Here is a 72,089-nt window from a genome sequence, read left to right on the forward strand (position 1 = left end):
GGATGCCGATGTGGATTCTGATCCTGACACTGTGATGTATTTTGTGACCGTAGCGTTTTGTCCTTCTGCGGATGCTTCTGGAGATGTACTTTTAAATTGGTGGTACTACCAACCGGTGAAAACCAACGATCTTAAATTGGCTCACTGCTTTACTAGCCTATTGGTCCCAAGCAAATCGATTAACGTACCCCATACTAGTCGAAATTATAGTACTACACTACACTACACGCCAACCATTTCTTACTGACGTGTGAGTGAAAAAAGCAAAAATCTTCCCTATTTCTCTTTCTAACAGAAAATCGCAAACAAAAACAGTACAGTCAGGAATCCTTATTGCCGGTATCCCTTATTGCCGGATCCTTATTGCCGGGCTATCCGCGAATAAGGATACCCACAGCTTATGGGATTTTCACTAATAGAGGCTGTAGGGGATTATCTTATTTGTTTCAATACATAAAGCTATACTGTCTTCGACAAAGTTGCTGTACTGGGTTAGACCAACAAGCCTGTGCCATTGGATTCAGGTTAATTTGTGAACTACGCCGCTAGAGACGCTTCACTTTTATGTTACTTATGACGGGCGCTATAATATATGGATCATATTTCCAACATAGAATATTTCGTGATCCTGACCATATAGAAAGTTGCTGTTTTCAGCAAAGTTGTGCAGGTGATCAAGTCCTTTTGGATGGTGGCCATATTAGTTGAGAACTCTCACTACGCAGCGCTAGTGTGCATGTGAAATTCCTATATAAACTGTATCTCGAGAGCCTGGCCATATAGAAAGTTGCTGTTTTTATCAAAGTTGTGCAGGTGATCAAGTCCTTTCGGATGATGGTCATATTAGTTCAGAACACTCTCACTACGTGGCGCTAGTGTGCAAGTGAATTTCCTGTATAAGCTGTATCTCGAGAACCTGGCCATATAGAAGGTTACTGTCTTTAGCAAAGTTTTTCAGGTGACTAAGTCCTTTCGGATGATGGTCATATTATTTCAGAACTCTCACACTACGCAGCGCTAGTGTGCACATGAACTTCCTTAATATGTTATGTCTCCAAAGCTTGTCCATATAAGATGTTGCTGTGCAATGTGAGAACAGAAACCGGAAAACGGATGACGTGTAGAGGCCGGAAATCGATGTCAGATGCCATTTTGCAATCCAAAATGACGGCCTTCGGTTCAAGAAAAACTGTCAAATACCCTACAATATGGGTATTTTTGGAAAGTAGACGACGTGTAGAGGCAGGAAATCGTTGCCAGACGACATTTTGGAATCCAATATGGCGGCCATCGGGTCAAGAAAAACTGTCAAATACCCTATAATACGGGTATTTCCAGAAAGGGAACGACGTGTACAGACCAGAAATCGATGCCAGACGCCATTTTGGAATTCAAGATGGCGATCATCGGGTCAAGAAAAACTGTCAAATACCCTACAATATGGGTATTTCCGGATAGGGAACGACGTGTAGAGGCCGAAAATCGATGTCAGACGCCATTTTGGAATCCAAAATGGTTGCCATCGGTTCAATAAAAACTGTCAAATACCCTACAACATGGGTATTTTCGGATAGGAGATGACGTGTAGAGACCGGAAATCGATGTCAGATACCATTTTGTAATCCGAGATGGCGACCATAGGTTCAAGAAAAACTGTCAAATACCCTACAATATGGATATTTTTGAAAGGAGACGACGTGTAGACGCCGGAAATCGATGCCAGACGACATTTTGGGATCCAAGATGGTGGCCATCGGGTCAAGAAAAACTGTCAAATACTCTACAATATGAGTATTTCCGGAAAGGAAACGACGTGTAGAGGCCGGAAATCGATGTCAGATGCCATTTTGCAATCCAAGATGGCGGCCATCGTTTCAAGAAAAACTGTCAAATACCCTACGATGTGGGAATTTCCGAAAAGGGACGACGTGTAGAGGCCAGATATAGATTCCAGACGCTATTTTGGAATCCAATATGGCAGCAACATGTTTTCCATGGTTACCATAACCGGTCAAACTCCAGATGAAACTAGAACCGCACTACCGTTCATACTAGTGACAACGCTCTGATGACACAACGAAACCTTACCCCCAAGATCCTCCCTGATCCTATCCTTCGACAATGTACCTCTCTTACCTCGAGTAAGCCGCGAGTATTCGGCCCAACTCCTACTAGACATAGAATTAAGTGAATGTTGTTACAAACAAAGAGCAATGAACTATCGGCTCCGTAAAGCTAACGCGATTGAGCCTTCTAAATAAACGAACTAGTTAAAAACAACATGTTTTCCATAAATAAGGCTTACCAAGAATATTGCGTATAATTTATTGTGTATAGCGTATCACTGAGCAAGATCGCTACGTAACGTGGAAAATTCCTCAAAACAATAAAACGCTTTTAATTGTTTTGTTTTTTTTTTCTATCGTAAACTACAGATTTATTCCTCTACAGTGAATATGGATGATATTTTCATACACCACCTGGTGCGGCAGAAATCGAGTTAAAAACAACTCTCCGAGGTCGAAAGTTTCTGCAAATTGGACAGCAATGTTGAACGGAGTGCAAAAATGCAAGATTTGCTAAGGGAAGTCGAGACTCTTCTCACGGAGTGGAAAAACGAGAGTGACTAGAATGCATAAAACATGACAGCGCTGGTTGGTTCTTTGTTATCGAAAGAGAAAATAAAATGTGGTATAAATCTGTAGTTTACAATAGAAAAAACAAAACAAATCAAAGCGTTTTATTGTTTTGAGGAATTTTCCACGTTACGTTGCGATCTTGCTCAATGATACGCTATACACAATAAATTATACGCAATATACTTGGTAAGCCTTATTTATGGAAAACATGGGCGCCATCTTGATTTTTAAAATGGCGTCTGACATCGGTTTCCAGCCTCTACCCGTTATCCCCTATCCGAAAATACCCATATTGTAGGGTATTTGACAGTTTTTTATTGAACCGATGGCCGCCATCTTGAATTTCAAAATGGCATCTGGCATCGATTTACCGCCTCTACACGTCGTTTCCTTTCCGGAAATACTCATATTGTAGAGTATTTGACAGCTTTTCTTGACCCGATGGCAGCCATCTTGGATTCCAAAATGGCATCTGACATCGATTTCCGTCCTCTACATGTCATCTCCTATCCGAAAATACCCATATTTTAGGGTATTTGACAGTTTTTCTTGACCCGATGGTCGCCATCTTGGATTCCAAAATGGTGTCTGGCATCGATTTCTGGCCTCTATACGTCGTTCTCTTTCCGGAAATACCCGTATTATAGGGTATTTGACAGTTTTCCTTGACCCGATGGCCGCCATCTTGGATTCCAAAATGTCGTCTGGCAACGATTTCCTGCCTCTACACGTCGTCCCCTTTCCAAAAATATCCATATTGTAGGGTCTTTGACAGTTTTTCTTGAACCGATGGCCGCCATCTTGGATTCCAAAATGGCATCTGACATCGATTTCCGGCCTGTACACGTCATCCGTTTTCCGGTTTCTGTTCTCACATTGCACAGCAACATCTTATATGGACAAGCTTTGGAGACATAACATATTAAGGAAGTTCATGTGCACACTAGCGCCGCGTATTGTGAGAGTTCTGAAAAATATGACCATCATCCGAAAGGACTTAGTCACCTGAACAACTTTGCTGAAGACAGTAACCTTCTATATGGCCAGGTTCTCGAGGTACAGTTTATATAGGAATTGCTCATGCACACTAGCGCTGCGTAGTGAGAGTGTTCTGAACTAATATGGCCACCATCCAAAAGAATTTGATCACCTGCACAACTTTGCTGAAACCAGCAACTTTCTATATGGCCAGGCTCTCGAGATACAGTTTATATCTGAAAGGACTTGGTCACCTGAACAACTTTGCTGAATACAGTAACCTTCTATATGGCCAGGTTCTCGAGATACAGCTTATACAGGAAATTCACTTGCACACTAGCGCCACGTAGTGAGCGTGTTCTGAACTAATATGACAATCATCCGAAAGGACTTGATCACCTGCACAACTTTGCTGAAAACAGCAACTTTCTATATGGCCAGGCTATCGAGATACAGTTTATATAGGAATTGCTCATGCACACTAGCGCTGCATAGTGAGAGTGTTCTGAACTAATATGGCCACCATCCAAAAGGACTTGATCACCTGCACAACTTTGCTGAAAACAGCAACATTCTATATGGCCAGGCTCTCGAGATACAGTTTATATAGGAATTGCACATGCACACTAGCGCTGCGTAGTGAGAGAGTTCTGAACTAATATGACCACCATCCGAAAGGACTTGGTCACCTGAACAACTTTGTTCAAGACAGTAACTTTCTATATGGTCAGGATCACGAAATATTCTATGTTGGAAATATGATCCATATATTAAAGCGCCCGTCATAAGTAACATAAAAGTGAAGCGCCTCTAGCGGCGTAGTTCACAAATTAACCTGAATCCAGTGGCACAGGCTTGTTGGTCTAACCCAGTACAGCAACTTTGTCGAAGACAGTATAGCTTTATGTATTGAAACAAATGAGATAATCCACTACAGCCCCCATTAGTGAAAATCCCATTAGCTGTGAGTATCCTTATTCGCGGTTCCTTATTCACGCCCCCGTTACCCCGGCAATAAGGATTCCTAACTGTATAATGTGTTGAATAGACTTACCCAATCAACTGAAATTCAACTGGCCTATGCGCAAAAACAGCAAATGGGTTCAGTTTTCTTGGACATTAAGGGGGCTTTTGATTCTGTTTTTATCGATGTCCTTTCGGATAAACTCCACGATAGTGGGCTTTCACCAATTACACTAGTTTACAAAACAACATAAAAAGTGTGAACTTTAGTGGTTGACCAACGTTTCTAATGCAAAATCCTACGCTTAATTCAATGCCGTGGTCAGAAAAAATTAAAGTAGAGCCATTTTTGAGATATACAAAAATTTTGATTTTTTGAATTTTGGACAAAAGTACGATTACTAAAATGTAAATAGCTTTGGAACTAGTGCACCAATTTTAAATCTTTTTTTATGAAAGTGAAGCTAAATAAATTTGCTATCGTTCACTAGAATATCATGTCTGAATTAAAAATTTTGAAGTTATTTGAAAATTTACAGCATTTTTTTTATTTTTCCTGCGAATTTTCCATAAAAATCTTGTTTTAATAAACATTTTTAATGGGATAAAAAGATTCAAAAAATCATTCCATAATTTATTCTTAAAGTCCATTAAAAACTGGAGAAAATGAGCCTTTAATGGATGAAATCGGTTGGAAATTGTCGATGTTATGAAATTTTTTGTAAAATCATGGAAATTGAATGTTCCAAGATTGGCCGTTGTCCCGCTCCTAGGTTCATGCACCACTTCCAGTAAGCCTTTCTGCGGACGTGTACGCATACGTTGCATTTCACTAACACTACCAGCTGTCACGCAAAATTAAATGGGATATTTTCAACAATATAATTTACGCTAGTGTTTGTGAGACCGCTCGGCGAGAACCTAACGCAACCAACTCAATTTGACAGCTTTCTTTCTTTAACATTGCTTAACGATGTATACGACAAAACGTGAATTCAAGTGTAAAAATGATCCTCAAAAGTTTTGTTACGCGTGTGGCAACTATATATATATTCAAAAATTTCTTCAAAGCGTTGCAAAAAGAAGGGCTGGCATTCCAGTACTTGAAATCAGTATCTCCAAATTTATCTGACGCAAAGATAAAGGAAGGTGTATTTGTTGGCCCACAGATCAAAAAACTGCTCAATGATTCCGCATTCAATACAGTTTTGACACCAGATGAGGACGTAGCGTGGAAATCGTTCCAGCGTGTTGTCACAACCTTTTTAGGAAATTTCAGAAGCACAGATTATGAGGAAGCCGTCGATGAATTGCTCAAAAATTATGAGAAAATAGGTATAAATCAAAAATATTGTGTTTGTTACATATAATTAATTTCAAATCGTTTTATTTCACGTTATTGAACACAGGTGTGAATATGTCTTTGAAGATACATTTCCTACATTCTCACATGGATTTTTTCCCGGAAAATCTTGGTGACGAGAGTGATGAGCACGGCGAACGTTTTCACCAACAAATGAAGATGATGGAACATCGTTACCAAGGGTTTTGGGATGAAGCAATGATGGGTGACTATTGTTGGTTTCTGATACGAAAAACAAGTTCAAAACATCGAAGACAAAGTCATTCGATTCTCAATCATGTTTAATAAAACCTAAATAAATTTCTTTTGTATCAACTCGGTTTTAAATCCTGATATGCCTTAATCAAATTGATATGTAGAGAAAAGAATCTCCCATGAAAACTTTACATGCGATTTGGATGCTTACAACGACACCTAGAAAAGGAACTCTAAAGCTGTTGTATTTCAGCAACATTTTTAAGTGTTTTACAAAAATGCTCATAACTTCGACAATTTCCAACCGATTTCATCCATTAAAGGCTCTTTTTCTCCCGTTTTGAATGGACTTTAAGAATAAATTATGGAATGATTTTTTGAATCTTTTTATCCCATTAAAAATGTTTATTAAAACAAGATTTTTATGGAAAATTCGCAGGAAAAATAAAAAAAATGCTGTAAATTTTTAAATGACTTCAAAATTAAATTTTTAATTAAGACATAATATTCAAGTGAACGATAGCAAATTTATTTAGCTTCATTTTCATAAAAAAAGATTTAAAATTGGTGCACTAGTTCCAAAGATATTGACATTTTAGTAATCGTACTTTTGTCCAAAATTCAAAAAATCAAAATTTTTGTATATCTCAAAAATGGCTCTACTTTATTTTTTTCTGACCACGGCATTGAATTCAGCGTAGGATTTTGCATTGGAAATGATCATCACCTTACCGAGTTCAAAAATGCTGTAAACTAGTGTTATGAACAACTATTTGAGCAACTTGTTGTCTGAGAAATATATGAGCTTTTCTCATGGAAACTCGACAACTTCACGAATTAGTTACATGGGTCTCCCCCAGGGTTCATGTTTAGCCCCCTTTCTTTATAATTTTTATGTAAAAGACATTGATGGTTGTCTTGATGAAAATTGCTCGCTAAGGCAGCTTGCAGATGACGGCGTTGTATCCGTTATAGGGCCAAGTGCACCGGACCTGCAAGGACCATTGCAAGATACCTTAGACAATTTGTCTACTTGGGCTATGAAGCTGGGTATCGAATTCTCTCCGGAGAAAACTTAGTTGGTTGTTTTTTCTAGGAAGCATCATCCTGCACAGTTACAGCTTCAACTAAAGGGTAGAACAATCACTCAAAGTATATCTTTCAAGTATTTAGGTGTCTGGTTCGATTCCAAAAGCACATGGGGAAAACATATTGCGTATGTGAAACAAAAATGCCAACAAAGAATCAATTTTCTTCGTACAATTACTGGAACTTGGTGGGGAGCACACCCGGAAGATCTGATCAGGTTGTACCGAACAACCATCTTGTCGGTTCTAGAGTACGGCAGCTTCTGCTTTCAATCCGCGGCGAAAACACATATCCTGAAGCTGCAACGGGTTCAATACCGTTGCCTCCGAATCGCGCTTGGCTGTATGCACTCGACACATACGATGAGCCTCGAAGTACTCGCGGGTGTTCTCCCACTGACAGCCCAACAAACAATTTCAGTTGATCAACAGCTGAATAAGCTATTTTTTAGCTGAAGAAGCATGTTTTTGCCTGAATAAGCTCTTATTCAACGCCCAATGTTTGTTGGGAGATCGTTTCGCGGAACTGTCCTTCCGGTTTCTTATCCGTTGTGAAGTAATGAACCCATTAGTAATAGAAAACTTTGAGAAGCTGCTCGACAGAAATCCTCAAACAAGATTCATGAGTCTCTTTTACGAGTACATGACGCTGGAGATTGGCCCTTCTTCATTCAATTCCTCTCGTGTTTGCCTCCAAGACTTTATAGTTCCTCTGTAAATTTTGATCTGACCATGTTGCAAGAAATCCGTGGAATACCAGATCACCATCGGTCGATAGTTGTTCCCTTAATTTTTGCAAACAAGTACCACCATGTTAGTAACAATAAGAGTTTTTTCACAGATGGGTCAACTATAAACGCTTCCACTGGATTTGGAGTATTCAACGAATTTCATAGCGCCTCATATCAACTGCAAAAACCCTGTTCCCTATACGTTGCGGAACTAGCAGCCATATTTTACGCAGTAGAGCAAATTGCCTCACTACCATCTGATCACTATTTTATTTTTACAGATAGCCTTAGCTCGTTGGAGGCTATTCGATCAATGAGGCCGATGAAGCACTGCTCGTATTTCCTGACCGAAATTCGAGCTAAATTGAGTACTTTATCTAACTGCTCCTATACTATCACCTTAGTTTGGGTCCCGTCTCATTGCTCAATTCCGGGTAATGAGAAAGCGGACTCGCTAGCTAAGGTGGGCGCTATGGAAGGCGATATTTTTGACCGACAAATCGCCTTTGCGGAATTTTTCTCAATTACCCGTCAGCACGTCCTCACCAACTGGCAACAAAAATGGAATGAGAGTGATCTGGGAAGATGGTTACATTCTATTCTCCCACAGGTGTCGAACAAGCCATGGTTCAAAGGATTGGACATGAGCCGTGACTTTATACGTGTCATATCAAGGTTCATGTCCAATCACTACTCGTTAGACTCGCATTTCTTCCGAATCGGGCTCGCAGGCAGCAATTTGTGCGCTTGTGGTAGTGGCTATCACGATATCGACCACGTGCTTTGGTCATGCACCCTACATTGTGTTGCTAGATCCGAGTTATCCGCATCCCTCAGGGCCCGAGGAAAACAACCTATGCGGCCCGTTAGAGACATCTTGGCGAGCCGAGATCTCGAACATTTTAATTTAATTTATGTGTTTTTAAAACGGATCGATCTGAGGATTTAGTAGTTAGTGTCATCTTGTGTTCCCCCAAGTTGTTAGCTGCCCATCGGTGTACCCCCATGTTTGACTTTTTCGTCAGTTGGTCGCTTAATTCGAGATAAAAAGCACATTGCTCTCCAAACCTTGTGTTCTCAATCCCTACCCTGCCATCCATTTGTTACAATTTGTTACCCCTAACCTCGAGATAGCCGCGAGTAATCGGCCCCCGCTTTACTAACGTTAGTTTTAAGAAATTTTGTCATCCAAACAATGAATATCGGCTCCGCAAAGCTACGGCAAATAAGCCTGGAAAAATAAACGCATTAAAAAAAAAAAAAGAATAGACTTACCCACAAAAATAAAAGTTCGAACTTTCCACGGGCCATAATTTGTGCATTTAGGTGGGAAAACCGTTCTCTGAATGTTTAAGCTCATTTGTTTGGCGTTTTTAGTTTGAATTTTGTATGGTCTTTTGATAAAATTCATGATAAAATTACACTCCTTTACTATATTGATCATAAACAAAATTCTTTATTCTCGATTTGATTCAGATTTTCAAATCCAATTTTTATCAAATCTCCTATATGAACATTAAACCAATAGCGCCAGCCCATATATCGTCAAAAAGAGCTGAAACATTGAGAGAGTGGTTTTCGCACCAAAAGACACGAGTCTGGATTTTAGTCTTTTTTTTGTGGTAATCTAGTTAATACGTTGCATAAACTGCCTGTATTTTGTTGCAATATACGAGCAGAATGCACATAATTAATCAATATCTCAATAAAACTAACTTGAATTGTGATACTGTCTTGAGCAAAGTTGTTCCTTGTAGTTTAAGCTACGTGTGCTGAAATTATGAGCTTAATCGAGTTTGTTGAACCAGGTATATGCACGAAAGAGTGAAGGGATATTATTTCTCCCTACATTTCGTTACATTACATTTTTAAATCAAAAGCGCCAGCGCATGTTACATCCGAATGAGCTGAAATTTTCAGATAGTGTTTTTTTTTGTGATGGTCCCACTTCTTACCCCTACAAAGGTTTGAGCTGGACGATTTATCTTTAAGATAATTAAATGTAAACATTTTAACCAGGTTAGCAAAAAAAACGAGCTGGTTACATTTACAGATATAAATTCCCTCTAGAGTTTAAAGTTGCTTCACAGCGATATAAATGTGAAAAAAGGTTAGACGTCCACGTCTTAGTTCGCCTTTTTGTCCATCTAAAATATTCATAAGTATTACAAGCGATCAAGAGTTAATGAACAATCAACAAAGCATCCTATTACACTAGCAACCCCACAATCTGATGCTACCATAATTTTCAGCAATGTCAGGAATGCTCACGTGGGGCCTTCCTTAGCTCAGTCGGTAAAGGCACAGCTACAAAGCAAGACCATGCTGGAGGTGGCTGGGTTCGATTCCCGGTCCGGTCTAGGAATTTTTCGGGTTGGAAAATTTCTCGACTTCCTTGGGCATAGAGTATGATTGTACCTGTCACACTATTATACTAATGCAAAAATGGTACAGGCATCGAAAGCTCTCAATTAATAACTGTGGAAGTGCATCTAGAACACTAAGTTGAGAGCACGCAATAAGCTAATAATGCCATACGCAATAAGCTTGAAATGCGAAGAAGAAGAAGAAGAAGAAGAAGAAGAAGAAGTAGAAGAAGTAGAAGAAGAAGGAGAAGGAATGTTTACATGGTTGTATGAATGCACGTTTTGCACTTATCTTCTCAAATCTTTAGAAAGTACGCCGTGTACTTATGCCTTCGCGATACATCGAATATACGCCACCACAAATCATGTTACTACTTCGGTTTATTTTGCTGATTATATCAGGGGCGGGATGTGCTGTCAAATTGGGCTACTTAAAATCCATCAATGAGATGTAAATATGTAAGGCTCAGTGTATTTGTCATCTCTTTCATTCTCCCGCTGTTTAAACGGTTGAAGCAGTGTGACGTCAAACTTCATCTTCCATTTAATCAGTCGGAGAACGAAAGAGATGACAAATTTACCTGTTTACACTCATTGATTTTCCATATGTGAATTTGGTTCCAAACATCAACAAAACATCGTTGCTAAAAAATATATTTATAATATTTGTGTCTTTTTAAACATACTTACACAGCAAAATAAAAATTTAAATTTTACATCCAAGAGGATGCACTTCAATCATGTCGAAAATCTCATGTAATGTTTTTGGTTCTTGCACTGTATTAATGATAATTTTGTTCTTTTAGGCAAGTAATATATACACGATTGAAGTGCATCCATTTTGATGTGATGTTAAAATTATTTTTTTTTTGCTGTGAGGCATTACTATAGCTGAATACCGTTAAAATTAATTTTGTATCTTCTTAGAAATAACGTAACGGATCTGCTGATGGAGAATGATTGCTTTGTTTTTCACATATGACTTTTCACTGTGAGCGTATCTGCAGTTTTGTGTTATCATGTTGACAATAAAGGGTGTATCAAAACCATTTTAAAAACATTGAAAGAAGACCACATAGGGCTTTCATTTAAGTTAAGTTAAGTTTTCTTTATTAGGGAGGCTTTCAGTCTGAGGCTGGTTCGCCTCCGCGCTTTCATTAAATATAGTTTCCATAATTCATTAAAATTTTAAACCTTGTTTTTCATTACCACGTAGTTTTCCATGTATTTTAAAATCGGTTAGAAACAAAACATCCTGTTGTTTATTTTTGCGACTTACGTCCTTTTGACAAGTTATGCTGTCCTACTTTGGTTGAGCTGAACAATTCGATTTTCTGTTGTTCAACCCTTTTTTCTGAATTCCTTTTCTGATTGATACCTTTGGGTACCTTCCTGTTATACTTAAAATATGGTTAAGAATCAATAAGTAATCAAAACAGAAACATCATTTGAACCAAACATTTATCTGTTACATATGTTACACTTTGTTGCTCCATGGTTGGAAGCAATATTTCTAATGATAACAAAAGAAAAAGTCTATCACTGCCCACAGGAGGATCTATCATACAAAGTATATGCAGGTACATATTTGTCGTTGCATTCGATTATGAATGTTATGACACCACCATGGATGTTTTTCAATTTTCCTGTCGTATGAATAATTGAAAGTTGTAGGTAACACTAGAGATTTGAAAATTGTAAAATTACAATGTAGCTATTTATGAAGGATGCCCGAAACATATACATAGCGTGTAGATTGACTTCATACCCCCGATACCATATTCCAATCATGTAGGAGAAACTAGGAGAAGTTCAAAACTGGATTTAAAGAACATTTAATAAGGCAAAAGCAAGAGGACAAACCCTGATAAAAAAAAATTGCTCAACGGCGTATTCGGGGTATCATCCACACCATTTGTTGAATAGTTCGATCATTTGATTTATCGTTTCTTTATGATATTTTTGTATTAGAGAAGGCCTACCGTATGATTTCAAATCATAGGTTGCAGAGCACATCTTCGCCGAATGGCACCAACTGAAGACGGAGGACATCATGGTTTTAACAAATCGTGTACACACCATGCACAGTAATCCAGTCAGTACGGTTTTACGGGGTTTTTGAATTACGGAACTGTTCGGCAAAAGTTTAAAAATCTATGGAAAATTGATAAATGGGAAATTTGTTCTGAAGTTGTACATACTTAGTTCTGTTAATCTCATTTAATGATATAAAATAAAATTTGTCGATTTCATTGATTCCTTACGGAAAACGGTCATTTGATTTTTTGCCGGCTTTTTCAGCAATTCAAAAACCCAGTAAAAATACTGACTCCTGTAAAATAATCTTAATGTGTGAAAATTGGCCGTTACAGAGAGTCTCGAGAGCCAACAAACAACGGGCTTCAATTTTACTCGACAGTGATCAAGGAAATGGACACAGATGGCACATACCATCAACGGGTAAGCAGTTATGTTTCTATAGAAGATTAGATATAATAACCTTGCTCTCAAGTTAAAATGTACTTATGTTCAAAATTTATTCGTTAAGTTGTGATGGTTTCTTCATACGAGTATCAGTACAAAACATTGAAAAAGTCTGCATATTGTTGACGAAATACGCCTACCAGGATATGCAATCAAGGGACTGTTCATTAACCAGACCTGGACTATGCTCGTGGAGGACCAACGCGCCCTTGGTGTTTTCGAACGGAAGGTGTTGCGTACCATCTGTGGAGTGGAGTGCAGATGGATTACGGAACGTGGAGGAGGCGAATGAACCACGAATTGCACCAGCTGCTGGGAGAACCATCCATCGTCCACATTGCAAAAATGTCAACGTAGTTTATGAACAGCCCCTAAGGGTAGTGAAATTAAATGGAAACTACTAATCCTTCTCTATTTCTTTACACAGGTATTCCACTACAGACGCCCAAATTCATCATGATTATCGCTCTAAGTTAGTATGATCGGCCGTAAAATACCAGCAACTCTCCCGGTTGGGGTTTAGTGCCCAAATGCGTGGATTTCACTGCACTTCTTAATTCGATTCCTCTGTATCCCTTGAAAAGTAAGCAGTGCTGGGCACATTTTCGTTAAGCGTTAACCGTTAATCAGCAGAGTTAATTTTAAAATTACTAAATTGTACTTCGTTGAATCATTCGATGATTGTATGTTGAAAAAATTAAAAGCTCTTCCATACATGTACATAATTTGAATTTGGTATGCATGTGCGCCACAAGGCCGATCCGACTGATTCAGAGGGAAAGCAACTTTTACTCAGTTGTATGAAAAATTTCTAAAAACGTAGATCACTCTGCCCTTAGTAACCTAAGTATTTTTAAAAATTTATTATTCAACTGTGTAAAATTTAATCTCTCTCTGATTTAGTCTGATTTGCCGTGTATATCACACTCTGCTAAAATTTGCGATGAATGGCTCGTGAAATATGGCTGAATTATTTCAAGAATTTATTGGTAAGATGTATTTTTTGCGCATGCGTTGAATTTGAAGCTTTGGAAAAGGGAAGCTCTGGCACGATTCTAAAATTTTACTCAATAAAGCTTTCTTTTTCGAATATATAACACTTATTTGAAGCGGTATAAAATAATGTGGAACTTTTAAAGACTTTTATAGCAATAATTATCCATTACAGAATCATACAGGTCTCACGTAACATTCATAGGGCATTAGCAAACAAAACATGTAATTTCCTTTTCGCGCGAACCGTTGCTGACCTATGCAAACAAACAACACCATCGGGTAGGGGAAATATTTGCAGATAGTGTTCTTAATTGGTTAGCATGGTTTTAGCGAAAGTGAGTAAACGGAACTCAAATTTGGATCAGATTCAGTGTTCGTGTACAAACATCATCGATTCAGAAAGTTAACTACAAACCAAGGGAACATGCAAAACTGACGTAGCATTCTAAGAGGGAGGAAAGGGGCAGCAGAAGCTATGACCGGCCATGTATTAGGTAAGGAAAAATAAACAACGAGGAAGGAGGGGGGGCGCTACAATTGATCAAAAATATATAACGTCATTTGTGAATGATCAAGGAGGGAGACAGAAAACATACAAAATGCTTTAAAATCAATGCTATAAATAAATTCCAGCAATCGCCAAAGTAGAATGTCTTTTTGTGGCTTAAATTTATTTCTCTTTTTGCAAATTCTCATCAATGTTTAAGCAATCCTGATGGTTTTCATGATGCCTATTTTTTGTTGAAACGCTCTACACTGAAAATAAAATTTAGTACATATAACAAAAGCGCTCGTTTATCCCACGAATATTTTCGTTGTTATCTGCAACGAAATAGACTCGTACTATATATGAATCTAGTTTCGTTTAAATATAAAAATCATTCACTTCGTAACATTCTTGTATTTTACGAATGTATCATAAAATAAATACGAATTATTCGTGACAAGAAGTACAAGCATTGTAAATAGCACGAAATATTCGTTTCCCAATAAAACATCATGCATACATTGTACGAACATTTCGTAGAAGAATAAAACCGTCTCTTTGGCTTTCGTGTTATATACGAAAAGATTTCGGAGAACGAAATCAATTCGTATTTTTTGCAGATTCGTTTGACTCAAGCAAATTTGCCTGTCAAAACAATGTTTACAGTAAACACAAATGAAAATTATTTATTCTTCTTAAAAACAACAGTTACAATTATTATTCTTAGGGCAAGGTAACTAAAATAGTGACTTGATCTTAAAGGCGTTGTGGCTTAACCGAAGAATGTTGCACCGAATGTGATAACTCGAAATGCAACCTTGCTCGTCCTGTTTCTTCTCGATGCTGATGATGCTGTTTTAGGAAGCCTTTATCGACATTTCTGTTAGCTGTGAACTGCACACACAACATCCTATTTATAGTCTTCATAGGTCTTTATTGACCGACGACCGATTTCCTGTTGGGCTGATGCTGAAATTGAGCCTCCTTCGAATATACATGGTCCGCCTAAGGTGTGTATCGCCTTCCCGTGACCGAATTTGATGGAATAGGTTACTCATCAATTTTTGCCAATGTTCTGATCGAGCGCCAATACCTGAGAGAGGAAATAAAACAATGAAGTTTAAGTGTCACTGAAGTGGAATATTCGACAAATATCTTGATAAATTACCGTTATCAGCTTATCCGAGTTGATTCCGTTACCAAAGTGCTGGTCTTGAGTTCAAGAAGTACGTATTACAGTATCCTTGATGTCATCCCACCAGTCACGGAATATAATTGGAACCATCGACATTTCCACTTGGTTGCACTTTTGTGTTCACGCACTAAGGAAACTTTTCACTACTTTTGTTTGACTTGATTGCATTAGTTTACGTTTTTTGACGTTTTACTCCACGTCGGAGTGAATGTACGAAATATAGTTCGTATATTTTATGAATTATGCGTAATGATGGCATTGTAGCTTGAAACATGCAATACGAATGTTTTGCACAATTAAGGAAATATTTGATTTATCTACGAAACCCATATTTACGAAATGAGCGTAATAGTATTAACGAAAATATATTTTCAGTGTACTTCATGTCGGAATAACAAAGCTCCAAATTCATTTTTTCTAGATAAACCACCCCTGTGCAAATCGAATATTATCAATTTTTAGCAGTGCAATTTATGCAAGAAGTAGTGGGTTGAAAAAGCTTGAAATAATAAATAAATAAAACGAGAAGATCCATTAAATGGGCCCAAGAGCCTTCAACTGTTATAAATGATTTCAGAGAGACGCACATGCTAAAAGAAATATTGATGTAGCGAAAAACGCTAAAACAGATGACGTCAACGAATGATGATAACTTGCAGCTGAACTAAGATCTTAAACTAGATTAAATTGAACAATTGCCAAAAACTTGTTATATATGGAAATTTTGGTAACTTTAAATGAACACAATTTTCTAATGCTATTGATTTTTAAACCCTAACTGACTGTTTATCTGAGGCCCATGTTCGATGCATTATTTCGATAAAATACTTTCAAAGTGTAGAGTAAATTGCCAATTATTTCACAGATTTCAATCATTTCGCTGGTATTCAGAGAATCAAAATAGATTTTTTTCAACAATGTCGCATAAAGCGCTTAGATACCCGACTCAACATTGTTATCCATTACCAAAAGTATAAATTTATTTGCTAAAAATCTAAATAACGAGTTTATTGGATGGTACCTCTGCGCCCAATTGTTGATTTGTTTTTGTTTTTGTTTTTCAACTATCCGTTTCTATTTCTATTTGTAAGCAATTATTAGCTGTTTTATTTGAACTCATCATATTAAACTCATCAAGGAGTTCTACCTACATATAATCATACACCGATAAATTATGTTTTGGTATGAAATATAACCGGGAATCGAACTCAGCCACGTCCATGATGTCTTGCTTTGTAGCTGCGCCTTTACCGACTGAGCTAAGGGAGGTCAATTCTTTCCTGCAAAACAAATTATGCGAGGATATTGGAAGACGGATTTATCAGTCATACTAGCAAACCTGCAAAATGCGGATCGATGCAGTGAATAAACTCGTTCTCGGCAATGGGACAGGCGTGCTGTGGCACAGCATCGGCACACAGGTTGCAGGCTAGATAGTATGAGAGTTACTGGAGGTATGCCGAAGTGAAGCGATTATGACGGATTGGTGCCGCACCCTATCTCAGTTTTTTTTTCTGTGAACATCAAATTTAATCTGTTTAATGAAGTATTGCATAAGGTTGTAAAAGTAAGTTTTTATTTCAGAAAACAAGTAAAATCAGGATTCCCAGTGTTGCATATGGGTCATCACAGATTTGTATTCTCACTAGCTGAGTGTGCCCAGCCTTGCCGGGATTCAATATTAGCTTGAGTTTATGCGCCAATTAAAAAAAAAGCTATATGGTACGTAGCCCAGCTCTCCCTTTTATCTAAGGGGCTACCCCCTATGACCTCCACATGCCAAATTTGGTTCCATTTGCTTGAATAGTTCTCGAGTTATGCAAACATTTCTGTTTCATTTGTATGGGAGCCCCCCCCCCCTTACAGAGGGGAGAGGGGTCTCGAACCATCATAAGAACCTTTACCTGTCCCAAAAACCCTTGCATACACATTTTCACGCCGATCGGTTCAGTAGTTTCCGAGTCTTAAGGGTCAGACAGACAGAAATTCATATATGTATAACTATACATATAGATATAGATTTGCAAGCTTGCATTTCTTTTGACCTTTTTTGCTGTGACGGGTTCATCAATCTTGTGTTTTGATATGCATTGCTTTTGGGACACCTTCAGTGGTTTCTCCTTTGATTGCCGGTTCAATACACAATTCTTTGTCTTCTATTCCCTTGCTTCTCTAAAACGTTCTTGCTTCTCTTGTTCCTTCAGCTCTTTCTTCAAAACTTGTTACTTCATATTTAGATCCTTTTTTAAAGCTTGTGGATTTCTTTCTCTTTTCTGCAAATTCTTTGAAACGGTCCACTGCCGTTACAACAAACAAAATGACGATTTCTTGAATAGTTTCTTTTAACGTTTTTAGTTTTCGATGATCCGGGTTTTCAATGTTCACTGTTTCGTTAAGCACATGCTCATTTTCGTTTGCTTTCCCAATTTATAACCCATTATAACTCCAATCATCAGGTTCCACCAAATAACATTGTTTTAAACTGTGTTTTGATTCGGGTCAAACTTACAATTCATTGTTGACAGAAACATCATCATTCTCTTCATCATCGAGTTTCAAAGTGAAATAGTCGTTTTCAGAAAGTTGAGGGCTTGGGTTGAGTACAAATTCAGCGGTTACAGGAACATCACCTTCCCATTCATCAATAGATTCGACCTAAGACGTGACTTGACACGTCTGTCAAATCCGAGCCAGTTGCTGATTTGTCGATTTGACATTTGTAATCGAGGAATAAAAAGGACAGAGGGATCACAGCAATCTGACAGGCAGTGATGCCGGAATCAATGTTGAGCTCAATGGTGAGCAAAAACGACATAAAAGGTGCTAAACTACGATAGAAACTCCGAATCAAACCCGAATTTCAATATTAAAAGTTGAGGGTTGTGTCCAATAGGGTGCTTCATTCTGAAAAAAGTGATGAATTTCTGATGGGCCACCCTCCAGTTCGATTCATAGCCCCAAAATATGAACCTGTGCAAAAATTGGTAAAGATTGATGAAGGTTTAGAGGTCGCGCCAATGATCGGTCGTGCGCATTGTTGAGATTATTTTGCTGTTCTATTCAATAATATTTAAATGACGAATAAATAGTTTAGATATTAATTTGAAAATTCAAAACCCTTGATATTTTTCACGGATGTCCCTTGGAACTTTCATTAGAATTCACTTGAAATTATCTTTCTAATTCTTTCAGAATTCAATACTCTCGGAATTTCTTTGAAGTTCTCATAAGGGGCTGTCCATAAACTACGTAGACAGTTTAGGGAGGGGGGGGGGGGTTCTACCGACAATTATCCACGGCCCATACAAATTTTAAAAATTGTGTATGAACAATTGTCTACGCATGGGGAGGGGGGGGGGATCAAGAATCCAAAAAAAAAACTGTCTACGTAGTTTATGAACAGGTCCTAAGAACTCTGTTGCGCACACCCCTTGCGTGACGCCGCACCTACCAGTGGGCCTCATTGAACGACTATCTTGCGACCAACGGTGCGAAGCTGACTGCGGAGGAGATCGGATCGGAGAAACGTCAATAATGCAGCCGACGATGACGATGGAAAATTGAAGGCGAAGTTTAATGAATAGGGTGGAAATCTATTGTGAGAAAGTGAATCTGCAAATTAATTTGTAAAATTATATTAGTTTCGAAGTTTTCCGTGAATATCCGTGAATTAGATAAACCATTTGAGATTGAGATTACTAATCAGGTACGAATTTATTTGATTAAAAGTGAATTTGATAATTTACGATATGCCAAAATCTAGGATATCTGGGATAGGTTCGTGAGGTCATCCAGGCACGATCATCAACGTTTTCAAGAACCTGAAACGGTAACAATAATTAATTAATGTAGCGAAAAGATAGATTACAACCATATGTTCCATGCAGGCTCGTTACATTTGAAGATTAGCATCACATTTATGATCCGGGTACAAATTACGAGAAACCACGAAACGTAAGCTATCTGTTCTCTGTCAATTTCTAGTTGTATAAAGTTCCTAATGAATTTCAGGAAATTTTAACCGTTCGGTTCCCGTTCGGTGCCAGTCGGAAACTTGTTTCTCTCGTTGCATACGCAACCAACTTTTTTTACATTCTTCTCGGAATTTGTTTAGATTATTCATTAGAACTTAACCTCTCATCCTCTTTAGAATCGTCATTTAATTTCACACAGAACCACCTAATAATTCTACTTTGAACTTAAACAATTGACTTGGCGTTGTAGTCAAAACTTTATAAAAATACTTCCAAAAACACCATTGGAATTAGTATCTTACATTCCAAGTAACAATTTTATGAGGGTTCTGTAGATCATGAATTGGACTTGTAGAACGCTTTAAAACCTTGATAAAATTTGCAATGTCACTTGGGATACAATGTCCTCCAAAATGTTTTGGAATTTTCATCAAAATCATAAAATAAGTTCTTCTAAATCATAGAATCCGTTCTTTCAGTATCCGGAAAATCTAGTAGTTGAGAAGATTATTATTTTCCAAAGAGAGGACGAAGTATATTTTTCCCGGTTCATCATCGAAATTCACGGACTTCTACCGGTGATTTAGAATATCCGGCTTTTTTTTCGATTTCCCAGTTCACTGGTCACCCTGTGTCCAGTATACAATATGTCTTATCCATCTGAATAACATTTCTAGAGAAAGCAATCTCCTAGTCGAAACACAGAAAACGAAACTAACTCAGAAAGTGAGTAACTTTTGCTCATTCGTAAGGATACATTTCAGTGTTGGTAACTCAGCGCATCAGTAACATAATTAAAAATGACTCAATCTTTGAATAAGATTCGTTTTCAGTGAATGTAGACTGCTTAAGCAAGCCTTTTGAATCAAATGTTACTAGAGCTGCATGGTGAGTGAAATCTGAACTAAGAGACCGAATAACTTCACTGAATACATAAACCTGCTCTCTGGTCGTGCTGTCAAGTTAAAACTTGGGATTTTATGCAAAATGCACACTGTCTACACAGCAAAAAATAATTTTAATATCACATCAAAGTTGATGCACTTCAGTCGTGTTGAAAATATGGTGTAATATTACTTGACAAAAAGGACAAACTTATGATTAATACAGTGTATGACCTGACATTACGCTGCTTTTGCTGCATTTGTTTATTGTTGTGGAAATAAAAATTACCTGAGATTTTCGACATGATTGAAGTGCATCCATTTGGATGTAATATTAAAATATATTGTTTGCTGTATTGGATGCATAAACTTGACTTGGATTCCAAAATGGCATGAATCATCGATTTCCGGCCTCTACGCGTAGTTCCCGTTCCGAAAATATGTATGTACCCATGTTGTCCGGTGAATCCACTCGAAGTACACTTCCAAGTTTGTTTTTTTGGCTAAGTCCTTTCCTCAGAAAACACTTAGAATGTTTTGGCTCTTTAACCGCGTTATTTAAAAAAACCGTGTAAAAAAAAAACCGCGTTATTTAAAAAAAACCGTGTAAAAAAAACCGCGTTATTTCGAAAATCGTCGTAAAAAAAACCGTGTAAAAAAAAGTCTTCAGTGTACTCTGTCGGCAATCGGTGATAATTTCATCATTCGTGTAATTTTCAACAGAGACCTTTTGGAAATTGATAGTCTTAATTTTAACAGAAGCGTAGACAAAATTCATATCGATTGGCGTATTAAAAATTAAAATCCATAATCTCTGGATCAAAATCAGATCACTTTCATGCCGTAACCGACTTTGGTTTTTGAAATTGCACCCCCAATACTGCCTTAAAAATACATGGTTTTTAGATTTATACTTATGGAAACTGACATCCGATTAATGACCTTGAAAAGTCTCGCGTGACTTCTCAAATAGACCAATCTACATTGATCGATTCTCTTCATCGACTCTCTTCCATTAATAACTTGGCTGCATTCATATTTCGGGCTAATTTTTCTAATAGTCTATTAACATAAAATATCGTATTAGACGATAATAACAGATGAACATGTTTTTGAAGCCGAGTTATTAACGGAAGAGAGAGTCGATGAAGAGAATCGATCAATGTAGATTGGTCTATTTGAAAGATAACGCGAGAAGTGTCCAGAAAATACTCTTTAACAAATTTATGGTGGTTCTGAAAAGCACCGTTTTGTCGTGATGGTTGAGTAATGCTGACTCAGCATTGCTGAGCTATTAAGGTTTTCAACACAGATGAGGTTGGCGAGCTGTATGTATCTGTGTTAGGAAAAGCGCTTTTCGCAGTCAATCGGTGATAGCTTTAAATTATTATAGCAAAAGTTGCACAATATGGTTTCGTTTTGAAAATTGATAAAATGTTCATTTTGTAGATGACATTCAAAATAGATTGGCTTGTTTATAATTAATATCCATCCACTATTGACTGAGTTATAAGTGGTCAAAACCTGACGTGGTCGATTTTGGTTTTTGAAATTGCACCCCCAATATGTTGCCGAAAGACGTAATCCTACGTTAAAAATGGTGGGATTGTGAGCAATACACGACCGCATCGTTGACGTAGTCTGCACTGAAAATATATTTTTGTAAATTTTCTCACGCTCATTTCACAATTGTTTTGTTAAATGCGTGAACCGATAGTTCATTGATCAGTTTTTGAAACAAAATTCACTTATTTCTAGGGCCAAATACTCCCGAGGTGAGAGGGGTACATTGTCCATGGATATAATAAGGGGAAGAGCTTGGGTTGGGGTTTCGTTGTCTCATCAGAACTTTGTCGCCAGTATGAACGGTAGTGTCGTTCTGGTTTCGTCTGGCGTGAAAGAAGTTATTTCTAATGTGTGTGTAAATTATTCCAAAATTGCACTGTGTTAGGTTAGGTTAGGTTATCTTTATTAGCGAGACTTTCAGCCAGAGGCTGGTTCATCTCTTTGCACTATGTCTGAAAATCTGGGGGCGCACCCTCCAAATGCGCCTAAGGGTGTAACAAACAAATTTTTGTGTGGCGGAAACTTTGGGAAATGTAGGCGCGACCTCCCGGACGAAATTTTTAAAAAAGTCCATTTTTCATAGCTATTATTCAATAAATATTTTTAGTTCTTTAAATTTTAGTGAAACCTCACCCTTTTATATTTTTTGCAGATTCCCAAGGGTCAAAACTTAAAGAAAAAATTGCAACATAGGGGAATTTACGTATTCTCGGCAACCTAAGCAGCGACCTTCTTTCTATAGCCTTTTTCTCTATGGAACGCACACATATGCAGTATTGGTTTGTTTACAATCTTTTGCTGCCAGCTGCTCTAACTATTTCAGTCGAAAGAATTGTCAAAAACTGTTTTGAAACGCTTTTACAAAGCTCCAATCTTCTCTAGTGAGAGCGAGTATTGTCGGCAACCAGTTTTTCTTCGGCAACCGTTCCATTTGAACTGCATGTAAATCTGCTGTTATATTATCGGCAACTCGAAATCAGCTACAATTTGTAGTGCGCGTGTTTCATTTCAAGAAAACCTTGCTAGATTGCTTTTTCTCAGTGGTAAAAATATAGTCAAATTGAAGCTGAAAGCATAAAGAATCGTTTGCATGCATTCAGCGAAGTGTTTTCGTAAGAAAATCCAGTGAAAATAGTGTTTCAATTTGGGTTGCCGAAAATAGTCTGTCATGCCGAAGCCGTCATTTCCCCTATGTGTCCAATTTGTTAGTTACAATTTTTCAAATTCACTAAAATGATGTTTTTTTTTTGGTACATCACTGAATTTAAACATCAAAAGTGGGTATAAAACATAGCGCTATTATAAATCAAATGCAACAGAAAGAAAGATGGGAAATTTTATGGAAAAAAAAAACTTTTCCGAAAACACTTTAACCCCATTTTGAGCCGTTAAAAAGTTATTTGTGATTTACTGTGGAATTCAGAATTTCAATTCTTGCAGTATGTCCACCAGCAAATCAAACTATCATTGAAATCGTTCAATACAAATCACCTACTTTGTTGAAAATCACTTGATAACATTTGTTTCGAAGTTTCTAGAATTTAATAGGAAGATATATAAGCGTAGAGGGATCGCAAAATTTATTAATTTCCATTTGATTGCCGTAGCAAGCAGAACCCAAAAAGAAAATCATGTCACCAAAAACCAAGCTCAAGTCCGATGTCAAGTCCAGAAACCGTTTGCCGTCAGGAACTTTGGATTCAAACATGAAACCTAATAACTTTCAACCGGAGCATTCAAGTTGTGGCTACCGAAGCTGTGGAGATTTGGAATCAAGCCGCACTTTCGCACAAGCTAAAGCGGAACGTTCTTAGGAGGGTTGCCAAGCTTGTTGTGACATGGCAACGTCATAGTAAGGCCTTCAAGAAGAAAAAATCGGTGCTATTGCCAGCTTTTAAGATGTGTAGGATGTGGTTGAGTTATTTCTTCAACATAAGCGTGAACCACTTCGATGAAGAACTACGAAACGATACTGTCCGTGCATAATTCTGGAGCCAGCAGGTGACAAACAAAGTTCCCGTTGAGTTTCCGAAAAGCTTCTCAAGCAGTGTACCATTGATATGCAAGCAGTGTAACGAGAAGAAATCAAGAAAAATTTACCAAAAAAAAAATCGAAGAGCAGTCTACGGCGGAGGAAAATGATACGAGAACCAATTGTGGAAGAAGAAAAAGTGGAGCTGCGTCGAAGTAAGAGGAGAAGCCTTATGACAAATGCTGTCGAGAAGAATATAGATCGGACTGGCTGTCGCATTTGGATTTGATGTCGACATGTTGAGTTTTAGTAAATCAACTCTTCAACGAAAACGTAAAGCGGTAAATTATCTGATCTTAGATTTTCAAAATAAATTTTACATTTCTTCTTTCATTCTCAAGGCACGCGAAGAAAATGCCAACAGAATTCAAGAACAGTTACCGAAAGACAAAGCTTTAACGGTGCACTTCGACTCCAAGCAATTAATATTTAATCGGAAGAAGATTCAGAAGTTAGCCGTTGTGGTTACGGGAGAGGATTCCTTTGAACAAACAATCAATAGTTCGTTTATTGAGTCTGGAACAGGAAAAGTTTTAGCACAAGCAGTTTATGATAGCTTGCGAAAATACTGTACAAGCTTTTTTAGACGACAGACTCAGACGTTCATATAAATTAAATGTGTACGTTATGGAAAATTTCAAGTAATTTGGTATAAGATTTAAAAAGTTACAGCTGTTTATGTGTGTGCTTTTTTTTAATCGAATACACCCTTTTCTTATCACCGGCATATCTTACGAAAGGTCGATAAATTAAGGTTTTCGTTCTAAATAAAGAAGCTTGGGTCGAGGTATGTTGAAAGGTCTCCTTTTTTTTAGGTTAGTAATCGACTGCTATTTTAGGTCATTCGGAACATTTCCGTGGAAATGATTTCAATCTCCAAAACGAGAGGCATCGATGCCTACCCCCAATCCAAACAGGTCTCCCAGCATTTCTCAATAATTACACCAAAGTCATGTACATTTTGTTAGGTATAAAAAATCTCATCACGAGTTAATTTATTCGCATTCTGCTAAGTACACGTGTACGATTGTGTACTTGTTTGCCTGTATGTTATGTTTACAACTTTATAAAAGTAATCATTCTGATTGTCGCTAATCAACATCAAAACAAATCTAAGTTCAAACTTCAATTGCATACACTCGCTCTCGACAGCTGTTTACAATTAAATGATAGAGTTAAAATAAATATTTGATCGGAATTATCGTGATGTGGACATGGAAAGGGGCTTGTTGATAAATACGTAAATACTTTGCAGTGTGAAAAACTCCTGGTGGGTGTTGGTGTTTACGTTTGCACACATATGTTCCATCGGTGTCGGAGTGCCTGTTAGATTGTACCAAAGTGTGTTTACAGCTTCTTAATTGTTCCGGTGCTGCCGGATGTGGTGTCAGTGGCTGACGAGTCAGAACTCAGTTCTCGATGCATTGTGCTGCTTCCAGATCGACTAATCGGCAAACGTGACGTAGAACCGAAAACACCTGATTGAAGTTCTGCTTTGTTTTCCGTTCGGTTCAACTCTTTCGCTGGGGAAGACTTGAATGACGAAGGGGGTTTTATCATACATGGTGGTTTGATGTAGCTGTAATGGCTTTCTGGTTTATGTTCTATACAAATTATATCAACTGCTGGTTCTTCCGTTGGTGTGGTCTGTTCGGCTTCTGTGGAGTTTTGCCGAGACATAGTCATATATGTGTTTTCCTGGTGTTTGGGAAGTAGTGGCCCAACGTGTAACGTGTTAAGTGTGATTGGAGGCTCTTCCTCGATTGGTGGTTCTTCAGCCATTACAGGTGGTGAACTTAGGAAATTATTGCTTGCTCTATTTTTTGAAGAGCGTCGACCCAAAGTAGATGAAATCCGTGGAGGTGGGGCTGGAACAAGACGAGCGCTATCTCGTCGCAAGCTGTTCGAACTGGTGAGCATGAAGGCCTGCGGTGGCAAAGACCGTCGCTTCATTGAAGCTGTAATACCCGCGACTCCATTCGGATAGTCTGGTAGAACTTTGGGAAAGTTTCTTCGCTGTATAACTTTCAATGCTTCTTCTGGGGAGAGAGGATCTTTCTCCTCACTCTTTTCTCGAGACGTAACATTTATGTCACCTGATTCAATAAAACTAGTAATTTCTTCGATTTGATACGGGTAATTATTGTAAATTGGGTTCGAATCGGATTTGATATTATACTTGTGTACGATTTTATAGTCACAATCGTTATATGAATAAGAAGATCCTGAACTGGAGCACTGCTGTCGTGTTTCGGAATCGCACGGTGAATCTTGGCTGACGCTTTCACTATAGTCGTCCGGAGAAGCGCACTCAAATGATTTCGCTTTGGTAATCTCGATTGGCTCTTGTCGCAAAATGCTGTTGCTTCGAGCCTGGGGGGTGGCATCTATTGCCACGCTTACCTTATGTGGTATAGGAATATTATCTTTATCGCAAGACCCACCTCCATCGCATTCAATTTGTTTCGTACAAACTGTTCCATAGTCTTGGGATATCCAATCGAACACTTTTGTGTGTGGGTCCATGGTTTCGCCGCTGAACTGTCGTGGCAATGTGAAATTGTTCGCTTTCACCACCGGCTCGTATGGATTTGACTTTCGCATCATGTCTAAAATATAGCTCTCTTCAGTGTCGTTCAATTTCGATCGTTTATCGTTCATCGAAGCAGCGCTCTCCAGGATGTTGTCGTCGAATTTTCGTTTCATTTTTCTATTTCCAACGTTCCGTTTTATTATGTATCCGACAATGACAAAAATATTAAACAGCAGAAAAACAATTGCCACGGCTATCAGCAGCGTTAGGGATGCTTCGGTTTTCATCATTTCCGAGTTTTCCATCTCTTTTTCGACATTTTCAGGTTTAGGTTTTTCTTTCATCGGAGCTTCAGCGGGAATACCACCCGAAGAAGCAGCTGCGTTGTACATCCCCGGTCCCCCAACATGAGCATCCTTCATTCGATGTACCAATGCTTTGAAAGAGTCCTCTGTTGGTTTTTCAATATCGACTTTTATTGGAAAAAGATTTATGTGACCCGTAATAAACTCGGGGCTGGAAGTTGTCATGCGCCGGTCCGGTGGGCTGATGAATTCCGAGTACGGTGAATATGGTTTTGACGTGGTTATTCTCTTCAACTCCTCCGGAAGTTTTTGGTTCCAAAATTTTGTGTATTGCTGGCGGTAATGCCGGCTCACAACCGGCGTCATCGCGAGATGCAGAAAACTTTGATTCACACTGTTAAATTCAGGCCAATCAACGTCATAGTACCGCCATTCTTCCGGGTTCATGTTGAGAAAGAGATCCTTCCATGGTGCCTTCGGGTTTCTGAAAGAAGAGAACAAGGTATGAAAATCCATGGAGCACACTTTGAAGCAGCATATCAACCTTACCCAGTTTGAGCGAAATTGGAAAAGTACTTCATGACGGCTTCGGAGAAAAGCCGTTCCCTTGCATTGTAGTGGGTTTGGAAAGGCCCAACTGGCCCCAGGGGAGCTCCAAATATGTACGCCAAATCCTCACCGACAACGCTTTGTGAGAGCTGTTCAAATAGATAAAATGAAAAAAAAGGTTTAAGATGATGATTTGAGAAAATATTGAGCGATTTAAAAGAATGAGACCTTCTTCAATTTGAATGAAACGTTGCATATTTTACACTTCTTATCGAAATTACGTTTCAAACAAAGTTGTTGAGTTAAATAAAGTATCTCAAGAAAAAATATGCACGGTAATTTTTTAAAGTAATTTTGTCAAAAAAGTGATACAAAATTAAATAGGGTACATCGGCACCCATTGACTGTTTTCGGCAACCAAAATTTAAACGATAATTTCGCAGTATTTTCTCATCAAAACACGATTCCTTAGTCTTTCAGCTTCAATCTGATTACAATTTTACTACTGAGAAAACTTGTCAAGTCAGGTTGTTGTTCAAATGAAATACACTCGAGTCGCTTTTTACGCGGGTGATACGTCCCGCGTAAAAAAAACCGCGTAAAAAAAACCGCGTAAATTCCGGAATCCGCGTAAAAAAACCGCGTAAAAAAAGACCGTGTAAGAAAAAACCGCGTAAAAAGCGATATACCGCGTCAATTCTGAAAACCGCGTAAAAAAAAACCAAAATCCGCGTAAAAAAAAACCGAGTAAATTCCGGAATCCGCGTAAAAAAAACCGCGTAAATTCCGAAATCCACGTAAAAAAAAACCACGTAAAAAAACCGTGTAAAAAAAAAAACCGCGTAAAAAGCGACTCCAGTGTATACGCTTTACCAAATATGGCTGATTTTGAGACGCTGATAATAGAAGAGCTGGTTGACATGCAGTTGAAATGGAAAGGTTGCGGAAGAAAAAGAGGCTGCTGACAATAATCACACTCACCTGAGAAATTTGGATCGTTGAAAAACGTTTACAAAACGTTGTGGACAATTATGTCGATTGGAATGGTTAGAATTGCAGCAGGTTAATGTAAACAAACACACACATATGACGTCTGCGTGACGCTGCTAAATTGCTAATAGAGAATACGTAAAGTCCCTTAGCAAAAAATGCCTTTGTTCAATATGTTTGAATTAAAATGGCGCCTGGGATGAAGTTGTAGGGAAAAGTTAAGACTATCTAGAACAATAAACACGGTTATTTGTTTTAGTAACTTGGACAATACAATCCAAAAAAGTGTTTTAAAAATAAAATTACAAAAAATATTCTTGTTATATTTTATTGATTTCTTTAATCAAAAATGCTTATAAAAATATAAACTTTAAAAAAAAATTACAAATACAACAACTTTGAGTTAAATTTACAAACATGAAGCTTAAAAATTTAACTAAAAGTTGATGATCTATGATTTTTGTCAAATTTTAAGCATCCAAGGTTTTCAACGATTCAAAAGTTTGCATTTGAAAAATCCCTTTTTTTTATAAAATCAATCATAAATAATAAACAAGAATATTTTTGACACATAATTTTTTTCTCATTTTCTGGATTTTTTTTTTGTCAAAATTAGAACAACAAATTAATCTTGTATCTAAGAAACACTTTAATTTGTCTACGCTGAGGCAAAAGAATGCTAGAATTACGTTAAAACCACCTATGATTTTTAGCCACATGAGATCGGTATTAATTCATTATGAAAAATAATGTTGACAAAAAAAAAATATAAAATTGTCCAAACTGGAACCGATCCATCCCTAGTAACAATTTTGGTTTTAAGAGGGTTATGTAGACCACGATTTAGACCTGTAGCATGCTTTAAAACCACTATAAAACTTGCAATGTTACTTGGGATGGCACTAGTTAGTTGAAGGCCTTAAAGAGCTTGCTCAATTTTTGACGAAAATCATTCATAAGTCACGCGGATGAAATTCATGTGTGTCGTTCATAAGTCGAGCCTTATTAAATTCTTACGTTTTTTTGCCTCAATGTACATTTTTGTCATTGTGAGCTCAAAACTAATTCCAGTTCCAAAATCAATGTAAACATAAACAACATTTTGAATGTTAGTTCCGTAGCAAGGAAGTTGACAATATTATTCTTCACTCAAACTTTAAATATTGTTTAACTTTGGAATGTAAGCACATTCTTCATGAGCGCACATTTTTCATTAGCATAAGGTCACAGCTTAAAGGGAAAGGGGACGTCATAATTTTTGGAAATTCAAGAGCAGTTTTTTCGTTTAAAACCTAAATTCTGTCAATGAAAATGTGTTCCAGTAGAGAAGTAGAATGCAATGAACACATGTTCATGAACTTAATTTTTATTTTAAACAAAAAATCCGTGTAAAACCTAAATTCTGTCAATGAAAATGTGTTCCAGTAGAGAAGTAGAATGCAATGAACACATGTTCATGATCTTAATTTTTATTTTGAACAAAAAAACTGCTTTACTTTTTTTTAAATTAATGACGTCCCCTCTTACCTTAAGCTCAATGCACGTCTCCTTATTTTACACAGATTTATGTGTTTACTGGGGGTCAAAATGTGGAATGAACAAAAGGTCAAGTGCTGCGAAGAGGAACAAAAGGTCGAATGGAAAAATGGTCAAATGGTTCAAAAAGGGACAAAAGGTCGAATGGTTCAAAAATGAGGTGGACAAAATAGTTCATCATTCTGTGCGGATCTTACCCGTTCAGCTCACTAAGGCGAACTGATTCTTTGGAACAGCTCTTCAGCTCATCGAATGAACAAAAGGTCAAATGATAAGAAGGGGGACAAAAGGTCGCATGATGAAAAGGGGGACAAGAAGTCGAATTGAAAAAAGGTCGAATGGAAAAATGATCGAATGATGAGAGGTCTGAAAATTATGCTCATAATTTACTATATTATCCTCGGAACTCCCTGAAAAATCTTCTCGTATGAGAATATCATTGACATTGTACCATAAAAATTCGGTTCCCGTGGAATTAGTCTCAGACTTCCTTTAAAACTTCCTTCAGAATTCAATTGAAAGATAGTTTTTGGAATTGGATTTGCTCGGAATTTCCTTAGAATTATCAACAAAACTCTCTTAAAACTTTTCTAAGACTTATTTCGAATATTTATGGACTAGAAATCCTGTTCACAGTTGATTTGACAGTATCCTCAGAACAGCTAACATATTCAACTCCGAACTCACCTTAAAATTCTCCTGAAGCTCTTTTCACAATTACATTGGAACTCTTCGTACAACCGACTTGGAGTTGTAGTCAAAACTCTCTTAGAGTTCTTTCCATACCTCCCTTGGATTTTTTCTAACAGTTTGATGTTGTGCGTAGAATTTATTAAAATCTCATTAACAATTCTCATGTTTGGTCCATCAAAGTGACAATATCCTGAAAATTGAGTCCATTCAAAGGGTCCTCTTTTTCAAAGTTCCAAATATTGTCTTTTCTGGAGAGATAATTAGATTTTACATTTAAATTCAAATTTCGCGGTTTCTTGGATCACCGGTCAGCTTGAATTTGTAAATAAACATAATATTGTTTTCTTCGATGCTAGTATATTAAAAAAAAAATGGTAATGTAACTATAAATAGAGGGGAAATTGAACGAAATTTAGAGAAGCTGAAGAAATTCAAGAACGTTTAGTTGCTTCAGATCATTCAGAATTTTCTGTGCCTGATTTTTCTAATTATTTCCCGAGGAAACCTTAACTCGTTGAATTTTCTCAAGAATCACTCTAGAATCATCGCAGAACTCCGACAGAGTTTTTATTCATGAACACCTAGACAAGTTTTCAACGAATTTGCGAGATCTTAGGACATGGACAAACAAAAGATAAGATCCTGAGTTTACTAATCTTTTTAAAAATCCCACACTTGATGAAATTTTCAACCTTTACATTAAAAGTACATGTTTCAAACTTTAAAAAAATATGATGAGATCGATAAGTGCTGTGCTTGTGGACGGAAGCGATCAATTTTCCTCCGTAATTTTTTTTAGGAATTTGCGTTTTTCTGGATTTTTATTGATGTTCTATTTACTTTAAAGCCATTTGTAAAATTACTTGAAACATAAACTGATTTTGATGAAGAATAGAGAATTGTAAATCTTGAATATAATTCCACAGTATCCGGATTGTATTTCTAATTTAGGGAAATTTCATGCAAGCTCTACCACAAACCGGATTAGTTCATGTCCGTCCCCGTGAAGCGAACCATTTACGATTGGAACTTTTCCTCCAACACATCAAGACAGTTTTTAGGATCACTAGGCCAGATTTAGGGAGTTCGATCCATTTAGTTCTTTTTAATCTTTTCATAATTAATTTCTGAGTACTAGTGATATCGGCAGTGAAATATAACATGTCAACGATCTCGGTCGGAATCGGAAATCATGCTGCATTTTTCCGAGGAGGTCATTCCATGTGAATGGCTTCTTTACTACCGTTTTTCTACTGATACTTCGTTTTGCGTGACAGTTCATCGGCATCGTCGCCAGGTTTTAATTAATTTAACATCAACTCATGTTACATGTGTTGTGTTGTGATTATGTGGGCACGTAGGGATTGGGATTTCAGTTCAGTTTCGGTTGCGAATGCAGGTTTTTTTTTTTGCTTAAAACGCCAGCATTAAAAATGCAACTTTTTTTATTGAAAAATATTGATTGTACTTCATCGTTTTATTTTATTGAAATTACGGTCTAGGAAGGATCTTGTAATTTTATCTTAGTCTTAGAATTATGACAATTGATCGAATTTCATTGACTTAAATTAAAGTTTGCATTTGAAAAATTTATGCTAACAAAGAATTCAATTTTTTTAGTTAAAACATCTTGAAAACATATGGGTAAGGGATCTCAAAACAATTTTTCATAAATGTAGTCCGGATGCTATGTGATTTAATTACAAAAAGCATGAACAAACGATCATTGCTTGTTCAAAATGACTAAGCTTTTAAGGCTCTCACATCGAGGTTCCAATCTTTGTTATTAAATAAATATACTCAAATTTATATTTTAACCATTGAAATAATAGGTATTCTCAATGTCATATTATTGGCCACGGACATTTTTTTCCCAAAACAAGTTGACTTGACGCAATTTGATTGAATAACATCTTTGAGAGTTTTTATTTAACCGTAGTTTATAAAAAAAATAAACATGCATCCTCTTGATAAATTTTATTTTCAGATTTTTACACCAAACGAAATGTTTCTACAACACATGACTTCTAAATTTATTTACCTTTCCCCGACAAATTTGACAAAGAATTACAGATTGCGTATATTTTGTTAAAAATACAACACCGCTTCTTGATTCCAAACTCAGCCTATGGGTTTCAAATCCCTACTAACACATAGGAACGTCATTACTATGTACTTTACTTCGCCATACGGATGAAGGCAAAAATGGCATGGAAAAATTGATTCGCTTGGAGTGCTTCTTTTATGTTTGAGAACAAAGAGTGTAAATATTCATAGGTACTTCGCGCTCTTAATGGTTTTATGCTGTAGCTTTTGAACTAAAGTATCGTACCAAGCGTATAATTGAATGGTTAACGCCGAAGTCACAGATATATTTGATGTTTTCTGCTTGATAGACCGAAGTAAATTTTTACCATACTACTTACTCGTCCGTACTCGCCGGCTTCGCTGTTGTGTCCAAATACGTACATATAGCATTTGGGGTTGACTTTGGCTAAATAGAGTCCAGTCTGAACCATCGGAGCGGCAACACGGGCATCAGATAAAATGTCCAGCAGAGTGTCGCGATGGATGTCTGCCAGGGATTTGTTCGGATCAGTAAGTATACCGGTGTACCTGCAGGTGGAATGAAATGATAACACCAGCAACGAGCGGTGGGTGGTTATTGAATTTATTGCAAATTGTGTGGTGAATAAACTTACTCATTGAGCGTTGCGGCAAGTGCCAAATCTGGACGGATCTCGAAACGATTTTGCATGTAGAACCGCAGCAGATTGTCCCTCTCGTTTTCGAGCAACCCGTACGACAGGGCGACGGCATTTAGGATGTTGTACGATTCCAACTCTGTCATCCCGTAAAGTAGGTCGTACCTGTAGTGAAGCATGACAAAATTATCGTTCTGAACTCATCGAAAGAGCATACACTCATGAATCATGGAAATTACCCACTAAATATGTCGCTATACTGGCCCATCACCTTGTGCGGAGTGTTTGGAATTACCAATCCATCTACAATAGGTCCAAAACGAGTTGAAAATTGTGGTGAAGCAATTTTCACGTTCAGTATTTCACTATAACGCTTTCGCCGTAGACAAGCTGTAACTTCATCGTTATCTCCGTTTAGTGGACAATTGAGCCCCTGCAGTACCTGCATGGTAGATTGCAGAGGGTGCTGAGTTAGGGCCCAGTCAGATAATGCCGAACCTGAGAGGAGAATTGCTCTATGGAAAAGTCCCTTGGCAACAGGTGAAACCATCAAAAAATTTACGCAAGCAGCACCCGTTCCATGGCCCATCACCGTCACCAGCTTGTTGTCTCCGCCGAACGAGCCAATGTTTTCCTTGATCCATTGAAGTGCAGCTATCTGATCCAGTAGACCGAAATTGCTGGTAGTGTGGTCACTAATGCCTGGTTTCATGAAACCTGTAAACAGATAATCAAAACATAAATATTAATCAATGATCATCTCTATTGAAAGTCACAAACATCATTTACCGAGAATTCCGAGCCGAAAATTAAGCGTTACCACGATAACCCTCCCATAACTGGCCAGAATTGATCCATCATATGGATTTCCGCTGTTCCATTCGTATGATTCGCCGTGTATGTACACGATAACCGGATATTTGGCCTGCGGTCCAATTCCATCTGAAACCATGGAAACAAATTAATTATTCTACCGTTGGTGATCGATATTGTCAATTAAATTTCTTGAGCCCTCGCGAAAGCATTATTATCGATGTCACCATTCAATAAATTTGCGAACATTAAAAGGCGGAAACCCATTATCAATCTACCTAGCAGCGCAGCGGGATGCATTTAATTTGCTCTGGGTGATATACAAAACCAGAAACATCAAGTCCAATTGTTCCATGATGAAGTTTTACACATAGCTGTCTTTTTAGGATTTTCATTTTCAATACAACATGAGCAAATCGAGTTGACCAAATATCATAATGTATGTTAAAGTGACAAACCAGCCGCTGGCTGAAAGTCACTCTAAAAAGAAAATAAAAATGCATGTTAGTTAAGGCTTGACATTTTTATGACAGATTTTTATTGGACAGATATAATGGAATTTCGATTTTATCATGGTTCGCTCTTTTAACATTTCAATTATATCACTCGTCGTTTTGTAAAATCTTATATTTATTACTGATCTATTGAACCAAACATCTGAATAAAACAATCATATTTCACAATTTTTTTTAGAAAACTTCGTGTGCGAACGTTAGAGATGGTTAATTGTTACTGTGCACAATAAAACGCTTCCAAATTTCGGGTTCTACATAGAACTATTACTGTACAGAACTCAATGGACTTTTAATAATTCTGTTCCTAGTCCAGATAAGGTAGGCCAAGATGGGTCAAGGGCAAGATAGGTCAGCTAGTAGATTTAATAATGTATATGTTTGTCAAAATCAAATCCAAATGATGATTTGGTTTTTCGAAACAACATTGGATCTACATTGAGCCTGTTGACATAAATAATAAAAAAAAAACAAAAAAAAATTACCTCTCTTGCACCATGACTGATCTTGTCCCACGTTACCCTTCCTTTTTGTCGATGATAACGTTCAATGGATAGCTGGATGGTAGTACTCGTTTTACAGATAAGTGTGAAATGAATGAATTAACGATTTTTCCCATACTGGAAAAACTGCTTGACTATCTCGGAGGGGATTTCCATCTGTGAGAAAATAACTAAAACTTGTAGCTTCATAAATGGCTAATTTCACTGTATTGCATGTTCTCTACTAAAGATAAAGCACGCAGTCTTCTCAGGTTATCTGAAGTTTGCAATGAATTATTCTATTTTGAATAAATTAGGCGTGTGTCTGTTTAACTTTACAAAAAATATAAATGTTTAATGCATAAGAAGACAGTGTCTTATATCAGATCAATAAAAATCAGATCAAAAAATCTAGAAAATCTTAAACTTGCTTATACAAATACCGAAAAGCAGGCAAAATTTCATCATCTATCGCTAAAAGATTAAAGTTCCGATCAAATTTGATACGTGAGATGCCAACCTCAAAAAGGTTTGCGTATTTGCTCATTTTTCTTTCCGGTGGTTTCACCGTTATTCAAGCGCAGCGCTTTTGTATTTGTCCCCTAAATGCTGGCAGAACTACCAGTTTTCTTGATAGTGATGTAATGTCAGCCTAAATGCCCCTAATTTGGGCCCATACATAAATTCAGCAATCGACTAAATTTTCAATAGCGACCAAAAATATCCATCAGTACCGTCCCAATCACGCGTTTATCTAGATAAAATTGATAAATAGCAGATTTTTAGCGATGGGGCCAATCTTAGATCTATAGGAAAACATTAGAGCCATTTCCCCTAGCTGATAGGTTTCGATTTAAGAAACAATTAATGAAATTGCCATGCAATAATTACTTCAGCAATAATATTATGCTTGAATTTTGAACCATGTATCATGCTTTACCCATAGTATTGCAGTTATTTGAATATCAATTGGGTAGGTTTATAAACTATCACGTTACAAAAATTCACGTCAAAATTTATCTAAGCCGTGCTGAAATCGAAACTTCCCTTTTTTCAACTTTCTATTTATGCTTGTTAGTTTTAAAGTGACTCCAGTGACATCGAGTTGATTAGTTACAACCGGTGTGGATATGCTGGATTTCACCTCCATTCCTACCCTTTGTTATTTTTGACGTAGAACTACGTCTTTGTCGACTATACTGGGGTGCAAATCAAAATATATGTATGGTGAAATAGTGTTAGGTTTTTAACGCTTGTTATTTTATCTTTTATAGATGAAATTAAATCCAAATACGCCAATCGATAGGATATTACTTTACCAATCTGCTGAAATACATTTCCATAAAAAAAAAACTTTTAAAAAATGTACAAACGATCATTTTATCGCTGCTTTCAGGAAATAAACGTTTTTCCCAAACCCAGTTGTCATAATCGAGTATCACTTGGTTGCATATCGTTTTGCTTGAACCTAAAAAGATATAAAACAGCGCTGCTGTCGTGCCTCTGCTCATTAGATCTCTTTCTTTGCTTGACCGTCAAGCAGTACAGTTCGGTTTTGTTCGCTCTGTTCAGTTGTTTGAAGGTTTCTAGTTTGTTTCAAACGTTTGCAGCTTTATGGCGCGTTGAACGCGTCGTCAGTAGTGTCGGTTGCTTCGTGTGATGGGAAGACAGCGCTCCCGAAGCAGGCTCCGAGAGAAAGGGGAGAAGAAGACCAGCGGTTAGGGTAGCTCGAGGGTACCTATTTCGAATAGGTACGCTACTCTTCCCACCGTTGTTGGGAATATCACGGTGAAGCGGAAGAAAAAGAGGAAGAAACATCAGGGACAGTCCGATGCTGCGAGTGGACGTGACGATGCCACCGCGACGAACGTAAGTGACATCGGTGATTTCGGCAACGCCGTCAACAACGAGAATTCTGCCGGCCCGAGTGCGGCAACAATGAAGCTTCACCAACTGGTGGTAATGAAGGTGCCACTCAACACCCTCATTGGTGATTTTACATCGCTGGGCGTCGCAGTTGAGTACAAGCTCAACAGGATCGGCACCAAGGGTATGCTCCGTACAAAAGCGGAGTATGAAGTGGCCGTGAAGCACCTTAAAGATTCCAAGACGGAATTTTTCACGCATGACATCCCCGGTGAGAGGTAGTCATCAGGGGCCTACCAAACTTCGACCCCAAGATGATCGAAGCTGAAATCAAGGACCGGTACAAGCTGGCCCAATCGCTGTCTTCCGGATGACGGGGAGAGATGAAGGCGTACCCAGATTGCCTTTTCCTGGTGCACTTCCAGGAAGGGACGGTGACGCTGAATGCGCTGCAAGCCATCCGCTCAATCTACTCCATCATCGTACTGTGGGAGCCATACCGTGGTGGCCATCGTGACGTAATAAAGTGCCAGTGGTGCCTCAACTTTGGACACGGTACTGTAACATCAAGCCACGCTGCACCAACCGCGCTCAAGAACACGCCACTTCAGACTGCCCTGCGGATGAAGCCGTGGCGCCGTGGCGCTAAAATGTGCCAACTGTGGTGGTGCGCATCAAGGTTCCGACAGACATTGCTCCAAACGCGAGGACTTCAAACGCATCCGAAAGCAAGTGGTAACCAACAATCAACCAGGACGCAAGATGGAAAAAACCTCGACATTCGGGACGGAGGATTTCCCGCCTCTTCGTGCTCCCCAGCAAAGCCAAGCGAACCCCGAACACCAACAACCTCGATCTGTTCTCAGCGGATGAACTAATGGAAATCTTCGTCAACATGACCGGTGGAGATCTTCATAAGTGCTGCAATAAGCCCGAGCAGATATAAGTCCTCAGTAAATTCATCATCCATTATCGTGTCTAAACCGCAAACCATCGTCACCTGGAATGCTTGATCTGTAAGAACAAAAAAACATGAACCTTGCTGACTTTCTGAACCGCAAGCACAGCATCGACGTGGGCTTTTTTTTTTGCTTGATTTGTTTTCCGTGCTGAGCACCAATTCTACCAGGGAGGCAGCTCCCACCCATGGACCCTACCTATCGATCCATCAACTCATGAACCGGGGACCAACGGCTTTACTTCCCTTCTGAAGGAAGACGTGATCAAAGATGTTATGCCTCATAAGATCCCGCCGGGATTGAACCCAGTCCTGCTGGGGTGAAAGGTAATCACGCTTACCACTACACCACCGGCACCGCTCCCGACATGGGCCTTCTAACCAAGGGGAAGGGGGGGGGGGATGGCTGTCAAATACGAACAATCGTCGCCTACCTCGCATAACTGGTTCCAAACGTAAACAAGCCATAAGAAACCTACAGCGTTTGTTTACGTTTGGAAACAGTTTCATACAAGAATGATCAGTAGGCTGATTTGACAGCACGTCCCCCCCCCCCAGCTTCTAACCGATACCCACCTCAAGTCCGGCGACAACTTCTGGCTGCTGACCACAACACGAGGGGCACGCAACACAAAGAACCGGTGAGTTGAAGTTAAAATGCAATCAAAAGTACTTAATGTAATTAATGCGTTTTGAAGTAGTACTGACGGTAATTAAAATCATCTATCCGTAATTAATGTAATTAAAAATATTGAAAATGTTATTATACTTGTAATTATAATTTATACTTTAATTACGAAATTTCAACTGTAATTAAAGGAGTTAAAAAGTAGTTAATGATCTACATTGTGTAATTTATGTAATTAAAGCAGTAGTTAATGGAATTAATTTAACTACAGCCGTTGCCTGCGTTGGAGTTAAAAGTTATTGTGTGCCCCTAGCCACAACATTATCCGGCTTGATCGCTACCCTGGTGGTGTAGAGCTCGTAGTCAAAAAAGGAATTAAGTACTATACACTGCCTCACATCTGCACTTCTATCATTGAGGCTCTTAGTTTGTAGGACGAATCACTAACTGAAAATGTCCAGTTCATCGCTGTTTACTGCCCTCGGCAGTGTACCGCCAACAACGGATTAGCAAGCAAATTCAAGAACGTCCTGACCGTCATCACCCGTACTAGCTCCCGATTCATCGTTGGGGCGACCTGAATGCCCGCCATGAAACTTGGTGGAACTACCAGCGGAACCGGAACGGATGTCTATTGTTCGGCCACGCACAACATGGACTGTTTACTGTGCAGTTTCCGGACGAACCAACTTTCATCTCTCCGGCGGGAAATCCCTCCACCCTGGAAGTCAACATCAACGTGACTCCAGCTCCAAGCCAGCGCAAAGACTACCACCACGTCAACTGGTTGCAGTTTGGACGTGTGGTTGACATAGGCATCGACGAAGATCCGCCGCTTGACACCGTAGATGACATCGACCGGGCGCTGGAAGGACTCCAACAGGCTATATCCGTGGCTGACGAGGCATGTGTTCGACAAGTTCTTGTGAGGGGTAAATTTGTTGCTATTGATTCCCACACCAAATTACTGATTCGGTTGTGAAATGTGCATAGACGCTAGTTTCAGAGGACTGGTGATCTGAACAAAAAAGGTGAAATGGCCGATCTGAACAGGCAGATTGTTTCACGAATGGACTCACTCCGAAATGATAGTTTCGGGCGTGTTGTCCAGAATCTGGACGACCGCTCCAGACCATTCTGGAAGGTAGCCAAGGTCCTGAAAACTCATCCCAAACCCGTTCCACCTCTCAGAGTAGAAAATGATGACAATCGGAATTTAAAGCAAATGCGATCGGCGAGCATGTCGCTTCATCGCATTTGCTTGCGCAATGCGTTCAAAACCTAGATGCCTCCTCTTGTCTCGTGCCTCCGGCGGATAAGATTACAAAATGACAGATTAGCTCAGCGCTGAAATGCACCAAGAATATGAAGGCTCCCGGGTTTGACAGTATATTCAACTTGATCTTGAAGAGACTCAGCATGAAAGTGCAATCTTTTCTAACCGCTATCTTCAACAGATGCTTGAAACTGCACTACTTTCCAAGCGTCTGGAAGGTAGAAAAAATCATACCAATCCGCAAACCCGGTAAGGATCCAACATTGCCTTCAAGCTACACACCAATCAGCCTCCTTTCAGCGCTGAGCAAATTGTACGAGAAACTAATTCTCAATCGTTTGCTCAAGTTTGTCGAGGAAAACAACATTCTCCTTCAGAACAGTTCGGTTTCAGGAAGGGGCACTCCACCCACCAGCTAGTACGGGTGATGAATAACATCTGAAGTAACAAAGCTGTATCCAAGTCCACAGCCATGACCTTGCTAGATGTTGAAAAGGCGTTTGACAATGTTTGGCATGACGGACTTGTGTACAAGATTTGTAAGTTCAACTTCCCATTACATCTGGTTAAAATCACCCGTAACTATCTCCAGCAAAGGTCGTTTAAGGTATTGTTGAATGGTTGTCTTTAGAACACGTTTTCCATCCCAGCAGGAGTCCCGCAAGGCAGTCTGCTGGGTCCCTTGCTTTACAGCATTTACACTTCTGACATTCCTCCCCTCGGAGACGGTTGCGTGTTTTTCCTGTTCGCAGATGATACCGCAATAGCCGTCAAAGGAAGGATGCCTCGCGAAATAAGAACAAACTTCAACGATGCCTTGATGCCTTTGCTGAATATGCCACCTCGTGGAAAATTAAAATCAATGCCTCCAAAACTCAAGCGATCATGTTCCTCCATCGCAATCGCTCAAGGGTTGAGTGGTCTGTTGTTCGAAGAAAAGCTCCTCTTCCGTTCGCATGTAGATAAAACTATAGTCAAGTGTTCAAGCTTAGTTAGCTGTTTGTTTCCGCTGGTTTGTCGCAGATCCCGCCTCTCTAGGGTTAACAAACTGGCTGTATACAATCAAAACATAGCACCTGCAATTTTCTACGCTGCACTGGTGTGGGAATCAAGTGCTCAAACTCACAGGAACAAAGTTCTGGTGGCACAAACAGAGTGCTTAGGATGATCATCGATCGTCCTTCCGCCAGTAGAATAACAAATTTACACGAAGAGGTAGGCATTCCCAAAATACATTCCAGCATTAACGAAATTAAGACTTAATTTGCACAAAAATGTAATATATCAGAACATGCTTTGATAAGCAATTTGTATATAGTAGTCGTAGGTTAGTTGTAGTTGTAAATATTAGTTATAAGCAGTCTTTTTACAATTTCAAACAAACCAATCCCACCAAGATGGGAATGTTCTTAATAAGCCTGACAGGATTAGGAAGTTAAACAATAATTATTCAAATTTCAAATTAACTAAAAATGAAAATACACGTCTGTGTCACAATGAATTCAAATATGTTAACCACACAAAGACTTAGTATATTGTAGTGGAAAAATAAATTAAATTACAATTAAAGCCCAGATCTCTTAGATTGACATTTTTAATATTGTTTCTCTTGCAAAAGTACTGCTTATTTTCGATGGTTTGACGCGACTGTTCGTGGATTATTATTATTTGTCATGTTAATTTCTAGTGTTACCATTCTTCGTTTTGATAAGTCACTAGAGCCGATGAGCTTGTTTAGAAGGAAAGTAATTGATAAGCTAAAGACCAACAAATTGACATAAGTTCATCGTTTGGCATCCTTACCATGTCATGTGGTACCTAAGGATCGAATGGGTTCAGAAACGGTTCATTCCTCTGGCACTGAGAAACTTGCCGTGGAGTGATCCTGAAAATTGGCCGCCGTATCCTGATATATGCCGACTGTTGGGCTTAGTGTTTTTCTTTTTTAGACAATGAGATTGCAGTCCAAAGACTAAATCAATTCGTCGTAAAGATGCAAGTTGTCTTTTCTCTCACTATATATCTGATAAAAAAATTAAAGAGTAAAAGTGTATTTTATTGAATTGTTATCGAGATATAATTTATAATTTAATCGTGATTCAAGGTTGAATAATCTACAGCTAGTAAAAACAACTTCTTAAAGACGTTGATAGTATTAAAATTATCGATAATTTCGATTAATCGATTATTTCATGTAGATTAATCGATATCGATCACAATCAATAAAAAAAAAAAAATCGATTAGTCAATAATCGATAAGTTGGGAAAATTGGACATCACTAGTTGGGTTTAGACAAACTGGAACGACGACGAAAAGTACAGCAATCGTTGCTAGTTTGCTAAGCTGATTGCAATATTGAGCTTTCATGCAGTGATGCCACATTTTTTCAAATTTAGATCTGTATTTTCATCGCAAAAAAAAATATTTTAATCAGAATCTGGCTGACAAAAATCTATAAAAAAAATCTTTGTAATTTCCGTATTATGGTCCCAGTGCGGATTAACGTAAATCTCCATTGAGCAAATTCATAGTTCAGAAGGAGTTTGTTCTAAGTTTATAATAATGAAAAATGACTAAAGTATGCTTTCTAAAGAATTTGTTTATTTTCAAAATCCTAAAATCCTACCATCTTCATGTGTTTTGTATCAGACAAATCTGTTACCGACTGAAAATTTCCTTATTGAAGTAACTATCCAAATGCCCTAGAAATTGATTTTTTTTTTATGTCTGAGAGTACGAAAACCTTTATGTGAACATTGAACATAAGACAGAACTTTTATTGGAAGTTTAGTCGAATGGCATGTAATAATCTTTATTTATTCAATTAGAATTTTCAAATAAAAAAATATCCACTTGACTCTTCGACTCACAAACTGTAATCAACCACTTTGTTGGTGTTCTAAAATGGCTTGTTTATCGATTTCACAAAAATATATTTAATAAACCTTCATATCTGTAACCATGTGACATGGTTAATTGAACAAATAGAAAGTGAAACTAATATCCCTTCCAACGAGAAATCAGAACATCTGAACATCAGAAGCCCATTTGAAAGATTCCAAGTCCAAAAAAAAGCTAAAATAATAATATTTATTAAGTGAAAAATACGATTGGGGGATGATGCTCAGATTGACTTCAAGCTGCTTAAAAAAATGATTATTTATCGTTTTCAATAAATATAAAAAATAATGTTAAATACATTCCCTTGATTTTAAAAATCTGAAAAATGTGTATATTTAAAAAAAACTGTAATCTGTACATACAGATATCTGTTTCAAAATATTGAAGTAAAAAAAAATCTGTGTGATTACAGATAAATCTGCCGAGCAGATCTCTTCGGAATACATCGTTATTGCAACCGAGTTTTCACCGAACCATGTTCGGGAACAACGAACAAATTTCAGCGTGTATTTGTGCGTTTACGGCTTCGTTTTTTGAGTTCAATAAACCAACTAGACGTTTTGCGAGTCGCACTAGGCCTGTGTTCAATTAGCTTTAATTTTTATTTATTAAGACTGAATTGTCAGATGAATTATTTTAAATACAGATACAAATTATATTAATTCAGTTCACTTGAACTGTTCTAAGGTAAATTTTGACCAAAAGAATCATTTGTTCAATGATTTTTTGGAAAGATACACCATTTTTAAACACAAATTGGATCCCAATTATCGCTCCTTTTTTGTGTTTACAAATTAACAACAGAAATAAATCTATTTTAAAAACAATTTAACCATAAGAGTGGTTTAAGAGGTGCACCAAAATTGATACAATTGAGATAAGAATAAACTGAGTGAATTTAAATAAGGAAACCAATATGTTTTGCTGTTCACAATCAACCCTCCATGTTAAGAAATTAAAGTAAAATGTAGAACAAGATTAGACTATTTGTAGGAACTGAAATTCCATCGACATTGAGATAAAAGTGGTAACAAATCAAATTATGGAACATTGCGAGGGTTTACTTTGATGAAGACCATTTAACTGTCTGTGCAGTCATTCTGTATTCTGATAAAAATATCTTTAACTAGCCACTAGCACTACACCACGCCACCTCAGTGATCGGAGATTCTGCAGTCATCAGTGACCAGAAATCGTGCAGTCATGCGCTCACTTTGCCACGCAATGTGTGATATCGGGCTATGATGAATGCTTTCGACGACAAAAGGGAGAATCGTCGACCTCCATTGCCGAAATCCAAATACCGGTAGAGGAAACCCCATCGGAGGTCAACTAGCTCCTCCGGCATAACGAGCTTAAACAGGCTTTCCCAAAAGCCATGGGAAAATCCTCCGGTTCTGACAAGGTACACACTTAGAAATAACTAGTTTTACACGTGACGGAATCCCTCATTGACATAAAGGATCAGATGTAAACAAATATTTCATGTAAAATTATGTGCTCCGAGACTGAAAAGTTGTTACTCGATGAAAAGTAGTTTGATTGAGTTGAATTTCGCGTATGTTATAACTCCATTTTATGTCAAAATTGACGCTCGTATATGTCAGTCTCAGAGCACCTAAATTTACACGATTTTTTCCAAGTGTGTAGGCTACCCTCTGTTGCGGATCGTTCCCGCCGAATCAATTGATCAATCAAACGTGAATGGGGGATCGAGTCGCTCCCACAAGCCTGGTTGTTCGTATCCAGTAGCAGGGTTGCTCTGGCCAGGAAGCCAAATCTCCAGCACCTGTTGTACGGCAATGATCACCGAGAGAATGGGTAATTCCGATTCGCGGAATTCTCTTGACTATCGGCGAAATACATGTTTTTCGCACCCGGAGCACGGGACCAATACTTATTTCGCAACTCTGGACAGGTACTTCCCGATGCCTTTGCCGTACGAAAACACGGTGAACTAGCAGCTCTGAATATTTCCAAAGCTTACAACCTACCCACGAGTTTGAAGATTCATTTTATGCTGAGAAATATGTTATTCTAATTCCTCCTCGCTTCACAAATTTTATTTTACGCATGTGTCCTTGATAGATTTTTTTTTTCGTGTTATGTACAAACGTCTAGTGTAGGCCTGCGAAACCCTTCAAAGCTTCCTTTTTTGGCTGTATCTATGTTCGATGAACATGTTTAAAGCCGCATTTTGTTTCTTTCTAATTCATGCTGGGATGACATTCATAATGATGATTATAATTTGACTGGACCGATGCCATTGCTGAGATCCAGAGACTCAGTTAGTGAACCAGTGAATGCGATGCGAATCATTAACCCAGTGAAAGAGATATTAAAATGCTCTGCTTTTCGGTTCACGATGCAATATCATAATAATTACCAAGCTCTTGTTAAAACACTTTGAAGTAGGTCATTCGCATGAAAAACAGTCCAGTTCGATTGCAATAAAATGTGCTTCCCTGGGATGTATCGCATCGGATGGGGCGCAACCCAGCAATGAGAGTGCATCTATTACGCTGCTGCAGCTCCCTTTCCGTGATCAGGTGAAACGAGCCAGCAAAATAGAAAATTAATTACACTCGAGTGCTGTTTGGAATAATACGAACATAAATTCCAATTTCAAAATAAGAACTGAAGCGCTAACGTGAAGTGAAGCGAATAGAAATTTACTTCCACTGACTGTGTGAACCTACCCGGTCGTCATCGCTCAGAGCGTTGCGTTTGAGTAGGTAATAGGTGGGCGGGAAAAATAATTCTTTTCTTGCTAGATGAAAAAGGGGGACGCAAAACGAGGGACTTGAACCTGACGTTTGGAATATAACGAGCGTGCCAAAATTCGTTGGTGGCGTCGTACATCAATAGTCGTTGCGCCGATCGGCTGTGATGTTTTCAGTAAACAGTCTGACGACAGCTAAATCAATTATAGTGGCGACGAGTGTGCAATGTCTGAGCGGTACAAACATTATAACTGTTACTATTATTGTAAGTGCGAATGAAACGTCCTTCATAAGTATTCTATGTGTTTTTTTTTTTGATTCAATGCGACCATTTATTATTAGACATATGATTTTGCTAGTTGCAACTGAAACTGCACGACGCCAAAAATTGCAAAAAGTGTGTGTTTTTATGAAGCGACTTTGAAGTAAATTATCAGAATTTTAATTTTGATCGGCTACCTGTTAGAGTTGGCGTTCCTTACGGTAGCATTCTTGGGGCGATATTGTATAACATTTGATATTCGGACCACGCTGGCTTTCTTAGATTTTTTTAAATTATTTTATTAGTAAGGCTCAAATCTTGAATTGTTCTGACAGTGCTAGCCACTTGTTCTCCTTTTCGTCCTTTATCCGCTGCTTATCGGCATAGTATATATATTGTATTTACGCGTATAATACGCGTCAATCTTATGCTTGAAACCTGACGGCTGCGTCTCTGGACACGACTTGCTTTGCTTCTTCACTTTTCTCTCGACATCAGGTACATCAACCCCATCTCCATCACCTCACCGCAGACGACATGCGTACCTCGACTGCCTTTTCATCTGCATAAGGGAAAATTAGATACTCACGGTTATGCAACAAGCAGAGTTAAACAAAAGTAGTGTAAATTTCTGTTACTATGATGCACATAAATAGTAATCGTTAAAGTGTTTAAGACTGAGAAAGCAATTCCCCTCAAGTCCCAGTCGTCACCAACATTAAATAAGATTGGTTTAGAATGACCATGTCCGGTCCGAGGGCCACACGTTGCACACCACTGCTCTAGGACTACTATTCCTGCTAAATTTCTATTCTGGACCACTGTGCAATGCACACACAGAAAAATTATAGCCAAATTTGGTATTTTTTACCGAAATCTCAACAGCTGATACGTTCGGTAAAATTTGGATTGTTAAATTTAATAATTTTAAAGTTAAAACGAAATCTCCACTTCAATTAAAATATTTAATTATTTGAACAAGATTAAACGAGTTTTGAAATTATTTTTGAGCAAAATAGTCATTAAATAAAAGTTAAAGTTTTACCGAACGTTCAGCTGTTGAGATTTCGGTAAACAAAATTACCGAAGACGGCAATACATTTTCAGGGTGTACCACATGTAAATTTTCAAAAAAATTGCTGCACTTTTTATAAAGTGTTTCATGATAAGATTGATCTTTAAAAAGTTACTCTGTTTAACTTTGTCATGAAGCAAGTTGATATACGTAACAATAGACACCAGCTTAGGTCTGACCTTTGCTTAACATTAAAGTTCACGACCAGCTTTATTTAGCAAACACTTTCAATTGTTCTCAACCTTGTGTACATTCATTTCCGAGACAAAGTTTGTTCGCAATCAGCAATCAATTTGATACGGGGAAGTAAGTTGCCACTGACGGTTCACCCGATATGCCTGTCAAGAACCATTTCCCTCACTACTGACTGTAGGGCGGCTCGTAGATATTGAATAGCTACTTCGACGTTATATTGCTTTCAATTTGAGTAGATGACATCGATAAGTTTGGTTCAACAAAAGCGCACAACAGCGCACTGGAATAGCCTCTCCGAATGAATCTGTTTGACATCAACGACACTCTACTTACCATAGCTAGGCACGTACAAATTTAAATATAAACAGTCTTCGCTCTCAACTTTTAGATATGGAAGCAGTCTTTTCAGCTGATCGTATCTGCCTTTCGAGTAGTTGTTATTTACATTACTTAAGGTGGGAAGATTCTGCGGACAAACGGGTGACATTTTGATTGCCATCTTGAGTCCCGTCCACGGAATGGGGGCACTCGGTGGCATAAAGCGCCTCGAACCAACGGGTGCCTCGGCATATGGAATGCCCAGATACTGGTCAACATTTTTCAACCCAGACTGAGGATGCATCACCCGCACAATGCCCTTGATTCGACCCTGTTTCACAGCTACCTCCCTCGTGTACGGTGTGCCATCGCGTGGATCGAAGCTTGGACTTTGTGAACGTTGAGCATGTTGTTTACGATATACCGCACTGCCGTACTGTTGCTGGTTCTGCATCCGATAGTCTCCAAATGGACCATCGTTGGCCATTGGTGGGAAAATTTCACTACCATCATGCGCTAGCAGGGCTGCGATAGACTTTTTCAAATATTCGCTTCTATCACTCACGAAATTCCCATAGCCATCCAAATTCTCGTCACTATCGGTCCTGGTTTCCACTTGCTGATAGGCCAAACTGAAGCACAGAACCAGGTTAATTAACACAACAAATAATTTCATTTTGTTTCACTGCTGGAGCCAACCGTTACACACCGAAACAGCATTGCTGTCGTAAACCAGCATTTCGTCGCAGTAAATTATTTACTATTTCCGTGAAACACTTCTCGTCGCTCTTAGAATGCATCGCACACTGTCGGCAAGATTTTCTTCACTCACTGTCAGTGCCGTGCACAGATTTCCTCACATTCCGCGGGCACTCGCTTGGCACTAAACTGGGAAAAATTAAAAGCATCTATATTATTCCGTTGCACTTCGGAGCTGTCGGTCGTTTCGTTGCTTTGGGACTCTTCTCATACACAACACGCATTTTCTTCGAAAGCAACGTCATTGTTGGAAGGAAGATAATTAAAATGTATGTGCCGGGGGGAATATGGATATCTTTTTAATCAGCGCGACGACATATGTTGGGAACTGTTCGGACTTGGACGAATTATGGGGAAACAGATTAGTATTGGTGTTGGTGTGATTTGCAACTGCAAGTAAGACGGAAGAGCGATTTCCGACAGTCAAGATATCCCTTCATTTTAAAAAGAAAAAAAAATACAAAAAGACATGACGCAGTTTGCAAATTCATCTTCCCGGAATGAAAACAGTGATCGCTGGAATCACAATAACTCTGCACACCTATTTTAATGGCAACAAATTCAAGAGCTAGATTAGAATCATTCTTTTCGTAGAATTCAAATTCTAATCCTAACGTAGATTGATTACGTAGATTTACTGATTTTGTAATTGATCTTGAAACATATATAGGGGAGCTAGAAATAATCAATTTAATAATGAACACAAACTTTCATATGCAGGACAGTCCAACCAAGTCCAAAAATGTCAATATTGTTTCATGAGCCAGGATTGGATTTTATCTATGTCTAATAAGATGAAATCTTTGCAATTTTTTTTTAATTTTGGTTTTTGGACTGAAAAAAAGAAGTGGAAGAATTCCGTAAATCTCCTCAATTTTGTTTTTTTTTTTTTTTGCATCCACGATCCACGATCTGTTTCTAATCTTAACGTTCACACGTTCTTTGTATCAAAGGGAAGTAGTCCAATTTGGGAGTTATAACGCTTGAAATTCAAAGGAAATGTAGTCTATAACAAAGAATTATACAAAGTTTAATGGACTGGTAAGAGACTGGACAATGCGTACTACTGGTACCACAAGTACATGTAGGTAAAAAATAGCTCCCAATTACTGGTATTTAGTATATTGTTCAGTAACTACCATCCATACCTCCACGCGGTGCCAAATGGGGTACAGTAACCACAGGAAAGATATGGTAATCAGTTCTCGTGGGATCTTGGTTGTATACTGACTGAATTATTGGAATTATTTTTTGGTATTTTACCTCTTATGTGTGGTTATGTTTATTTTTTGAAGTTGACAAATTTCTCGAGAGTATGATTGTTCTTGCCACACAATAATACTAATGCAAAAATGGCACAGGCTTAGAAGCTCTAATTTAACAACTGTGGAAGTGCTCAATGAACACTAAGTTTAGAATCAACGTGAATTTACTCTAAAGTTTTACTGGCAAAAATTAGCCGGGTCACAAAAATTGGTTCATGCTTACATAAAAATCGTTTTTTATGATAAATCAAGTGCAGATTGATATACATCATGATATTTTTACACATATAATTTCTTAAACTGTTCCAATGCCGAAGCGAATATAAGAATATTTTGTGAATTTTGTTTGAAACGGATCGTTCTTTAACCAGTAAAATGAACCGTTACTTATAATTCTGGATTATATGTAACCAATCATATTTAGGGGAAGATGAGACAGTAATAAAAATCGGGAAAAAAAAATAGTTAAAAAATGTGTTTTTTACGACCATCAGTTGCTTATTACCCCAGCTGGGGAAATGAGAATCAATTAGCAAAAATTTCCAAATTTAAGTATTTAAAAATCGTAAGATACCTCAGCTGTAACAAATCGATTCCGAGGCTAGGATCTTGATGCATTTCAGCAAAAAAAATCATCGAGCTGAATCGACGATCTCGTGATTTCCCTTCGGAAAATGTTTAAATACCTATGACTTTTTTTCGAATTTTCCGAGATTATTTGGATAAAAACGTTTTAAAACATGGCAGGGTCACCAATCACTCAAAAGTGTCTTCATAGTTTTTGACGATCTCCAAGTATATAATATTACTCAATAACTCTCCCACACTCAAATAGACTGCACATATTTTTTTCTTTTTTTTTATAGTCACTTGGGTCATTCGTGACTTGTGCGGGGGTGAGATTTGAACTCGTAACTTTGGCGTGAGAGGTATGAATGATAATCTCTGTGCAGTGGTCGCCCTCTAGACTGCATATTTCTAATAACGCAGCACGGGTTCATATTTGAGGCAATTAGAAACATGTTTTACCCTACACATCGATTAGAAAAGCTACTTTCGATCATGTCTGGAGGGTCTAGTATCATTTACCATTAGTTCAGTTAGTAAAGGCGCAGCTACAAAGCAACACCATGCTGGAGGTGGCTGGGTTCGATCCCCGCTCCGGTCTAGGAATTTTGCGGGTTGGTTAAATTTCTCGACTTCCCTGATGAAACTTGACATTAAATTAAATACTAATGCAAAAATGGTATAGGCATCGAAAGCTTTCAGTTAATACTGTGGAACACTAAGTTGGGAGTACGAAATAAGCAAATATATGCGATAAACGATTTGCTTTAAATGCGATGAAGAAGAAGAAGAAGAAGTGTATGTAATAATACAATTCCTAAGACGTGATTCTCAGTAACTACAGAACGGGATTAGATGCAACAACCACCAAATTAAATGTTTTTCATGATCACATCCCAAGTAACAATTAGAGTTTTATGAGTGTTCTGTAGACTATGAATTAGACTTGTAGCATGCTTTAAAACCGTGATAAAACTTGCAATGTTACTTGGGATAGAATACTTAGTAACAAGGACTAAGATGTGTTCCTTGGATTACTGAAAAATTCTATTCCCCTAGTTTGAAGTAGTCAGGACTAGGAATCGGTGGTAGATCTTACATCCCGTAACGTACCACGAAAAGGTGATCTACCCACGTTACGGGGAGTCCAATGAATTTAATGTGGGGTGATGCCAATTTGTCTATTCAAAATCTATAAACATTAACAATGCGCTGAAATCTCGAGAAAAAAAAAATCAGAATCCAGGAAAAACTCTTAGCCCTTGATATTTTTTTTTCATTTTTCATTACGAGTATGATTAAATTTCTCCTCAGGTTTTGCTGTTTTTTCGATCCGAACATAACAAGTTACAAATAAAACATACGTGTATGATCACCACTAACTGCATTATTACTGACAAATGATTGAACATATTTTAAATATCATTGTCATCTGTTATTGTGCCAATGACAAATGCTGTTATGGCAATATATCCAAGAATTTGTGAAGTTTATCATTGGATACTGATAAATATCATAAATTCTAGGTTCAATCGTAGAGAAGTCACAATGTAAAAACTGTGCATTTATCACATGATCAACGAGGGTCCCAAAGCCACAAAACAACTGTTTTGTTCACCGACTTAACAAAACGCTACCTCCGTTAAATGTGTTAAAAATATGCGCGTATCCTATTCGAAAACACGAATTCTTCCCATATTTTCGCGTGTCTCATATGAGTTCTCTTTGCGTATATGTTCTGTTTCACTGTTGCTATTACTCGACGTAGTTTTCTACATTGGCACCTTTCCCGGCGTACTACACACGTTCTTCATGCTTTTCTCTTATTTTTCACCATCAGGGTTTCCACGTCACTTTGAGTTTATGCCTATCTTCACCAACGTTCTCCGCTCCTGTTACCCATCACAACAAACGCACCAACACAATTGCATCAGAGATCTGTAACGAAAAAATAAAAAGTAGAACAAATATTCAACAGCCGAAAATAAAACTGACTTAAAAACAAAAACACATGAAGAGGCAATAAGAAAAATGAGAAAAGTACACCCAGTAAAGCTAATCAGATGTTTACGTTTTTTGCAGCATTAGAGGCTTGAAAGAAAAATATTTCTAATCTATTTTTAACGCCCCTTCTTCTCGGCTTGGGGACCCGGTTTGTGTGGCATTTTCCGCACTCATTCGCGTGCCCGCGTTTTTTTCTTCATATTTTTTTTTTGTATTCAGCGGGGTGAGCGTATATGTATACAGTATTATTTATTTTGCTTAACACGATCGAATGTAGGTAGATATTCATGACGCCTGGTCACGTCGAAGCAGAAGGAATCCCACCGACCAACCGACGACAGAGAAGCCAAGCCGGTGATGACGAATTAAACCACAGAGATGAACCGTATGAGTTACTATAGTTTCACATGGCGAATGACGGTGCATCTTTAATGTTGTGTTTGTTTGCATTGTGGTTGTATTTTAAGACCAAAAAAAATCTAAGTTGATGATGGTTTTCTGTTTGATGTTGAGAAACATTGTTGGATGGTTGATCGCAGAATAGTCGATTAATTCGATTGAATATCATACATATTAAAGAATTTTGTAAGGGAACAAATGATATGAGAAAACAATGGTGGGGTTGTGTACAAGACACGACCCCATGATTGGTGTAGACTACGTTATGCTGTTTAGTGAACTTCTCGCGCACTTTTCTTAATATACATACAGTAAAAGTAGGAGTTACTTTTCTCAAATCAAACGATTGTTTCAATAGGTAGGTTATCGTGACAGTCGTAATTTTAACTTTTCGATTAACCAGCTTCAAAAGCCACCCTGCGAGAAAATTTTACAAAATTTGAAATAAAAAACTCTTCATTTGAACTCATTTATATGCCTATATTATATTTATTTACAAAAAAATGGACAGGACATCAACATAAAAATGGTCTAACTTGAGCACAAATTTGAATGATTTCCCATAACAAACAATTATGCAAAGTTTTATGCAAATCGATGAACGTCGATTCTAATCGATTCGTCATTTTGAGTGGAACTGCTCATTAAATGCCTATTATATCACTTTAATTCGTGATTTGTCAAGGGATAAGATTTGAACTCGTCATTTTATCGTGAGAGTTGTGGATGTTAACCCCTGCATTGTGCGATTATATTCTCGATTGTTTTAGATTGCTTGCCCAAGAGTAGTCGCGTCAAATAATTGTAAAATTTAGCGGTATTAAAAAAAATGATTTAAAAAATTTCATCATAATTTAATATAGTTTAAAACAATTTAAGTCCAATCTTCCAATTTCTAGTGATCTTAAGACGATTTAAAAATTTCCAAGGAAACTGTTGGTAAAAATCAGTGTGATTTTTGCGCGTCCACTCAGTGACTGTTGGAAGATAAGTGATTTGTACAATTCCATTATTTGACAACAATGAATCTAAGCGACGCCGGTGATGTAGTGGTAAGCTTGATTACCTCTCACCCCAGCAGGCCTGGGTTCAATGCCAGTCGGCGCCGCCAGGATGTTCTGAGGCATAACATCTCTGATCACGCCTTCCTTCGGAAGGGAAGTAAAGCCGTTGGTCCCCGGTTCATGAGGTGGTAGCCCAGACAACCAGAATGCACGTATATTCAAAGTTGTTTTCGTGATATACAAACATATATACAAACAAACAAATCGTATAGACTGCAAAGAAATGGGTCATATACGTGCAAATTGTAATTTAATTTTAAACGAGTAGATTTAACATCATATACGATTTAATCTGTAATAACAAATTCAATTTGAAAAGTCATACGATGTAATCCGATTTGATTTGTGATACAGTACAATGAAAAAATTAATCATCGCATATAGGTCGGAAATTTGCATTCTATACGATTTAACTTAAACATAATGCGATGCATGCCATTCTTATATGCGATTTTGACTTAAACTGTAACAATTTACGATACTGTCTGCACATTGCTATACGACTTCTGGTTGTCTGGGAGGTAGGTAGGGTGCAAGTGTGGGAGCTGCCTCCTTGGCGTCGGTAGCATTGGTGCTCAGCACGGAAAACAAGATCGACGGAAAACAAATCAAGGAGAAAAACCAACGAATCTACTTAATAAAATACTGATAGTATGCTTTCGTAGTTCATAATAAATTCTCTGTACAGCTACATTTTCAACCGGGTGTGATATACACAGTTAAAATTATTTTGTAATTTTACACGAATTTCTATGCACATAAAAAGAGCATGCATATTCATGTAAAATTAAATTGGTTTTTAATTTACACGGCTTGAAATTTACACGCATGTAATATTAAACTTCACTAGAATTTTACATGGATGACTAAAGATGGGCTCATCTTGTAATTTTACAGGACATTTAAAATTATACGCAACCATCGTTGGGCTCGTTGTCTTTTTGTAGAAGAATCTCTATTGCGGGAACGAAATTGCAATGTTCCCGGAAAACATTTTCAGATGTACGCTGATCTAAATATGCCAGCAGATCCGAACATGACATCGAAAATGTTACGGTTGCACAATTTGTGACCTTCATTATGTTTTGATGCATGTTTTGCCACCAGTTTAGCACTATTTTTCACAATTTTTCACGTGGTAACGAACAATGAAAAGCTGATTTTTAAATTAAAAATGGCACTCCGGAAAAGCACATTCCATAGAACTGAGCTCACAAAACTTACAATACAACATTTTCCACTAAAGAAATGACTCGAGCTATATCCGGCGGAGAAAAAAAAATTAATCACCATATTAGCTTCCTCAATTTGTTTGATGATTTAAATTTACACGAGCATGTAAATGTATAGGTTCAACCGTTGAAAATTCAATGTTCTTCAATAAGCTTTCACATCGCGTGGTGATATTACACTACAAGTGGAAATTAATCGAATAAACGTGTAACTTTATAAGTTTCATCATGTTCGTTTGATGTGCATGATTTTCAATTGAATTAAAACATAGTTTTAAGCGATGTAATCTTAAAATAGTTATGCTTCACATGTGATGTAAAATTCCTTATTTTTTGCTGTGTATCCTAAGATACAAGCTTCTTCAGTAGGGTCAAGGGTTTCCAATGTAATTGTCATGAGTTCCATTCCAGGTCCCGGCTAAATATTGATTTGAATAAATATGATGATAGATATCGGAGGTAAAGGTCAATCATTAAGTATTTAGAATAATATCAACAATTTGCTATGTATGTAAGCCAGGATGACACCTTTAGTTATCGGATTTCAATATAAACTATATGTAAAAAGTTGCTTTGCCTCCCTTTGTTCACAATTTGTACTGCTAGTTGATTTTCTACAATTTTAGTCAATTTTGTGTCCACTGTGGCCATTTCAGAAAAGTTAGCATTTATTAGCAGCTTCCAAATAAACATAAATTCAAAAATCTTAAAAGTGTGCTTTTTTTATGACACCTCATTAGCTATAAATATGTAAGCACGTTTGCCATCATGGACATTACCCATAAAGTTATCTCCCATTATGGATGTTAGCCATGATATACGATAGCCATAATGGATGTTTGCCATAATTGTAATTTGTAATTGTTCAGTGCATATCCTCTGCCTTCCGCTAAGTTAACGTAGGACTATCCCTCTGGTCTATGCACCTACCGTTCTTCCCGTTGCACTTGTCAGCTTGTGCGATACTCAAGACTCACATGGGTGGTCGTATCCGGGTCCAAGTGTCCGTCCAGGTTCTGGTACATTAACTTATATCTATGCATAGTTGAAGCTAGTAAATTTTCTAGATTGCGAAAAAAAAATCGTTTGATCTGTGTTGAATAACAGCACTTCACATGTAATACTAGTTTAACATCAATAGAATTGAATTCATTATTCATTAAAGCAATTGAGAAAATTCTCAAATTCAATTTTTTCTGCATTGGTTTGGATGTTTTTTTCCACAATGATAATAAACTTTTCACTATAGCAAAAGTATGAAGAATATATTTTATATACCTAATTATATTTATCTCTGTAATTTCTACCCTATCTGAACTATTTAATAAAAAGAAACCATAACATGGATTACGCTTCCCCTAAGCGAGCTCTCTACATCCTATATCTGCCGTATCTCAAAAGCCAAATGACAATGGTTTGAATGCATCAATATATAACTTGCCAAATAAAATCTAAATGCAAATTTCCAAACCATACATGCACACAGTAAGTTAATTCAAGTAAAAAGAATTTTGCAATTATTTCTTTATGCGTTATATTTACCATATATTTTTTTCGGTAAATGTCGTACATATAAACCCATAGCCCACTCAATTGCCAATGCACACACCATTTTCTCACATCGCATATAAATGCAGAGAAAAATCAAGGCCTACTCTGATCAAGCTTACGAAGCAATACATTTTAGGGATGTTCCAGATCTGTTCCATGTATTTCAATTATATTTCTCTTATGAAATTTATACTAACATTTGATGTTCATGCCATTTGTTTTGTGTGCACTTAAACAGATAGAGCATTATGCAGTGCTATTTTAAAAGTTAACGGCTTTCTCATTAGTATTTTTAATAATTTAAAAGAAATTATTTCAGCGAAATTGTACCCTAATAAATGTCCTATAAATGCCTGTAGCAAATGCATTCGTAGAGCAATATGGTGTGGACCTGGTGGTGTTACCTGAGACGAGGTAAACAAACAGTTCACATCTCTCTTAACAATTCCCTTACCGTAATGCACCGAAATCCAGACACTTAGTCCATAAACTTTGAAATGCAAGTGGAGCTATGTGGCAAGCAACTATGTTAAACTTGTGTGAGAATAATTAACATTTGATTTAGAATTGATTTCAATGGAGCGCGATAGATAAATTGAACCATCCTATCAACATCTTTTGATCATAACAAATGCCAATGTTGCGTGAGGAAAGTCAAAACGATATCCAAACATGTTAACGTTTAAAATAGACTACTTCATGATGCTACAAACTCCCATTATCATAGGAAGCTATGTACGGTTACGGTGTTGTTGATGCCGTTGCTACTTATGCATACATGTAGCTTATGCGACTTGGCAACACACTTCTCTTTGCTGTGGTTGGATCGAGCAGAAACAATCTGATTTTCAAGGTTCCAAAATGGAGCGAGATGCAAATTAAATTAACCGCACTCATTGCAGTACGATACTGCTATAGTAACGTGCTGTTTGTCGATGCTCGATGTTGGCTGCCACGCCGCAAAGATTTACGTAGTTTCGCAGCGAAAAGGGCTAATGAACAACAGTTGCTCGGGATATAATTTAGGGTGGGTAATTTGAAGCTAAGGAGATCATGCAGAAGATGACGCTGACTGTTTCGAGTTGCACCGTGCTGGCACCGAAGTAAACGATGTCATTGTGAGAACGATTTCTTGGCTCTTCCTCAAGCATTTTTACTATAGGTTAAATTTGTTTGTGCTAGTCGTCGTAATGATGGTAGAAGACTGGTTCCATCCGCTAAGTGGCAGCAGATTTTGGGTTGAATTGGTCTTCGGATGTATGTCGCTTTTCATTTGTCATTACACTTTTGGCAAAATCTACACACTAATCCAGTCAGTATGGTTTTACTGAGGTTTAAAATTGTGGAACTGTTCGTAAAAGTTTAAAAATCTGTATTAACTAAAAAAAAAAATAAATTTTACAAACTTGTGCAGCATTAGTATTGTTAACCCCATTTAATGATAAAAAATAAAATTTGTCGGTTTCATTGATTGCTTTCGAATAACGGTCATATTAATTTTACCGACTTTTTCAACAACTCAAAAACCCAGTAAAAAATACTGTCTCATGTAAAACAATCTAAGTATGCAGTGTGAATGGCTTAGCCACTGTTTATTTTTTTATTCTTTTTTATATATATTATCAATTACCATGATTTCTCACTACACGACAGTGATTTTTTTTTTTAAATTATGAGTTGGATTTATTGTTTCCATCAACCGCCAAACAAAAAGGCATTCTTCAAGTTATTTAATTAATGGTAAACAATATTGCTCCAGTTTCGAAAATGCATCAACCACAAAAAGTTTAATGAACCCAAAGTAGCTTTTATAACTAACGAAAGAAGTTTTCACTCGGAGAAGCCAACAGCAAAAATTGGCATATTTTTCAATAGGAGGTAGATACACAAACACGTTGACCGAACATAGACGAGAGACGTAAATTTTCTCCAGTGAGCAGCAATTCCCATCGACCGCCAAGCTTCTCTAATCTTGCCTTTCATTGTACTGCTTCCAACTATGCTCTGAAGTCGTCCATGTAGAATGCCCTGGTTTCACTTGACGGTTGCATCTGCCACCGATCGTCAGGGATGAATTCCGTTGTAAAATCTGTACCTTGTGCAGAGATGTTCCTTGCATGGTATAACAAGGTAAGGAGTTGACGATTTTTTTTTAATTTTACCCCACCAGAATGCAGCTTGCAAACTGTAAAATGCTCCATTTCCATGCTTGTCCATTTTTAGGAAGATCTTTCCTACGATGAGCGAATGGGGTATACGACAGTCATGTGAAAATCCCATTAAAAATTAAGTAAAATATAGCTCCGAATACAAGATTAATAAACAAATAATTAAATTTGATTAATTTGAACGAATTCGGTCGTGATCAGGATTTGCGGGATTTGTATGAGGAACGGATCAAAACTTTCCAACTACTTGTAAAAAAATCAGAAAAAATGGTAAATTCTTACCAAATCTGGGATTGATATTTCGAAAACATTACAAAACTACTTTGTCAAATTTCGCCGGTTGATTTGGATTCTGTGCATAAAGTTATTATTCTTTTACTTTAGGAGTGCTCCGCACATACCTATAGACGTCTATAGTAAATTACCTGATTCTATTCACCTATGGTGAGATTTTACCCTTCTTACTTATTTAACTTTCAGCACAATTGCTCATGTCCGCATTTAGAGAAGAGAAGTATTTACGATAATTTCTGAATGACCTGTGGGTCTGTGTCTCAATGTTCATGCCATACGTTTGGACTCATGGCATATTTTTTAAATGGTACATGCCGAGTGCAAATTAGCATATATTCCATATGGTTTGAGGTGATTTTAGTTTACCTAAGATTATAGCCACTTTTCCAGCATGTGTGGTCAGTGTATTCTTGTTAGTTGAACTTTCAGGTGGTATAATGTATTGCAAGATAAGTTTTGACTCATTTAATTTCTGGAAAATTCCTGAGGGGTTCTAGAGACATCATCTGCCATACTAAGACCATAACATCTCTGATCACGCATCAAGGTAAGTAAAGCCGTTGGTCCCCGGTTCATCAGTTGATGATTCGATAGGTAGGGGCCCAGGTGTGGGAGCTGCCTCCCTGGCGTCGATAGCCTTGGCACTCAGTACGGAAAGCAAGATCGATGGAAAACAAATCAAAGGAAAAAAAAATACTGAAAGATCGATACACGAAAAGAGAAAGAAGGTGATAAGTTTGCACGAGACTTTAGACATGTGCTTGAGCAGTAGTGGAGGAAGAGCCAATCTACTAAAATATCCAGCACCCCGTAGTTCACCTCTAGAATATATCTACGGCGTGGTCAGAGCCCGTAGTGTCCGTTGCTTGGCATACGGTGTGGTAAACCCCGAACGGTTAGCCCCGAAACCCATAGTGACTGTTTGAACAGCATACGGCTTGGCAGACTCCATAGTGTCCGTCGTTTTTGACCTACAGTTCGTTGAAATACCCGAAGGAAGAGAGGATTGTGAAGTGGAAGAGGTGTATCGACTGGGTAACCCACAGTCGAAACCGAGAGACGAAGGACGGAAGGAGAAAGTGAAAGTGAAGATGTAGTGGAACGGAGAAGAAGGGGGCCAACATCGACGACAGAAGATGAAGGAAGAAACTAGCGAAGGCTAAGGTAGGAGATAGCTGATAAGAAAGTGGGAATCATCATTCATCACTAAGGCCCGGTAGTCGGAGGTGAGGCCGGCAGCTCAAGTGTTGTATTTCACACTGTAATGGAAAAACTTCAGCATTTAAGGATGCACTACAAAAATGAGCTGTGTTTGTTCACATCGACAGATACTGAGTGGTTGCGGTAGAAGCACATATCGTCGATAGTTGTGTATTAGAGAACACTTGTGCAAAAATACTAGGGTGGGAAACGGATTTGAAACTCAAATGTCATTAGCCAAATACATCCGTAGACCATATAGGTCCACCGTTGTATAATTGGCAATGCAACCGTGTACTGAACGGGAACTGTGAGATCGAATCCCATCGGTGCCCTTAGATTTTTTCGCAAATTTTCTCACATACACGTCTCTAACCGATGATATGTGCTTACCTCTCAGTCTGTTCAAACTTTCTTACAAACAATTTAATTGACTGCAAGTCGCTTAACCGTACATCGAAAGTGGGAAAGTTTAGTGAAATCAAAGGTACCTGTGTGGAATAAAATAAAATGTGTGTGCGAAGTATTTGAGTGTTTTCTTGGCTGCGGTAGCCACACGCGTATGTTGATCCTGAAGCAGTGTAAAAGGGGGTCACATTAGTGCTGGATAGGGATCTGTGATAGGAAAATCACTTTTCCCACCACATAATCGCACTGTTTTCTTATGCAAAATGAACGCACAAAGATGTATTGAGAAATTATTGCTTACTTTGATATTGAGACAGAGATTTGCGGGAACAATTTTACGATATTACTTTGGATATTTTATCACTTATGTCATGCTCATCTCTTTCGTTTCCTGGTATCACGTTCATAATTTTGTATGACTGAGATATTTTCTTCTACTCGAGAAGGATATCAAATTAATCAAATCAATGAAAATACGCCCCACATGGGTAGGTAATGTAAACTAATTGAAAAAAAAAACAAAAAATTTATTTAAAAAGTAATCAACCAGTTACTAAAAGGTGAACACTCCTTAAGGCAAATCAACTTCAATTTATGATCCATGCTAAAAAGCATAGTCAATGCAAATAAATGAAATGTTACTACTACTTCTGCTCAATCAATCGTATTCTCGTCAATCTACACGGAGATGAAAAACTACCCAAAACTAAGGATTTTTCCCATCGGTAGCATTGGTGCTCAGCACGGAAAACAAGATCGACGGAAAAAACAAACCAAAGGAAAAAAAGGACTTTTCCCTTAATTCCGGGTTCAGCTCAATAACACAAATTGGAGTAAATCGCATATAGTAGTTTCCATTTAACACCAGCAAAAAATTACTTACTCTTAAATATATTCTAGCCAACATTAAGTTTAATTCACTCAAATCTGAGAATATGCCATTTTCTCAAAAGTATCTTATTGGGCTGAACTATATCGTTGGGTCAAATCTCTCGTTCCTTTTTTCGCAACAATAACGAGTGCAAGTGCGAGGCTCAACTAAAAATAAAGTAAAATTAACTCAAATTTTGGGTAGTATTTTTTCTCAATTTTCTACAATGCTCCATTCTTTTCAGGTGAGTGTGACTTTTGTCAGCAGCCTCTTTTTGTTCGGCAACCTTTTCATTTGAACTGCGTTTTATTATCAGTACCTCGAAATCAGCAGTATTTTGTGGTGCATATTTTTCATTCATAGAAAAACCTGGCATAACAGGTTTCCTAAATAGTAAAATTGTAATAATATTGAAGCTGAAAGACTTATGAACTGTGTTATAGTGAGAAATTTTATTGAAATTAACGTTTAAATTCTGGTTGCCGTAAACAGTCAATGGTTGCCGAAGCCATCATTTACCCTACTGTAATTTTTTTTTGGAGATATTTGCCCAACAACGTTTTGGTCCTTGTATGAATACATACGAACATTGAGCGTGATGACGTGTATGTCTGGCAGCGAGGTGGATGGATAATAAAAATAATTTTAAATTCACTCTTTTGCAAAAAAAAAAATTTGATACCCTTTTGGTTAAGTTACATTTAAAGCCTAGTATGCTAGACTGACCCACAAAAATAAAAGTTATAATTTTCCACGGGCCAACCCCCAGATTTGTGCCATTAGGTGAGAAAACCATTCTCTGAAAGTTTCAGCTCATTTGGTTCTAAGATGAGCTGGCGCTTTTAGTTTGAATTTTGTATGGGGAATTTGGATGAAATACATGAAAAAATTACACTCCTACACTCTATCGATCATTAACAAGTTTCCTTATTCTCGATTTGATTCAGATTTTCAAAACTTGTAGTTCAATTAATGAGTAACAACTTTACTGAAGATTGCATCATGAATCCAGTTAGTTTTATTGAGATATTCGCTTTTGAATGTATATGAGCATTTTGTATATGAAAATTATAACCAAATATCCTATCTGAACACTAAACATAAAGCGCCAACCCGTGTAACGTCAAAAAGAGCTGAAACATTCAGAGATTGGTAAATACACCAAAAGACATGTATCTGGATGTTGGCCTGTGGAAAATATGAACTTTTAATTTTAGTGGCAATCTAGTTGATACGTTGCATAAGCTGCCTGTCAAGCACCAGAACCCTGGGCCAACCCTTTTCTTGTTTCCAATCTCAGTTCCTCGGAAACTCTCTAAAACCGAGGCTCATAACCGTTTAGGGCCAAGTTGTGATGCACTATAAAACTCTATACCCAGAGAAGTTGAGAGAATTCCTACCCAAAAGATTTCCTAGATCGGAGCTGGCATGAAGCCCACTGTCTCCGGCTTGGTAATACCTTGCTTTTACTGACTAGGCTATCTGAAATCCCAGAATTGTACATAACTTGTTTAAAGAAAAAACAGACATCCCAGCAAACCATAAATCATGTAAGGATGTTCGTTTAAAATCGTACAAATATCCAAATCAAGTTGAAGTTCCTTAAGATGCTATGCCAAATTGGTTGAAATTGTTTAAGATTTAAAATTATGATTCAATTATAATCCTCTTTGCGAGATTATATATATGAGTTCAGTTGATGTCAATAAGGAATTATTTAATGCGTTCTATTTTAAAAATGTTGATGATCATATATATGTGTGCATAAGATCAGTTCCAGTCATATCGTTAGTTGGCAAAACAATAAATCCATAACAAAAAAATAACATCCAAATGTATCCCTTTGTGATGCAAAATAAAATAACACACATTCAAGAAAATGGAGAATACAGCCGATTGCTGCAAAAAAAAAGGATGGTGCATACAGAAAAGGAAAATCTCGATTTTTCATCTTAACCATTGCCAGATTCCAACTCGATAGTTAGTTTCAACGATCCTGTGGATGATATGCCTATACTTGATGAGCTTTCTGATATGACCTATAATCATCAACTTTCTGAAGATATTTTACCAATTAACAAGAATATGGGAGTTTTATCAACTGTGTGTTAACATTTTCCTTCAAACCTAACGTTGACAATCCGAGAAAGGGCATCTCAATTCCAAATATCCCAGACCGCATTAAAATCCTTGGCTATTATTCTCAACACTCATTTGCAATGTTACCTTCCGAAAGACCCTAGGACACTGATGAGAACTCCTAGATATCTAGAAATAATAGATATGAAGGATAACGGAAAATATTGGCACCATGGTTTAGAAAAAAGTCTTCACAATCGACTTAAACACGTAACCACCGATATATTTTTTTTTTTTATATCTTTATTAAGGAGACTTTCAGCCTACCACCACCGATATGTTTGCATCCATGAACAAAAATATTGATGAAAATCCCATCTACAAAAGTAATGCAAATCATTTCTGTCAAATTGTTGCCAATATTCATGAGCTTCCTCATTCATCACTATCGTAATGTACTATGGAGCGAGTAAACCCGTAGATGCTGATGATTTTTTGTCGCCGATGTTACAAGAACTACTGCTACTTTTGGATTCTGGAGTACTTATAAATAACCACCGGATTTCATTGAAAATTCCAGCATTTATCTGCGACACACAAGCGTTAAAAACTTTAACACGAAACATGGTCGCAATAAATGCCCCACCGAGGGGACATATTCTCCAGATACGAGAACCATGGTGTTTCCAAAGGTAGATGCGGAGCTGAGAACTGATGAGCTTTTCCGTGACGGTAAATATCTAGATCATCAACGGTGTAACACCGTTTATAAAATCACCGATTAACATGGTGGAAGACGCGCAATAATTAATCGAACGACGACTACGGAACAGACGTTTGTTTTGATTGTTGACATCTGATCAGTACAGAGCTACCACTTTTTCTCTTCGTTTTTAAAATATTCCTAACCGTGCTTCAATAACAGTAATTATTTCAGCTAAACCGCAATGGTATTAAATCAAGACCAACAATTGAAATGGCCTTAACTCCATTTTGGAAACAAACCTTGTACGGCCATTTTCTCGCGAACCGAAGTCCGCAAAGGCAAACCAACATAATGAACAGGTAGGGGAAATTCTCCTCTACCCGATTGTGGTTTAGGTTTGCGAATGAAGGTTTCGGTTCGCGAGAAAATGACCTTACAAGGTTTGTTTACAAAATGGAGTTAAGGCCATTTCAATTGTTGATCTTGAAATAAGCTATTAACATGTTTCATGGCCATGACAGTATTGTAGTATGACTTTACTTTTATTGTTCGAAAACACCAACCAAACCCGAATTTATACTCATTTATACTGGGAACAATGCTTGTAGCAAATTAAAATAGTTCATTACGAATCACATAAATGTTCAGTTGAAATTACAAGAAGATAATAAGTCATATATCATGCAGAATAAGATTGTATAATGCAATCTGCACTGGTCTTAGCAGTTTAAGCTAGAGGAGGAATGATATAATATAATAAACCAGATCGAATTAGATTTAATCACGATCCAAACGTGAGGCATCATAACTTGAAATTTATTGCTCCGAATATACGTGCTCATATACCAGCGAGGATCGCAGCAGGACTATGGAGCTAAAGATCTTTGGTTCGAGACTAGGTAATGCGGGTAGTATTGACTTTAAGCTTCAAATATGTTCATCATTGCAAAAGAAAGCTCATTATATTTCAATTTCCAACTTCTATTCAAACCAATATCACCAGGTACCCCAACTTTAAAAAATTGAAGGTTCATTTGAAAGATATTTTTCTTGCTCTTTGCTTTTTGGTCTGACTAATTGCCATAATTGCCAAAATCATATTAGATGCAAGATAAAGTTATACATGGAGTTGTATAAAGAACCCTATTGAATAATATGAAATCATACAATGTAGGAGTATTTTTCCATATGCACTAGACCTGTTCATTTTAAACGAAATGTTCGGAATGTAACGGGTCAACCGTGATTACTGTTCGTCATGTTAATTTGAACTTTTGTGCAAATTTTCAGCAAAATCGGTGTTGATTTAGAGGTGCTTCTAGTTAATTTTATGTTTTCAAGGTAATTTACGGCTTATAATATTTGTATCTCGAGACTGAAACAACTAAAGCTGCTGTAACAACTTTCATAGCAAAGCTTAATGTGTTATCTACCAACTTTGTGGCCAAAGGTTGACTATTCGAAGTGATTTTATTGAATTTTCACTTAGTTTCATGCTCGAAGATATCTTAAAATGTGAAGAATTTTAAAGTATTTGTTCTACGAATTTTCCACCCATTTGATATAAAAATGTGTAGTGTACGGCATAATGTTCCTCATATTGTTCTAGAAGTTTCGTTCCAACATAGTTTTCGTGTATATTTCATAGATTGAGAGATAAAAATCAGAAAAGAGGCCGTTTAGCTAAAATTCACAAGACAACAGAACCAATAAAAGTCAATTAGATTGACAGAACATAGTTGCATTGCTTTTCAATGACGACCGATGACTGTTTCATTGATATATGATTTTTTCATAAATATGAATCCTCAGTAGACGTGTTTTTTATCAAAGGCAAGTGTCACTCGAACCATAACAGCAATTTATAAAATAACGAACATTTTGAATGTAAGCTCCATGAATCTCATGAAGACTATTTTTATGAGAAATTGAAAATAAAATGGATATAGTTAGCTATAAAACTTAATTGTGATGAACACTCAAAGTTAATTAAGTTAAAATGTGTGAGGAAGTTAAAACGAATTGCGGATCTATAAGCGGGGGCGAATATTCACTGTGCTTATTGTAGAAATGCATTGCGGATGGATTCAAAATATACATAGTGCACAATGGTTCCACAACCGTATTTTGGCAGAGAAAACTTAGTGCACGGTTCATGTTAGGTTTTAATATTTTTTAGTTGGTAGTCCCGCCGCGTATATTCAATTACATAGCACGGACGATCGACTTAAACTTGAGTCGGGTAGACTCAATTTCGTCAATAGTGGATTTACACAAAAGTGAGTTGGATTCTTGAAAAATTTCTTAAATATGAGCAAAATCCATGAAAATTTTACTCATTTTAGGAGTATACCAATAGATTGAGTGAAACCTCTATCGCTCCATATTGCCAACAAACAATGATTGATCATGTTTCAAAATTTCATCAGAAAAAAATTATCATAACGAAATATGCCTCCAAAAAATGGAAATTAGAAGCTGGTATAAAAACGTGAATTAAGAAAATATAAAAACATAAGTTTATATGATTTTTGAATACCCTTTTAGCGGTTACATATTACATTTTCAGAAACTGCAGGAGTAGCCAATTTAAAGTTAATAGAGGCCACTATAGGCCATATAGAGTAGTAAGATAATTTTCATATCTTTTATTTATAAAAAACAACTCTTGTTGTCTCTTGTCGCCTCAGTTTTCGATAGTGCGCCTGAAAGTCCTAAAGGACCTCCAACATTAGATTCGTTTGCGTTGCGTTGACATTAATGTGACAATTAGACAATAGATATAGCACTTTGCCGCAACGCGTCAGATGCAGATCTCATGTGGCCCTTAATGGTGATCTTACAAAATATACGTCAAATGTTTGATAAAAGTTGCTAATTCTTAAAAAAAAAAACTGTTGGTAAATTGGTATTTTAATAACAAATTTTCTATGCTTTGAGCATAATTTCAAACAAAATACTATTCAGTTCACTTAATACACATGAGATAAGCATACATATTCCAAACTAGCAATTTGATCAATCATCGCATTGTTGTATATAATATGTCTTATTTTAAAAAAAATTACAATTAAAGCTGCTTTTAGTCAAATTCTTGTTTTTTCTACTCCATAACAATAAATCATTCATCTGGAACTATATATAAAACAAATTGTCGTTATTTGCATTTTTCCAACCATTATGAAATGATTTAAACCAATCATTCCTACTGGCAGACTGCATTTAACCATAGTCACATAACCACACTCACCAAAAGTATTAAACTGAAAAAGTGATTTCCATGGTACCGTTCATGTTTCCATCATTCACAGCATTTGCGAATGTTTACATCGCTCACATATCTTCGTTCCTTAAATACTTCCTAGCGACAACTGCACCACAATTCTGACCGTTATGTGCCGTTCGTTCATGTTGTACATACATATGTTGCCGGGGTGTAGCGAGAGTGTACATAAGGTAACCGAAATGACACTCTCTTGGACCATTTGGCGTTGCCGAGAACGCATCGACCAGTGTACGGCGGCAGACCAAGTTCCTTTTCCAGCCAACAACATCACAGAACCGCTGCTGCTGCTGCACATGGCATAGTAGTTGAAGGCTAAAGCCAGCAGTGAGTACGAAGATTGATGTACTTTGCGAAAAACACAGGAACGATCTTCTAAATGAATTTTTCTTATTTTTCACCTCCTCCAGCTGCTTGCCTTCATTTCGGTGATGCAGTTGGGATTTTCATTATTTTTGGAAAGCCGAGCATTCTAGACTAATTAATTTATGTATCGCTGAAGAATTGTCAGCAGGAATATGAGAAATGATCCCAGTTTTGTCTGCTGTGCTATTAATTAATAATTATTGCCTGTCCGCATTCGTCCTCGGATATGCTTTTCTGGGAAGAGTGGCAAAGGAGGGCAATCTGTGTTCGAAGAACATATCACACGAGCTTGCTGATTTCTGTCTGGAACGGGAAAGGCCATCAGACGCGACAATCGTTTTGCACATCTGTTCGTGCTTTTCCCATGCATAAATTGCACCGAAATATACGGATCGAAAGGTTAAAACCTGTTAAATCGAATTAAACGGTTCACCGATACGATACCTACACGTGCATGCTCGTTTCCTGGCTGGGGCACGTCAAAGTACGACTATTATATGCTGATGATTGCCGGTGACTTTGACTGGATTTCTACTAAAGCAAAAATATAACCACACCAAATATGGCTTTGAATAAATTAGAAGATTTTCCTCTAGATTTAATTTCTCGATGTCATTGTGCTTCCAGTTTTGAGTTAAAGTTTGAGAAGAGAGGGAATTTCAATATGTTTAGCCATTGCATGGGAAGTTGCTAGCAGTTATCAATTTATTGAGTACATACCTCGGTCGTGTGACTGTTGGCGTTTACCATACTGGATTTGGTTTTAATTTTGTTATTGCATCTTTAAAATGTGTACTTTATTAGTTGCAGATCGGTCTCTTTACCAACGAGTTCCAAAGTTGCGATGATTTTGACTCACATTAGAACATATAAGTCATGTATTGTAAAACCCACATCGCATAAACAATCGTTAAAACGATCTTACAACGCATAAAAAGTCTTCAATAATCAGAGAAATCTGCAACAATAGCTTTGAAACGACAAGAAAACTTAAATCGTCAAAATAATTTAAACTGTAGAACATACCAGAGCATTTAGCATTTAAATCCCGGGAAAAGCCTGAATAAGACAAAATCTTGCTAAAACACCTCAATATTGAGTGCTAAGTACAGATACATTTGGTTAATCTTTATGGTAAAAAACTGGAAAACAAAAACCAGGGCACTATAATCCGATGGATTGCTATTGAATATTTAATAAAAATGGTCAACCAGATCTGGAGATAAGACTGGAGGAAATTTTGTGTCACGATACTAGAAGTTACTTGAGCATACCAACTCGTCATGCGATAAAGTCAATCACATGACAATTCAGAAACATGTTGATTGGTAGTCTTGCTCAAGCTTTGTTTTTAGATATTTTTGGATATACTGAGAAGGAAAACAGACATGATGAGCAATACACCCCAAGAAACAATTTTGGATTTTGGAGGGTTCTGTAGAATGCTTTAAACCTCGATAAAACTTGAGTGTGTTACGTGTGTATGATTGAGAAAAAAATGACGGCAACCGGCAGGATTTAAACCCATCTAGTACATGTACGCATTACAAATTATACTATGGATACCAACACGGTATAGAAATCCCCCGAAAAGCGCGGAGGGTGATTCAGTCAACCCACGACTGTTTCTCGGCTGTCTTCCATCCACCGCACTATTCGGGGGATTCACTGGATGAACATGGCATCTCGTTCTTTAAAATACTCGGTTCTTTCAAAAACATCAATGCATCTCCTCTGAATGGAATGCTTTTCCTTCTTGGAATATTTCGCATTGATGAAATCAATGGGTCTGAAGACACCATCAGTCGGCTTAAAATCTCGAGTAGAACGTGATTCAGGAAAGACTTGTCCAGAAAGCCACATGTTATTACGCATATGAAAATGAGCTCTGTTCCGCTTGCAATTCTGCCATTTTTGTTGCAGGTTTGAGCAGAACCGGATGACAACTTCTTTATGCTTTGCATTAAACTTTTCTCCACCAGTCTTCTTCTTAACATACTCCAAAACACTATTATTTCTCTTTTTTTGGATCTGATTGAAATCAAACACCACACAACTCTGATCTTAGATGATTCACCATATCGATACTCTTAAAAATCACTTTTGAAAACCTGTCAAACTACAGCCGGATAAATTGACTGAATGACAGCATGCACGGAAAAATAAAACCATACAAAAATTGAATAAATTATTTTTCCAGGATTCGTTAGTTTCAACATCAATTACGGGATTAAACGCAAATAAGTTTGAATAAATGTGTTACCACCTGCTGTATTGTCATTTAATATTGATAGCACATTTCTTTTGTCATAATTAACAGTAAGCAACACGTTTTTTGTCTTCATGTATGTACATACTTGGAAAAATCTTCATGAAAACAGCAAAATGTAACAAAACATGGTGGTACATTTTTTGAAAATTTATTAAGCTTCCCCTTGGATCCCCCTATGAGTTGTATATGAAACAGTAGAGTATAAGTTGCTGAATGAAATGACATTGTCATTAGCTGCTAATACCTGCTAACCTGCAAGTTACACCCCCTTAAATATAGTTTTTAAAAAATTGTAAAACTGGCGTAAATCCTTTCAACAAAGAGATAGCGATTTACTGTCTTCTGCAAAAATGTGCATTTTTTAAGCACTTACAACTTTGTAGAATATTTAAAAACGATAAAATTCAAAGAAAAAAGTTATGGTGAAAAAACGTTTTCTAAGGAGATACTAACGTTTGTAGTCCATTTTCACCCTATAACTTCGGCCACATGAGAGATAGAAAATTTTAACCTTAAACAAAGTTTCTTAAAAAGACTTCATCTTTAATGTTTCCATAGGTGTTTATCAAATTTAACAAGACATAAAAAAGCTATTTTTTTATCTGAGTGTATACCCTCCTTAACCAAAATGTTTTACAACTTAAATAAAGTACTTAAAAAATAAAGAAACATTCTAGAAGACATCAAAAAGCTACACTCAATAGTTTCATCGCAAATAGCCATGTCCCACTTTTTTTTTATTTCGTCCCACTGTGCGCTAGTCCGGCTCTCGTTAATCCGATGATTCGATAATCCGACATCCCGGTCTCTTATGGAGTTTTTTTTTAACATTGTTAGGTTGGTAACATTGATTTGCATGGATTTATCAGTCGGATTATCGAATGAACATCGCAAATCCGGCCATAAATTTGTCGGATTAGTGGGGTATTTTATACTTGGTTAATGACGAATAGGATATCAAATCCATCACCCGGAGTACCACACTTATTTCGCAACTATTCTACATACCCGTCTCCTGCTCATCATGTGTGCCTGTACTGCACAAGCTACTTCGTATTAGTCTATGATGATGATGATGTGTAACCATCACACATCCCGGTATGGGTTTCGTCGGTTCAGTGCAAAAAAACGCCTGAGCTATAGACCTCAGTTTCGATCACCAGGGTCTGTGATGCCATGCATCATATCGGATTTTCTTGCTACGGTTACTCGACTACACACTTAGAAATAACTTCTTTACACGTGACGGAATCTATTTTTGACATAAAAGATGAGACGTAAACAAACATGTCAGATACAATTAAATCCTCCGAGACTGAAAATGAAAGACTACATAGACAAAAATTCTGAATATTACGAATTACGGACGTTTTCATGATATGCTCATAACTTTACAATATGTATGATTTACATACACTTTCTGTAAGTGCATCATATTTTACAGAATTTAACGCTACTTTTTCGATCTGTGTAGGATTTAGATTTAATTTCCACACTTTTCCTCTCTTTTACGAACGGATAGAACAAAAAAGAATTGTATTTAAAAGATGACGGCTAAATTTGTTCACCTTTCCATACGTACCGTCGGATTTGATAAAGAGTAACACATTGTTGAGATATTGTTAAAAATCTAACACTGGTTCTTGATTCCAATTCTATCATACGAGTTTAAATTCTATCCAAACCAGGGCTGTGGAGTCGCAGTCTCACGCATTTTTTAACATAAGGAGTCGAAGAAAAAGAATCGAATCTAACTGTAATAAAAACAATTTGCAACTAAAGCCCAATTTGGATCATGTGCAATTTTTTTGGCTCATGACCGATTGTAATGCCTATCATTAGAACGTTAAATTGTTACGGTTTTCCAAATGATCACACATTACTCCTATATCCCAGCTATTTTTGGTGAAACATGCAGATGGGACAAAAATATAAAATCTTACAGAAAAAATATAAACATCCAGAATGTATAATTTTGTAAAGTTGGACTTGTAGTTTTATTGAATAAAAAAAAAATGATTGCTGCATTATTTGAAGCGGAATTGCATTATTTGGTTTGAAAAATTTAATCCTTACTACAAAATAATTCAAAACTTAATACAGTTAACTCTTCCTAACTTCATATTTATTTAGATTTTTTTATTATCGAACATACAGGGTGTTTGGTTCCGGGTTTTACATATTTTCAGGGTAGATAGGGCTCCTAAAGTTATGAAAAAATCCCCATGAAACATAGGGTCGGAAATGACTGCTAAGTGAGTTATTCAACATTTTATATTTTTTGTATTGCCAACTTTGGTTAGCTATATTTTTTTAATCTTAATGTGGTTTTATGATTT

The 72,089-nt window shown here is 37.4% G+C and overlaps 1 protein-coding gene across 2 annotated transcripts; it reads right to left on the reverse strand.

Annotated features, from left to right (window-relative positions):
- Nucleotides 1-24,900: 24,900 nt before the first annotated feature.
- Nucleotides 24,901-51,791, reverse strand: LOC135709960 (neuroligin-4, X-linked-like). 2 transcript variants are annotated; one of them, XM_065232409.1, is made up of 8 exons: nucleotides 51,491-51,791; nucleotides 47,278-48,150; nucleotides 34,042-34,194; nucleotides 33,492-33,969; nucleotides 33,250-33,417; nucleotides 32,974-33,163; nucleotides 27,329-27,477; nucleotides 24,901-27,263 (listed from the first exon to the last, which is right to left on the reverse strand). In XM_065232409.1, the coding sequence occupies exons 2-8, from the start codon at nucleotides 47,936-47,938 to the stop codon at nucleotides 25,289-25,291; spliced, it is 3,774 nt and encodes a 1,257-aa protein (XP_065088481.1). In that variant the 5' UTR covers nucleotides 47,939-48,150; nucleotides 51,491-51,791; the 3' UTR covers nucleotides 24,901-25,288. The 2 variants fall into 2 exon arrangements, with proteins under 2 accessions (XP_065088481.1, XP_065088482.1); XM_065232410.1 differs by lacking the exon at nucleotides 51,491-51,791 and having other exon boundaries at nucleotides 47,278-48,378.
- Nucleotides 51,792-72,089: the final 20,298 nt, after the last annotated feature.

Source organism: Ochlerotatus camptorhynchus, unplaced genomic scaffold, assembly GCF_037179485.1.
Source record: "Ochlerotatus camptorhynchus isolate MF236.1 unplaced genomic scaffold, CSIRO-AGI_Acam_v1.1 ptg000368l, whole genome shotgun sequence".
In the NCBI taxonomy this organism is placed as follows: Eukaryota; Metazoa; Arthropoda; class Insecta; order Diptera; family Culicidae; genus Ochlerotatus; species Ochlerotatus camptorhynchus.

Coding starts and splice junctions, on each gene's coding strand:
- LOC135709960 (XM_065232409.1), bottom strand. CDS start 47,938: ATGAAATTATTTGTTGTGTTAATTAACCTGGTTCTGTGCTTCAGTTTG. Junction 33,418..33,491: donor TATAGCGACATATTTAGTGG/GTAATTTCCATG, acceptor GCTTCACTACAG/GTACGACCTACTTTACGGGA. Junction 27,264..27,328: donor TCCAATTTCGCTCAAACTGG/GTAAGGTTGATA, acceptor CTCTTCTTTCAG/AAACCCGAAGGCACCATGGA.